At 39.7% G+C, this 60948-nt stretch overlaps 3 protein-coding genes across 3 annotated transcripts; 1 reads left to right on the top strand and 2 right to left on the bottom strand.

Annotated features, from left to right (window-relative positions):
• Nucleotides 1-1279: 1279 nt before the first annotated feature.
• Nucleotides 1280-7563, bottom strand: LOC139467990 (uncharacterized). Its single transcript, XM_071249623.1, has 4 exons — nt 7552-7563; nt 3185-3226; nt 2303-2347; nt 1280-1564 (listed from the first exon to the last, which is right to left on the bottom strand). Exons 1-4 carry the CDS (start codon nt 7561-7563, stop codon nt 1280-1282), a joined length of 384 nt encoding a protein of 127 aa, XP_071105724.1.
• A 149-nt stretch (nt 7564-7712) lies between these two features.
• LOC139467989 (uncharacterized) lies at nt 7713-12671 on the top strand. The gene is made up of 5 exons (XM_071249622.1): nt 7713-7800; nt 9634-9663; nt 10649-10678; nt 11393-11419; nt 12145-12671. Exons 1-5 carry the CDS (start codon nt 7792-7794, stop codon nt 12532-12534), a joined length of 486 nt encoding a protein of 161 aa, XP_071105723.1. The 5' UTR covers nt 7713-7791; the 3' UTR covers nt 12535-12671.
• Nucleotides 12672-20349: 7678 nt separating this feature from the next.
• LOC139467987 (high affinity choline transporter 1-like) lies at nt 20350-51696 on the bottom strand. Its single transcript, XM_071249620.1, has 8 exons — nt 51531-51696; nt 27933-28040; nt 26511-26666; nt 25929-26077; nt 25203-25349; nt 23909-24038; nt 23334-23551; nt 20350-20988 (listed from the first exon to the last, which is right to left on the bottom strand). Exons 1-8 carry the CDS (start codon nt 51694-51696, stop codon nt 20350-20352), a joined length of 1713 nt encoding a protein of 570 aa, XP_071105721.1.
• Nucleotides 51697-60948: the final 9252 nt, after the last annotated feature.

Raw genomic sequence — 60948 nt, 5'->3', positions numbered from 1 at the left:
CTCTTCCCTACCTCCTCCGTTTTGAGAAATACTCTGTGTTTGGAATTAAAAGTGTAAATAATAGAGTTAAGCAGATTCAGTGGCTGAGGATAGACCTGTCATAACTTGATTTGATGTCATGTAACCAATGGAAGCTATGGATTAATATATCACCTGAGCCATTTTACCTGTAGAAGCCATTTTTCTAGAATATTATACTGAACATAAAAGAACCATGGAAAATCGACCGTTATTTATTGCATGAGAAACTTCAATGTAAATAATATACAACAATTGTAGAAACACCATGTTGCAACAAAATGGCAAGTGTTCATGATCAGTTCATCTGTGACACTCACAGTCCAAACGACGTGCCTTCAAACACATGCACCCTCGGGGGACAAGGTCACATATGGCCGAGAGGGTTGGGTTAACGCCGCTTTTAACAGTATGGTATTCCAGTAATATCACGGCGGGTCGGATAAATGTAGGATGAAAGCCCGAAGTGGTACATGTGTCAGACGTTTACCACTTTTGTGAAACTCGCGAGCCCGTGAATGGTGCTGACAAACCTAGATTCGGGATTCGAACTTAAACCATTCGTTTCTGGCGTGCCCAGGGGACGCAGCTCTGCACATCCTATGACAGAGCCTTAGACGACTGGGCCACCCATGTCCTCAAATCACATGTGACAAATAGTGTCATTCTGAACCTAATCAGTATGGATCCTCCTCTGGCGTCTATTCACGCTTGACAACACAGACGATTTCTTATGGTAGGGCCAGAGACATTCATCCGCCTAACCAATATTGCAGCACTCTGCACAGCAGTTGTAACCCTTGGTCCGTCCGTTGTTCTAATGTTCATAAGGCGGTTCGGAAGGCGGAGAATGGTTGCCATGGTAACAATTAAACGATTTGCATCTGCACTGACAGAGGCGCCTGCTTCATCCATACCAACAACCGTTAACGTAGCTTTTGTGATATTCGTGGCATCTTCTTTTCTGAGTGTCAGATTCCATTCCTTGTGATTTTTATTATTGTTAATACACGTGATCAAATGATCAATCCGAAAGTGTTTATGCGTCATGCGTTTGATGTTTGGCACTTTTTTAAGTGCCTTCACATTATATTCCACTCAGGACCATAGATGCACGCGTCAAGCATGATTTACATATGCATTGTGCATTGTTGTGATTTTTCATCATTTGAAACACCAGGCGAAACACAGCAATGAAAAAGCCAAATTTGAAACTTGCATACTTCTTATTTTGTTGAGTTTATATTTTGTCCTTTCAAAATCAGTTGAAATCCACAAATTTAATTCTATCTTTTCCATCCAAGCGAACCATGAAATGCATCCTTCCACAGCCAGACTGTATAACAAACACTTTCCCATCCCTGCAGATGAACGAAACACGTGCATCTTTCCAAGTTTCGGGTGAGTAGTTAGGAACTTTGGATATGCAGGTTTGTATTTGTCGCCTTAAAACTTCTTCAGTTTTGTTGTTTTCTTGCCCTTCATGCCCAACTGTCGCTATCACAAGCTTGCCAAGGGTTCTTTTGTTGATTTCCTTAACTTTTACCTGAGGAATTGGATGAAAAAGAAAACTGATAATAAAAGACCATGGCATACGTGCGTGTGCGTGTGCGTGTGCGTGTGCGTGTGCGTGTGCGTGTGCGTGTGTGCCCCTTGTGTGCGTGTTGGCAGTCCGGTATTTGGGCGTATGAACACATCATCATTGGACCAATTGAACATTTGACTGATTGGAACAATCCCCGTTTTTGCGTTAACTACTAGGGGCGCCCGTGAACATTTGGGTTAGAACAGGTCTTCAGCAACCATCGCCACATGTGCATTAACACCTTTCGAAATCTCTCCCGTCACGTTAATCGTGTCGGCATTTTGACATCTTGTACTTGATGTAAATGTATTGAAAAGCGCTGTCGATGTGACCCACTTACTGAGTTCAAAAGGCCTTTCTCATTTAATGCTGGTATTGATTGAACACATGTGTTGTGTTAGATGTTTCTGAAGAGCAATTTGTGCAAACATACGTTCATGTCACCTGTCTGGATAAGGAACTTACTATTTTATTCCGGGATACAGCTGGTTGTTGTATGTCTGTCAGTGTAAACATGAAGTCACACGTGCAATATAAAATAATGTATAGATATTGGCCTCCGACGTTCATACAGTTTGGCCCTCACTCTATGAAGGTTTATACTTCAATGAACTCACACAAAGTGAAAGTCAATTCTTAAATGAAGGATGGGGAAGGTGAGATACAGTCTTAGTCCAGAAATAGAAGTTCTTTACTTACAAACAAGTCCACAGAACTTTCGTCAAATTCAGGCACGACGCGTCTCTGAAGAACAGAATGGTTCATGAGTTATTATTTGAGTTTAGTGTTAATGCTTTGTTCCAGTACATGACCACCGTAATACGTAATATGTTACAGTAATATAGGAGTTTACACTTGTCACTTGTCATGTCACACATGAGTTTACGGCGTTCATGACACCAACACTAAGCTCACCTGACTTATTAATCTTACACCACATCTTCGCAGATTATTTGCATTCATAGAGCAGTTGGTTGAAACATGATAAACAAAACCACCCTGTTTTTTTAACAAAATTGTAGCCTGTCAGCAGTGTCACGTATGGCCTGCTGGTTTTTAACACTATTTTCTGATCTTTTTAACGGCTCCGTGATAAACATATCGTACCCTTAAAATCTTAGGACGTACTTCAATTAGGACATATCCTCATCAACAAATCGGTTAAGATAGAAATGGATTTATGTTTCATGGTCCGACTGCAGCGTGACATTGATCTTCTGTCACGACGGTTGCTAAATGTAGGACAGGACAAGGGTATCCGGTACACCTACATGCAAACCGTGCCATCAGTGTAACTTTTCAGTAATTTAATTTGCAGGGTAGATGATTTGCCTCTTAATTTGGACCCATGGGGGTTTTCGGGTAGAATTCCTACCCGACGGGGTTGATCGTTGCTCATAATATCAATCAGTGGATTGTCTGCTCCAGACTCTATTTTCAAACCCGCCGACGTCACAGAGCTGGAATGTTGTCGAGTACGACGTTAAACAACAGACTAGCCGAACAAGCTCAGCATGCAAATGCGCCACAGACATGTATGTGGGTGTGTTTCATTTGTTGAACACAGAATCAGTAACTTACAGTGAAAAAGTAGCCATACATTCGTTCCCATCCGCGTATGATCTGGAAAAAGAAAACACATTACAAACCACTCTGTTTGTCCACAAAAAGAAACTGTTATATATGTGCATAATGTGTAAAAACTCAATATTGTGTTCATATTTGATCGATTCTCCTTATTCCTAATCCATATTTTGTTTTGGGGGTATTATGCAAATTTATATGCTTAACATTGTAGTTTACCTACGTAAACGGGCCACGTGAGCGTTTGGCGAAAGAGGCTACCCTTCATAAATATGTCCTATATTCACCAATGATTATACCAAGGAGAGTTTGACCGAGTGAGTGAGTGTATATGGTTTTACGCCGCCTTTAGCAATATTCCAGCAATATCACGGCGGGGGGCACCAGAAATGGGCTTCACAAATTGCACCCATATCGGAAATCGAACTCGGGTCTTCGGCGTGGCGAGCGAACGCTTTAACCACTAGGCTACCCGACCGCCCCGGTTTGACTGAGCACATTGTGGAAAAAGGTGAATAATAGTGTACATTTGTTAATAGAAACTAAGAAGAGTCACAACAAACAATACATAAAATACATAACAATTTATGTTTTACACGTCCTTCACCATTTTACCAGATTGTTTTGAAATGTCAAAGGCCAGTTAGTCTCATACTCACAGGAGCGACGACACTTCGATAAAGATACTCAACTAATTATTATCCAGTAGTATTAATAAAATACATTGAAATGTAACTGCTGTCAGAATATAGGCAATGATACAAACCTGGTCCCACATTTCAACATGTATACAGACAGATACTTCCCTTTTCTAGAGGCCACTTCACTCGAAGTTGAATGCCTTCTAACTCCGCAGTACAATACGATCATCCAGGTTCAATACCTTACGCTACCAAGGCGGGTATACACGATATGTCACTGTCGATTACACCGCCTACGCAAGAGTAACGCCACACCCCCAGAGGACATGACTCGTAATAAACTCTCCTACCCAGAGTTCCATGCGGCCGGAAGCCAGTCAGCATAGTACCTCTGCCACAGGCCAGCGCCATGTGACGATTCGTCACATCTTTCACAGTCCATTCAAGATATTGAATATGCTTTTCATGTTTGACAAGTCTACACATTTTCATAAACAAATGGGGGGGCACGGGTGGCCCACTCGTCTAAGGCGCGGCTATTTGCTGTGCAGAGTTGCGTCCCTTGAGCACGCCAGAAACCTATGATTGTGGGTTCGAATCCCGGTTCGCCCCAATTATGTTTCTAGGTTTGTCAGCACCATACCCGTGCTCGTCGGTTTCACCGAAGTGGTAAACGTCTGAGACCTGCATCACTTCGGGCTTTCCTCCCACATTAAGCTGACACGCCGTGATATAACTGGAATACTGTTAAAAGCGGCGTTAAACCCAACTCACTCACTCACTCATAAACAAATGTCAAAGAAAGGTTACGGTTCATTATGAAAGTATGCTTATACGTGAATATCTCCTTGTTTTTGCGTAGTTATCCTTTGTTTACATTGGTTGTCCGGCTCCACGTCCTGTCATCGAAGCCCAACGGAGAGCTAGCGATACGGTCACTTTGATGCATAATTATATATCGTCATGCAACTCACTGTCGCAGTTGTAGTAGAATATCTATAAAATTATGCAAACAATATGTAAAGCGCCCCCAAATACTTGCATTCGTCCGTTCTATACTGATTTCTGAAAAAGCGCGTTTGTTTACAAGAGATAGGTCCGGTCACGAGATATGACCCGGTAAACGGGATTGAATACACACACGTGACAGACGGATTACATTAAGCAGCATTGACCAAGATAAACCCACTGAAGCTTAAGGATTTATTATTAAAAGTTAGCAATTACAACTGAGCTAAAGTATTAATGCTTAAAGGTTGGACATAGCGTGAGTACGCCAAACAGGCGAATATACACAAGCTAGCAGCACTGATAAAACTAGTTGGTTCTAATGCACAGCCGACCAGATCCCGACAACACAGAGGATAATACAAATCTAGACAGGTATAGGTTGCCACGATGCCAGTCTAAATAGTGAGTGAATGAGTATGGTTTTAAGCCGCTTTTAGTAATATTCCAGCAATATCACGGCTGGGGACGCCAGAAATGGGCTTCACACGCTGTATGGATTCGAACCCGGGTCTTCGACGTGACGAGCGAACGCTTTAACCACTAGGCTAACCGGCCGCCCCAGTCTAAATAAAAGTTCAAACTGTCTCCTAAGGAGCTCAGCTTGACAGCGACTCTGGTCTTTCAACTTCCGTCGGGGGCACCGACGCTGCTGTACGAACTCATTTTCGCTGAGTAGATTTATCATTAAGAAAATAAACGAGACGGGCGACGAAGCACGGACGTCGTTCATTTCACGCCAGTCAAGTCCATTAAGTGTGTTTCTTCTGACAAACTTTAATCCGATACTTCTGATTAAGATTTAATTTGATAGGACCATCAGGATAAGGTGTATTAAATGCAATAAAGGTCCAAGTGGTTATAACTAAAATCCAGAGGGAATTCAACGTTTAATATACCTAAGCAATAACAATTCAAGGGGGTGGTCCCTCAACTTGGAACCTTGTCACAGCGTATCACATCACCCTGCACCAAGCGTACCAGCGTTGACGTCAACGGGCACATATGACTGTCATTACTGACACATAATTCATATCTGGATGGGGTGGTGTATGAGCCTGGCCGTGAAAGCTTTCGTTCATGGCGAGTTTGATTTCCCATATTAGGGTGTCTCCCAACTAGATATTGCTGGAATATTGCTGAAGGTGACGCAAAACTATGCTCCCCCACGCATATTGATGACAATTGCGTGTGATGTTTCAATTTAACATTAAGAGACAATACAAGTACAATACAAGTGCAATACAAGTATGACAGCAGCCTCCAGAAGCAAGGCTACCTATAACTCTTTGGAAATACCCTAAAGCGAATTCAAAGCATACGACCTCGAAAGCACATGCACCGAACGACATTGATATGGTGTCAAGGGAATACATTGAAAGCGTCAAAGCGTGTCTGTCCGACAAAATACACTTGAACCAGAGTTACCATGATCTTATATTCAGGTCGTGAGAAACCTGTTTTGGCTTCCCCTGGTTGTATGTACTTAGTAAGGATTTCGAAGTGGAACGATTTGCCACTTTGGTGTTTGCTGAATGTATCAAAATAGAGTAAAGTATCTACAGTGATAAAATCAGATCCAACTGTTTCATCTTCTATTTGGAAATGTTCTATTTCATAACACACGGACACCGCCCACGTAATATAAAACTACGGGGGAAACCCCAAATCACATTCATCCAATCAGTATACAGCTAGGCACAAACAACCGGTTGACCTACGTGTTGACTTTTGACTGGTGCAACGTTGACATTGGCGGTTATTGTTCGTGTCCTATAAGGACTAAATACAGAAAATAACGAATATCTAATACATAATCCCTCTGGTACAACGTAAAATGGTTCTTGTAATAACTTTGGTAGAAGGACAGACCCGTGAAGATCCGGGGTAGAATAGGTCTTCAGCAACCCATGCTTGTCGTAAAAGGCGACTATGCTTTTCGTAAGAGGCGACTAACGGGATCGGGTGGTCCGGCTCGCTGCCTTTGTTGATGATATCAATCATTGGATTGTCTAGTCCAGACTCGATTATTTACAGACCGACGTCATATAGCTGGAATATTGCTGAGTGCGGCGTTAAACAACAAACAAAGTTAACAAACAAACAAACAAACAAAAATAAACGATAGAATAGATGCACTGATGAATAGTATCACACCTGTGCGTGATTTCGCGCAATATAGTAATGGTCGCCAGTGGACTATGTCATAATGGATTAATGCAGCTGATCATATTTGAATCTGTGTAAATATCTGAAACTATGCCTTACTTATCAGACTGCAATTACCAAAATCAGTCTTAATCCGTAGTATCTACACTGACGGGCAAAAGAAAGTGTACACTTGAAAACTGGATGTGACAAAAATATTATCAACGTTATCAAAACGTTACTTGGCTGAAAACAGTCGTCGAAACTGCAAATTTAAGGTCCAAAATACATCACCATAGTATACCATTTCCTGTTTCTTAAATTTCAACCACAATCAAACATGGTTGTAAACTTTTTTGGCCTGGCAGTATATTAACAAACAAGGTTATTTTCTCACAATACATAAAGTCTATATATGTCATTATATATGTCATGTATATAATAAGTAAGGACTAAATCTATTGCGCAATCCAAGTAGTTTTCTTCGCAAGCATATGCCGGTCTAACACACAACAGGTTTACAAACAGTTTCAAGGAGTAGTCAAATGTGAATGAAATGATACAAACCCGGTCGCACATTCCAACTTTTAGGTATTGAGCGTGACTTTTGTAGAGGCGGCTTTGGTACAAGCTTGCCACGTTGCAGTGCAATAAATCTTCTATTAAATAACCTTCACCGAGATTCGCGATCACGTGCTACACATTTCATTCAACTGTGTTCCGGTATGGTACGGTTCCTACATTAACGTTTGGCCTTTGCATCTATTGGAATGACGTTTGCAGACACAGTGTTGGAAGTTTGCTGTCATGGGAGTGGTAAGTTTTAGTTACTTATCATTTGATGACATACCTGCCTGAACACGGCCATTTCATGACACAACTAATCATTGAATTTATTGCTAGGGAACGTAAGCTTACAACTCGAAACCAACAACTGCTGATGTCATGTAACGATTTTTCTAATTTCTGTTAAGTAGATTTTCTCGATTAGTATTGTGCATCATTTGAAAGGGACTTACACAATGACAGAGAAAACTGTAACTCATTTTCGTGTACCTATATTCTTTAGCCCTCGCAATTTGCTGTCCAATGGAAGTACTGTATCTCACTGAAAAATATACGTCTGACAAAACTCATTATCAAAACATATTATCAATTTTATTGTATGGAAAGATGTACATGTTTTGAAAACCATGTACCACAATTGTATTGACATAACATGTATGTATAAATGCTGTACCTGCTGAGATGAATAAAGAGGGGGAAAGAAATTCAAAAAATTCAATCATGATTAATATTGTTACTACTGAAACCATGTGGTCATGTCATTTAGAACACGTGATATGTTCACGTATGAACGTACGAAAGGTACGAACTTATTTTTTGTACCAGTTGCAGAAGTTCTTGAACCTTTGCATAATTGGTAAATAATTTATATTGATACTCTCTGAAACTTAGCAAAGAACCTTTGGCCCATCTGCAATTGTTTTCTAGGTTAACAAGTGTCTTTGCATGTGCTTGTGAAGCAGCGATACACTCATTTCTTTCTCGAGGTCCTGGTTCCATCACTATTTGATAGTGATTCATAAACACATGCTCATTATATAGTCGGAATTGTACAGTGGACTTGGGTTTTTGTGGAGATTTATTGTGATAATGAGAAGCTTTGGTCGCTTTATATTTAGAATAGTATGATATTGATCGTCTTTATCTCCAGTTGTCAAATAGGGATGATACCAGGTGTTCGTGAAAAGGAATGTGTGTCCTGCTCATTGGTGGTACCCATCACAAACACATGCAAAGGCAAATCAGTTGTTCATCTGAAAAGGCATGCGAACAGATTGTACAAGTCAAAATAGGAAATAAGGAATTGCATTTGACATCACTTTTGTGGAGGTGAATGGCTATTTTCACTATAAATGAACGATATCAGATATCCATATACCTGAAACTTCAGTAAAAAATCGTTGTTTTCTCACCTTCTTTATTCATCTCAGCAGGCACAGCATATATATACATGTCATGTTCACATTGTTGTGGTACATTGTATTCAAGAAGTGTGCAGCTATTCATTCATATTAATACTGTATCAGTGTGTATTACAGATTGGTTTTTAAACAAAGTGTGGAAGGAAGACCAGAAACTAAAAATGTTTGTATAGTTATAATTTGTAATAACATTACCTTTGTTGCATTGTAATCACTAATTATCTCATGCTGTATTTGTTCAAAAGGTGGCTTTAATCGTTTTCTAAATTGTCTGTATATAACATGTTTTGTCAATAAATGCAAAGGCAACTCAGTTGTTCATCTGAAAAGGCACGGGAACAGATTGTACAAGTCACAATGGGAAATAGGGAATTGCATTTGACATCACTTTTGCGGAAGGAGAATCGCTATTTGACTATAAATGATAGATATGAGATATCCATACACCTGAAGCTTCAGTAAAAAATCCTGGTCAAATGTCCTTGTTTTAGTTTTGTCAATCCGAGCAGAAATCATACCGAAAGATATCAGATGAGTTAATAAGATCAGATTATAACCCCCAGTGACAATGTATCGTTACAGTATGAATTTCCTACTATATCTCATGCTTGAATGAACTTGATGACCATTCCTTTAACCAAATTGTTCTTGTTTGTTTTAGGCCAACAGTTCGAATTCTTCTAATGTACAGGTAAGATTTGTAAGGTATTTTTTTGTGTCTGACATACAACCGCATACATATTTCGTTCTGACCCTTTGTTTAACTTAGTGATATACCCCGATGGGACACCGGGTTAGAATTGGGCCCCAGCAACCTCTGCTTGTCGCAAGAGGAGACCTAACTGATCGGGTGGTCAGACTCGTTGACTTCGTTGACATTATGTCGGCATGCCCCGATGACGTGGACCATTGCTCATAATATCAGTTACTGGTTTTCTGAATGCAAACTGTCATCGAATCTCAGGTGCATGGATAGATGCTCATGGTATAAATCACTGGATTGTCTGGTTCAGGCTCTATTATTTAAAAACTGCCGTCACATAGCTGTAATATTGCTGAGTGTGACGTTATACAAGAAACACACACACACACACACACACACTTCTACGTCAAAGCCCTCTTCGTTCTATTATAACGAGTAATAAACACAAGGTGCGATTAAACATTACACAGTTAACACCAATAAAGTACTATCTTTATCTTCATTAAAATAACAAATTGGATTACTCTCAACCATGTGAGCGCACCCCTGTACAAACAAATCTATACATTAAATTCCTTAACAAATAAATTGACCCATGAAGATCCGGGTTTGAATAGGTCTTCAGCATTGTGAAGGGGTGTAAACCACCTTTGAATGTTTGTTTTTCAAAAAAAAAAATAACAATCATGTTTGTTCCTGGTCAACTTTTGTTAATTTTTGTTTCAGGACAACAGTTCCAAACCTTCTGCAGGCCAGGTAAGATTTGTCTAGGTTCAGCGGGGCGGTTGGGTAGCCTAATGGTTAAAGCGTTCGCTCGTCACGCCGATGACCCAGGTTCGATTCCCGACATGGGTACAATGTGTGAAGCCCATTTCATGTGAAGGGGTGTAAACCACCTTTGAATGTTTGTTTTTCAAAAATACAATAACAATCCTGTTTGTTCCTGGTCAACTTTTGTTAATTTTTGTTTCAGGACAATAGCTCCAAACCTTCTGCAGGCCAGGTAAGATTTGTCTAGGTTCAGCGGGGCGGTTGGGTAGCCTAATGGTTATAGCGTTCGCTCGTCACGCCGATGACCCGGGTTCGATTCCCGACATGGGTACAATGTGTGAAGCCCATTTCTCGTGTCCTCTGCCGTGATATTGCTGGAATATTGCTCACAGCGACGAAAAACTATACTCACTCACTCTAGGTTCAGCAGTTCCGTCTGGATCAGAAGTGTTATTCGTTTCCTAATCAGCGGCAAAATTTATGTTATTCTTTATGTTTAAGACAGGTTTAAGTGAGTTGTTTGATTATCAGTGGGCTTCACACAGGGTTACCGTCTTAGGCCACTACTCTTTTTAGACCAGTAAATTACAAACTATTAATGACATACATGTATCATTACTTAGAATGCTATTGAACCATATTCTGAAATCTAAGTTCTATTATTCTTATAGCTGGAATACTGCTGATTGCGGCATCAAAAATAAATAAATTAATACTTAATGCAATGTTTATTTATATTATCACATACAAGATGCTAACGGATAAGGTAATTCTCCTAATACCCAATGGTCTATCGATACATTCTTATGCTTAATAACAGTTTATACACAGCAAATACCGCACCAGGTCTACCGCATAATCACACACAAGTATGTTAAAACAAGTTTACTGTGCTCCTGACAGTTCCTGACTGTCAATAAGTTCTGATCCATGATGTTTCTTTCAGACCACCGAAACGCCTTTTAACGGAAAGGTAAATATAAAACGTCGACGCCAGAGAAAAACCAGTCTCGAATGCTAGTATTCAGATTCAATTGGCAAAAATAGAAGGGAAACTTTTATGAATGGATCACTGTAAAAATTAGTGATGAAAATTTAATGATGACAATGGCGGAATAACTAATGTATGAATATATATATATATATATATATATATATAATGTAACGGTCAGGTGTGGCACAGCTATTTCAGAGAAACGTGTCGGGAACTCAGTAGGATTAGATAAACAAATATTTTGTCAACATGACACGTAACGGTACGATGCCCAAAATTCAGCTCAGAGCTGAGATTCGGACAACACAATGCCCATTGTGAACAGCTGATGTCTTTTTATTAGGGAATGAGAGTCTATGTAAATAAAGTGATGAAACTTTAATGACAGTGTGTTTACTTTGCTTGGTGTTACTTTTAAACATTAATCTGTTAAATCTGTGCAGAGTTGCTCCCCATAGACACGGCAGAAACCCATCATCGTGGGTTCGAATCCCGGTTCGCCCCGATTATGTTTCTGGGTTTGTCAGCACCATACCCGTGCTCGTGGGTTTCACCAAAGTGGTACACTTCTGAGACCTGCATCGCTTTGAGTTTTCCTCCCACATTGAGCCGACACAATACTGTTCAAATCGGCGTTAAACTCAACTCACTCACTCAATCTGGGTTTCGTTCTGTTGCAAATATTGTGCTTTTGATATTTCTAGGTAATCAAGTGCGGAATCATTGTTCGACACAGCGACGTGAGCAAATTCATATCTGAAAACGATGAGTCTTTGTCAGATGAAGACAGGCGAGTGTTACAAGGATGCTTCGACCTCTTTGAATCAAAGCCAGAATTTGTATGGCGGCATTGCGCAATCGAAGTGATGTGTCCATCCCTAAATGTCAAGTTTATGGCTGGGAATGAGACTAACAGATACATTGTACGCATCAAGAACGGAGAGGTGGTGACCCCAAATATGAGTAAAAGCCATCGTGCCCGAGCCCATGACGGTTTTCTGTGGATCTGGACCCATGCAAGGGATTCTTTCTCACGTGTCCGTAATCTGGCCATTGAATATGTGTCCAAGAATACAAATGAAGAGGAAACTTGATAGCATAATGACTTTTTAACATTGGTTTTCGTTTCAGTACCAAAACTACGCAATTTCGTGCTCACATATCTCTACTGTGGATAACTTGTAACAGTTGGGTTAGCGTGTATTCTTTGTTTTGTATGAAGACGAGTAAGAGAAAATATATGAAATAATATTTTATTTAAGAATGATGTGTTTGCAATGTTTAGTAATAAATAATTGAAGCTATGCATTTAATTCACGTTTATGTCTTGTTTCTCTCCATTCTTTTCTTTTTCACAACACTTTTATCATGATAAGGCGGGGGTAGTCTGAACGTTTAAACCGTTCGCTCGTCTCGACGGATTGGTACAGTGTATGAAGCCTATTTCTGGTGTCCCTCCGCCGTAATATTGCTGAAATAAAGCTAAAAGTGCCGTTGTTATATCCCCGGCAGATACACATGTGCGTATTAGACGGACAGTAACAAGGTCTTGTTTGTAAACCCCCATACAGTCGTGACTCCCATACTATAACATCGGCTTTCGATAGTCATAGAATTAAGATAGATTTGTGGATAGGAGCCCTGGAAACTAAGCAGCCACATTACCCGAGTGATCATTGTATTGCCGGACCTGGTTGATGTGACAAATTCAAAACGTCAAAGAAAGAGAATAATACCTGCCGAAACAGATTTCTATAGGACTTCAAACAAATTACGATTTGGAATATGTGTTTGAGTTGTGAATATAGAATTCAGTGACCAATATAAATAGGCTTTGACACTATTCAACATGAATTTATGCAGGATGTCGGTCGTTGTCAGTGTGAATGCATGAATCGTCAAAGGAAGATTTATGTTGCACAAAGGTACTATACTGCGTTGGACATTTTCGTTGAAGCCGAAATGTTAGCTAAGTTACAAAATATATACGCATATTTTAGAGACCCGTGACCGATCGGCAAGGGAGCAATCTTTTGTACAGGTAAAATGTATGTGTTGCAATACACGCTTATGTTTGATGTTGGGCGTTTTCTTTTCTGCGTTCACTTTTTGTTGAGAATATAGGTTTTGTGTTAGCTATCTTAATGTAACTCACAGATTGTGTGTCTTATTCGACAGATTGTTTGAAATGGTTGGCACTTGAAGCGACAAATACTATCTGGTTATCTATCCATCCATCCATCCATCCATCCATCCATCTATCTATCTATCTATCTATCTATCTATCTGAATATATTATTGACTGTATTCCAAACACTGGCTTTCAAAACGAACCACCTTTTAAAGACACAAAGAGAAAACCCGATTGTGTTGAATGAAATTTTTCAAAGGGAGGGGTCCAAAATATCAAAATCCTCTCATAGTGGATGCGCCTATGTAGTTAACACTGTGTTTGTGTGTTGTGTAACGCGGCACTCAGTAATGTTCCGCGTATGTGGCGGAGATCTGTAAATAATCTAGTCTAGACCAGACAATGTCGTGCTTGATATCATGAGCATTGATCCACGTAATTGAGATACGATGACAAACAATCAACCAAGTACCCAAGCCCGAACACCCCATGCATTTACTCGCCTCTTACAACAGCACAGATTGCCGGGGGCCTGTTCCTCCCCGGAATCCCCTCTGGTCAGTAACCACTAATTCTTCCCTCAATGTTAGGGAACACCTTTATTTGCATAACAGATTTGACCGACAGGAACAAATCCACAAATAATAGATAAGATAATTGTTTAAATTAATATATTTGTTCGACCGCTCTTTCTTCGATGGCGTTTCAAGAAAAAAAGGTGCTATAACACACAATTAAAATTATTTTATTTACTTTTGTATAGCGACATGATTAATGAAATGCATTTTTTGGTATTCTCTCTCGGTCTTTACTTACAGACGTAGATATACCTCTTGCTCTAAAAGTATTAGTCATCCTGCACTTTAATCAGGATATACGATTTATTCTTATTGTACTGATCAACCAAGAACATGTATTTTTTCATTTCGACATGACCAACGTAATTGTTAGTTTGGGGCGGTTGGATAGCCCAGTGATTAAATAGTTCATATGTCAGGCCGAATTCCCTACATGAAAGCCCATTTCTGGTGTCCCCCGCCGTGGTGTTGCTGGAATATTGCGAAAGGCGGCGTTAAGCCATACTCACTCACTATTAATTAGCTGGAACATGAACCATAAAATCATACGTTCGTGACCTCATTACCTGTCTTGGATACCGGGAAGGGGCTTATGCAGGATCAGTGCGTGCAGATCTCTTGTGCCAACAAGAAAGTCGTAATACAACTTACATTGACAGATAATGGTCAAAGAATGTTCAGTGTTCAGTGTTCGTATACTAGATTAACCAACATTCGGCCAACTCAGATTAACTAGCTTCGGAGAGAAGCTGTCTATTGTTTGGTAATCGAGGTGTCATCTCAACACGGCAACTCGCAAAAATGTCTCGTCGCATTATTGTCTTTGGTGTGGTATTTGCAATATTTTAACGGCGCAGAAATAAAGCTGTTTACAGTACATATCCCATTATGAGAAAGTAGTGCACAACCGAAGTTTGAGTTTGCATATGAAAGAAGTTTGCCGAGGGCCGCGGAGCGGTCCGACATTCAAGATATGGTCTTCCATCACAGCTGATGACACCACCTTCATAAATCCTGTGCAGATTGTTGTGACGATTACCCCTCGTATTTTCATGAAATTTTGAGACCGTACTTTCAGTGGGTTTATGACGTTAAAGTTTATATAGGTACACTCTATAGTAATTTCCCTATCGATACACGTACCTGTCATACTTTTATTACAATAACGCTAGCCGACTCGACATGGGCTTACATGCGTTGGATTTCTATAATTCGTTTAAAATCAATAATGACAGGTGCGTGTATCGATAGGAAATGTATGAGGGGGGCATATCAATATCAAGTTTTCAGTCACGAGCCCATGGGAAGTTGTCTTTCAAACATTGAAAAAATACGAGAATAAATCAGCCACCACAATTACAGGATTTATGAAGATAGTGTTCTCGCCCGTGATGTTGGATCATGTCTTGACGGTCGGACCCCATCGCGGTTCTTGTCTAGAAATAAACTGACGACCAAAAGAAACGTTACCAATGATATAGAGAAGAGTAGAGTAGACAAGCGTCCTCACATCGACTGCAGGTATCCGAATCCATTTCTCACGGAGGGCAACGATCAACGCTTGTCTCGTGAAGGGAGGATGTTGACGTTTCCGAAGACGACGCCCCAGCTGGCCCCAGAGATGTTCTATGGGTGACAGATCTGGTGATCGAGCTGGCCACTGTAGGCCAGTCACGTTGTTGGCGTTGAGGAAGTCTCTAGTAATACGGGCTCTATGGGGTGTGGCGTTATATTGTTGGAACACCGTCCGTTGTTGACGCTGGATGGAAGGAAGAACCACTGGCTGTAAGATATTGTCAATGTAGCGTTGTGCTGTCAGATTGCCTTCGATGATGACAAGTTCCGTCTTCTCGTCCCCGCAAATGCTGCCCCAGACCATCACACTTCCGCCCCCGTAAGGTTCCACCTCCTGGACACAACAAGGAGCCGTACGTTCACCAAGTCGTCGATAAACTCGCGTCCGCCCATCAGGTTTGAAGAGTTGGAATCTTCTCTCGTCACTAAACAGCACTCGCCGCCATTCCCTTTGTTGCCATCGCTGAGTTTGCCTGCGCCACGTCAATCTGGCACGTCGATGTTGACGGGTCAAGGTTATTCCCTTGAAAGGGCGATAAGCCCGGAGACCATAATGGCGTAGTCGTCTGCTGACCGGATGTCCTTAGCTGACGTGATGACGTCACAGTAAGAAATCTGTTCCTCAGATGAAGTACCCGTAAAAAGGTCATCCTGCGGGGTCGTGACCTTCGGTCTGCCACTCCGTGGTCTGTCTGCGGTTCTGCCAGTCTGTCGGAGACGTGCGACCAGTCTGGTAATGGTCATCTTGGAGCAGTTCATGTTAATGGCAACCGCTCTCTGTGTCGCTCCCATCTGCAGTATACATATGGCTCTCTCCCTCTGGACAACGGTCAGTCGTTGCATGTTCCTTGGTGTTAATCATCGCAACCAATGATAGGGAACAGATCCGTGCGTAATTTATACCCGGAAATTGCACGATAATTTGGATAATCAGGACCAGTCACTCCCCACTCGAAACCGTCAATGTGCGATTTTGCATTAAAATGTAAATATGAAATGTAGAACATGCAACTTAATGAGACTGTCCAGCACATTGTCAGTGGATGCCCAACTTTGGCACCGTATCTTGAGCGACATGATGGAGTGGCTCTATCATTTTATTACCGTCTGTGGTTTTGACACGGAGGTCCATCTATTACGACCCAGAATATGTAGAGGGCGTGATGGAAAATCATAAATGCTAAATTCTTTGGAACAGGCCCATATACAGCCTCAGTCCTATCCAGGCCAACAAACCTGATCTTGTCCTTTTTGATAAATCAAATGAAATCATTTATATCATTAAATTTTCTGTCCCTTTTTTGATTGACAAGATTCGGGAAAAACATGGCAATTATGCGAACCTCGCTTTCGAAATGTCACGCTTGCATCCGCTTGCTTACAAGTTGTCTGACACCCCATTGTTCTCGGTGCCTTAGGTTTGACACCCCCCAATCTGTTGACTGACATTGGGAGAGTAAACGGGTTTGCTACCAGGAATACAGCCCTTCTGACAATCTGGGTAAAACAGACGGCTGCAGTTTTGGGGAGTCTTCACATTCTCCGAAAAGTTCTGTGTGGGATTGACTAGGCAGCGCTTCAGGGAGAAGTCCCATTCGCTGTCTGGGCTGCGTGTAGAGGGGGCAAGGGCCCTGAGCTGATGATGAGCCTATGACTGTGCAAGGATCACCCAAACCCTCTTTCCTGCATTTTATAATTTGATCGGTAAATAACAACAACAACAATAATAATAAGAAGAAGAAGAAGAAGAAGAAATTCATAATAATGATGTGTATTTTACTAACAATTATGGAATATTTGTTGCACTCATACTAATGCACTCTTCAAAAAAGGAAACGCATAGGTATATTGAGAATTCCCCAGTAATCGCCATAAGGAAAATTCTTATGTTTGACTCCCGTTAATCATGTCATGTTTGTTGTGAATTGCGCGCAGACACATCTCAAAATGTTGTTTGTAAAGTAATAACGTTTATCAGCAAAAATGCAAAGGATGCACGGAAATTGCTTTCAGAATTTTTTTCAGCACAATGCACGTGCAAAATGTTGGAAACAAGAGTAGAGACACTGGCTATAAAAGACAAAATTCATCAGTTCATTACGAGTTTTCTGACGTGAACGGAGATCGAAAAATGCCAAGATTAACTGCAGCTGACCGAAATATCTCTATTGGACGTTTTGAAGCAGGGGAGTCCCAGTTCACCGTTGCAAGACACTTCAACGTTCACCAAAGCACCATATCTCGACTATGGGATCGATATACTCGCACTAATTCGACTCAAGATCATCCCAGAAGTGGAAGACCAAGAGTGACCTCCCCTGCTCGGGATCGGTACATCCGGTTGCATCACCTTCGGAATCGATTTGCTACAGCAACGGACACTGCAGGACAAGTGCCTGGTATACGAAGAATTTCCGACCAAACCATAAAAAATCGTCTGAGGGTAAGTGGGAATTTGATCGAGACGACCATAAGTTGGACCTGTCTTGCGACGTCTACACCGTCAACGACGTGTCCGGTGGTGCAACAGAGTACAGGCATGGGTTCTCAGGAATTGGCGACGCGTTTGGTTCAGCGATGAGTCACGCTTTCTTCTTCAACGACGGGATGGAAGACAACGTGTATACCGACGTCGACATGAACGTTTTGCGCCAAACTGCGTTCGACAGGTGGACCGATTTGGTGGAGGGAGTGTCATGGTGTGGGGAGCCATATCCTACACGGGTAGATCACAGTTAGTGGTTGTCCAGGACAATCTTACAGCAAACCGATACATAGACCCGAATTCTGCGACCTCACCTCCTCCCAACTTTGGACCGCCAGAGGGAGCTGTTCCAACATGACAACGCTCGGCCCCACACAACACGTGCAACAGTTATTTTCCTTGTTAATGAAAACATCAATGTCCTTCCAAGGCCGTCCAAATCGCCTGATCTCAACCCGATTGAACATTTGTGGGACGAACTTGATCGACGCGTCCGTCAACGTCACCAGCGTCCCAACACTGGCACAACTCGCCAACGCCTTACAGGAGGAATGGCGAAGAATTCCCCACGAAAAAATCCGACGACTTGTGCAATCTGTGCCAAGGAGGTGTCGAGCACTGACAGCTGCAAGAGGTGGTGTGACCAGGTACTGACCATGGGGCCCCCTTGTGGCTACACATGTGCAATGACTGAAATGAATTAATGCTGACAATGACGACAATGCTTTTGTCGATCACTGTGTCTAATTTCATTTGATTGTGTTCACGCATATTCTGTGTAGATTCTTTTACATCCGCTTAATAAATATCCTTATTTTTTAACTATGCGTTTCTTCTTTTGAAGAGTGTATTATTAATTTTAGTTTTGATACCAATGCCATGTCATAAATAATATAATTAATTTTTTTTTCAATCACTATCAAATAGTGATGATGCCAGGTGTTCGCGAAAAGGTGAGCGTGTCCTGCCCCGCCGATGGCACCCGACAAAAACACATGTAAAGGCAAGTCAACTGTTCACCTGAAAAATCACTGGAACATATATAGAAGGTATAGGGTATTGCATCAGACATAATTTTTTATCACACATGCGTAAAATTTTGAAAAGTTCTCCACATGTCTACCATGAAACGTTTTTTAAAACTTTGCCTTGGATGTTGTAACCTTGAACAAAACTCTTCTGGGCAGGAGACCGCTCTGTGGAATCTTGGTAGAAAGAGCACGCTCGAATGTACCACAAAAGTTGTGAAATGTCATCATCAAAGGCTGGAACTGCAGGAATATTGCTCGACATAATTAAGGGAAGACAGCCAAAGTTAAATTGGCAATGTATGGCACAACATGTTTTTCGCATGTTTTAGGGAGTACCAGTGGCCCAGTCGTCTAAGGCGCCGCGATTCGCTGTGCAGAGTTGCGTCCCTTTGGCACGCCAGAAACCTATGATTGTCGGTTCGAATCCCGGTTCGCCCCGATTATGTTTCTAGGTTTGTCAGCACCATACCCGTGCTCGTGGGTTCACCGAAGTGGTAAACGTCTGAGACCTGCATCACTTCGGGCTTTCCTCCCACATTAAGCTGACGTGCCGCGATATAACTGTAATACTGTTAAATGCGGCGTTAAAGACAACTCAGTCACTCACTCACTCGCATGTTCTCATCTTTATATGATGGATCTGTTTTGAACGCAGCAATACTAACTCCCATCTCCATCTTCCTTAACTTTGTTCCAAACATTATATACGTATACTTCCCGATAATTATCGATCTAACATCGTTATGATCAACGCCTCAAGATGTCCTAAAAAATAAACACAAATACTGCTGATTTAAAGTTTATATCTATCAATGCATCACTTACATGTATTTCAATTCTGATAAATTTGCGAGAGAAAGAATTAGTGAGTAATTGACTTTGGTTTAACTCCGCTTTCAACAGTATTTCAGTTGTATCACGCCGCGTGTAGTTTCAAAAAGGAATCTTCGGTTCAAATACAGGTAATCCTGACATTCATAGCACTTTATCGAAACCTGAGACACTGTACAAACAAATCATTATCAATTTGATGTTGAAAAACGTTATATTTAGAGCTTTAACGGTCTATTATGTGGTAATAATGACCAAATAACACGTTTAGTGATTATCTACAATCTTGTGCTGTAAGTAATTAAATTCTGTGCCTTCCGTTGTTTTACCTCGTTGTCGCTCAGATCAAGTTTCTTAACCTCGATGTCGCCCAACTCCCGTTTCTTTACCTCGTTTTCGCTCACCTCCTTTGCGTGCACCTCTCGGTTATTCAACTCCCCAGCAGTGGACGCACCCAGTGCAACAGTATCCACGATATTCTCGTTGTCATGAAAATTCTTGAGAAAATCATACTTCAGGGGTATAATATTTCTGGTGAAGATAGTCTTGGCAAGAAACGACACAGTGACAATTGTAAAGAACGTAAGGAGCATGATCAATGTCCTGAACGGGAAGAGTTGTCCGTCCTTGTCAGTATAGAATGGATAGTTGATCAGCGCAGGCAGGCCAATGAGAGGTTCACCACTGATCATACGCAGCAGAATGGACAGGAAAAATCCAGAGAGACTACCGTAGGCGTTGGAAACGTTTACAAAGAGGACGCAAGTGAGTTGGGGAAAGAGGATGACGTACATGAGGTCCCCAGACATGACGTAGAGGCCGTAGACAGTGTTGGAGGTGATGGCGATTACGGTTCCAGCAGCCCCAACTACCAACACACTGATTCGTACCACCCAGATCAGCTCGCGGTCAGAGACCTACAGCAAGTACGCAAAGGCTGATATAATGTACATGTGCACTCACGCACATACACATACATACAAACCACTGTTATGTTATGTTACAATGCATGTTAATGATTATTTTATTTAACATACCGTATTCGACGTAATAAGCGCCCAGGGCGCTCTCAAAATTAGGAACAGGGGGCTCTTATTAGAATATTATTTTGGTGAAAAAATGAGTTGAAAGATAATATCGTGGTTTTATGCTGACAGCCTGAACTGTTTATGTACGACAGATATATTTTTTCAGAATTTAATTGCCCATAATTAAGGGTACATATAACACATGAGTGCGTATCATACGCGAAAAAATAAGTCTGGTGTACAGTGATCAATCGGAAGGGTGCCAATTGGGATTGTTCACAAGCCAATATATTAGGAAATATCGCCGTGGGCGCTTATTAGAGCGGGGCGCTTATTACATCGAATACGGTAGTTCAGTTTAAACTTGCTATAAACAGAAAAGAGAGATTGACATTTCAGAAAGAATCTACTGCTACCCCAGAATAAAACATATTCGTTATACAAATAGTATTGACATGACATAGGGGTCGTAGGTTACGGTTAAGTCAGAAATACGTTACTACAATAGAGTAGGACAGAATCCCCATACAACAAGCATGACGTATTACGGTAGGGTAGAATTGGGCAGATTCGCCGTATAATAAGCTTTATTATGCCTCAAAGTGAGAGAGACCAGAACTACTGACCCCATGTGAGCCCTATACCGTCAGTAAAAATCCAAGATGGTTGTTACTGATCTAATATGAGACCGTATACCGTCAGTAACAGCCATCTTGGATTTTCAAACACCCACTTCACATATTCAACATGAACATTCTGGTACAAAAATTCGTTATTCGACACTGTTTTGTGTTTTAATATCATTAATTGTGATTTTCAAGGTTGGCATCTGAGGTTTCAAGAGTATTCTCCCTTTGACCCTAAACGTCAGCGTACTAAACTTAGAAGAGTAGTACGATATGGATACCACACAGTGTAAACTTTTCGGCATTATAAATTCGTTATGGTGTATTTAGTTGCCGTATACGGTGTCATATTAGGTTAGCAGAAAAATATTGGGCTCTCAACTATAGACACCATACCTAATAATGGTGTGCGGTAGTGTGCACAGAATCACTATACAGCAAGCATCTAGCGTGCGGTAGGGTGCACATAATCACTATACAGCAAACATCTAGTGTGCGGTAGTGTGCACAGAATCACTATACAGCAAGCATCTAGTGTGCCGTAGTGTGCACAGAATCACTATACAGCAAGCATCTAGTGTGCGGTAGGGTGCACAGAATCACTATACAGCAAGCATCTAGTGTGCGGTAGTGTGCACAGAATCACTATACAGCAAGCATCTAGTGTGCGGTAGTGTGCACAGAATCACTATACAGCAAGCATCTAGTGTGCGGTAGGGTGCACAGAATCACTATACAGCAAGCATCTAGTGTGCGGTAGTGTGCACAGAATCACTATACAGCAAGCATCTAGTGTGCGGTAGTGTGCACAGAATCACTATACAGCAAGCATCTAGTGTGCGGTAGGGTGCACAGAATCACTATACAGCAAGCATCTAGTGTGCGGTAGGGTGCACAGAATCACTATACAGCAAGCATCTAGTGTGCGGTAGGGTGCACAGAATCACTATACAGCAAGCATCTAGTGTGCGGTAGGTTTGCACAGAATCACTATACAGCAAGCATCTAGTGTGCGGTAGTGTGCACAGAATCACTATACAGCAAGCATCTAGTGTGCGGTAGTGTGCACAGAATCACTATACAGCAAGCATCTAGTGTGCGGTAGGGTGCACAGAATCACTATACAGCAAGCATCTAGTGTGCGGTAGTGTGCACAGAATCACTATACAGCAAGCATCTAGTGTGCGGTAGTGTGCACAGAATCACTATACAGCAAGCATCTAGTGTGCGGTAGGGTGCACAGAATCACTATACAGCAAGCATCTAGTGTGCGGTAGGGTGCACAGAATCACTATACAGCAAGCATCTAGTGTGCGGTAGGGTGCACAGAATCACTATACAGCAAGCATCTAGTGTGCGGTAGGGTGCACAGAATTACTATACAGCAAGCATCTAGTGTGATGTAGTGTGGCACAGAATCACTATACAGCAAGCATCTAGTGTGTGGAAGAGTGGCACAGAATTACTACTCAATAAGAACTAGTGTGCGGAAGAGTGGCACAGAATCACTATACAGTAGGTAACCAGTTTGCGGTAGAGCGACACAGAGTAAACTTCACTGTGCAACTGGTTGGCTTCACAATTCAACTTTATTCACACGAGATTTACCTTGGTCTTGAAAACACCTCGGTACCAGTTGTTGGCGAAAATGGAAGCAGTGGAAAGAGTGGTGGAGTCGGCAGATGACATGGCAGCAGCAGAGATGGCAGCGAGACCGATGACAGAGACGGGGAGTGGACACATGTACTGGAGGACCAAGGGTAGAATAAATGGCAGCTGATCAGAGGCCAGAGGGACCTCATTCGGGTACGAGGTTTGATTCCAATCTGCAAATGATACAATAATGTACCTATTTATTCAATTATGCCTAGTAACCAGTTTTAAGCTACTGATATTTTATTAACTTTTAAGGGGAACGGATCGATCAGTCGCCTCAATGCGCTGTGCAGAGTTGCGTCTCTCATTTTTCGCCTTATTGTGGTGTTTGGTTTCGTTGATTTGATCAAAGTGGCAAATTTCTACGACTTGCATCCATTTAACCCAAGTCACTCTCTTTTCGGGCTGGATTTTATATCACGTGCTCTGATTGAATAGATATTGTGCATATACGCGACTATGGAATATTAAAACTAAATAGTATGAAAAACCATTGACATGACAAATTCCATTGCTTTCAATATTACCTGCAGATGCGCCAATTACTCCCATGACGGCTGGGGGTACCGCGAACAGCAGACACAGTACAGAAGACAGCATTAGAGATATACGGGCGCTTCTCGGAGTCTTGCATGCGAGCACACGTTGATAGAATGGCTGCAGAAAAAAGATAACTATACAAGCAATGCTTTCTACTTGTACACACAAGTGTTGATTCAGATACAAATGCGATATGTAGAAAATGTGCAGCCCAAATGATAACCATTTGTACAGCGCTATTTTCTGATATACTTTATCTACATCGCACTCTTTCCAGTTTCACTCTTTTTGTTCTTCTTAGGGATCTTTTCGTCTCTTTCGTGATTTGGAATCGTTGCTTTGAGCTACTCTTAAACCATCATACAATATATCAGCGGTCTTCTGTGTTTCCACTTCTATAGGTACGGGATTTTTATGGAGACAGGATATTTCCTCAGATGAAGCTGCAAAACTAGTTTTTGAAAACTGTTTCAAAGCATCTTCACGTCTATTTTATTGAGGCAGACATTTTTACAACAGTGTTATTTGGCAGTGTATTTTATTGTTTGACAATGATTGTAACTGTTTGCGTTGAGATTCGGTAGACGCTCATTGCATTGTGTTTGGACGTCAGGCGTGTAGTACTAATTAATGTAAGCAGTCGCCAGGATGATACTATATTTAGATGCTAGTTTGGCGTGTAAACTTCCTGCCCGGTATACCGCGAATGGCGATATGCAGTCTGTTATAGAAACACGTGGATTATTCTTTGTTGTGAGGGCACTGTGTAGCAATTTCCAGTAGCTATGTAGGTAGGTTGTATATAAGGAGTGAATATATATTATTATCACTGACTGTTGTTGTCACCATTGTATTTTTGTATCTGATACTGACCACTCTCATCATATTATATAGTGCCACTGAACATTGTCTCCCACTCTATTGGGTACCGCCATTGTAATTGCTGTGTAGTACTTTGTATTGAGTTGCAAACTAAGTTGATTTTGTAATACATCTGTTTATTGTATGCCACTTGTTGGTTGTGTGTTGGTTTCACACTAAGTTCTTTACTGATTTCCGGGTAAACATACTGTTTGAGTTTGGGAATCCACGCGTAACAGAAGTAAATATTAATTTTGGTTAAGCGATAAGAAGAAAATAATCTTTTTTTAGGATAAAATCCTCGACTCCGACATCCCCTCCCCCCCCCCCCCCCCATTTGATATCAGTACAAATCAATGTGCTCAACGTGTAAGTGAACACCCTCTCTCTACACCGGTCTCTCTGTGTGGGTTATTTTACCTGCCAAGGTATCCCTCCAAAAATAAGTAGACCGTAGATGTCTATGAATGTCCCGATCTCGTTTGTCGGTAGAGTGCCGGGCCACAGTGTTTTCATCTTCTCCTTGTCCACTGACGGGTGGTGGAGAGCGAAAGGGAAGGACAATACCTAAAATTGAAAGTATGACATCTTTTAGGAACATTGTGAAGTGTAGCTCATTAGTCTCATGGCGAAAGAAGGCGCCTATATAAATCAACACTCGCTCGCATGGTCCATACCAGTGACGTCCAGTTCACCCTTCCTTCAGCAATGAAGCCTAGAATGCCAGACTGACTCAATGGCAGAGAAGCAATGGAAGCTGTCTTCCTAGTTATCTCTAAAGATACAGACCGTTGTTATCTCTAAACATACAGGTTCTAGGTATCTCTCCAGGTATCTCTAAAGATGCAGATCCTATTTTCCTCTGAAGATGCATACCCTTGGTATCTCTATAGATACATATCGTAGTTATCTCTAAACATGCAGTGCCAAGTTACATCTTAAGATGCAGGTCCAAGTTATATTTACAGATGCGTGTCTCTGAAGCTGCAGGTTCAAGTTATATCTAAAAAGATGTAGGTCCTGGTTATATCTTAAGATGCAGGTCCTAGGGGTTTACCGCCTTTGCCAAACACATGAGGACTGACATACCACTGACAGACCAAGGGTCATTTATGGTAGAATATTGGATGTCTATGTCTCACTTACCAGCCCTACAGCAATAAAGAATAGTTGCACGAGATCTGTGTAGGCCACAGACCACAGGCCACCAAGCAAAGTATAGCACACAGCAATGGCGGCCGATACGATAATGGATGTAGTTTTGTCGACGTCGAGGATGATGGCGACGGTTGATCCTGTAAAACGGCAACCATGTTTGTGAAACATGTCAACTTTCCGTAACACTGAATCCTCGAGTTAAAAATAGACAGTTTTGTATAAAACGACTACCAAAATTGCAAATCGTTTACTTTGTATTCATTTGGCGTAAATTGTGATCACAAAAATGCAACACTTCATTTCGAAAAGGCTGTACTGTGCTTTGTTTGTTCGTTGGTTGTTTAACGACGCAAATATTTATACACCATACCTTGGTGCATTTACATACTAGAGTCTGGACTAGACAAACCAGTGATTGATAGTATGACCAACATCCCACGTCGTCCGGGCACGAATAGGATACCGAGCCTGACAAATGTATATATTAATAGCCTCTTACGACCAGCGTATGTTGCTTGGGGCCTATTCTAACCCTCCTGTCGTGCAATAATGAGGAAACAGTTGTTCTACCGAGTGCTGACAAGATGGCGGCTGTCCAGAAGAGGTCTCCTACAAACTCTGGCAAGCACATCAGCGCCCCCACCCTCGCACCGTACTTCTTCTGAAACGGGTCGTACATTGTCACGTAGTTGGCCCGACGCATCTTCGGACCGTAGAACCAGCCACCTGGATATATAAAAACGCTTAACTCAAACAGTTGGTTATTGGACGCATTAAGCCACCAATATTTTTGTTTGTTTGTTGTTTAACGCCGCATTTAGCAATATTCCAGCTATATGACGACGGTCTGTATATAATCGATAACAACCTTCAAACAAGTCAGCTACTCTGACCACCCAATCCCGTTAGACGCCTCTTACGACAAGCATGCGTTGTTGAAGACAATTCTAACCCGCACCGTCCATGATAATCCGATGTATTATTTCGCCATCCAAGTCAATACCCTAGACCCATTCCCACTGCTCCGTTTCAAGTGCGATTTCTCTGACGCTAAATATAGCCGTCCAATAAGATAAAACGATGTGCGAGAGACATTTTGTGCGGGGTTTCTGACAGGAGAGATGGATATATCTGGTGACTTCCTAAAGAAGGCCTTGGAACAGAATGGATGAAGGGTATTTACTGAAGTAGAATGGACATAATTATGACCGACTGGATAACTGAGGATCCATGTTTACATGAAGCCTCATGGTTCGATTTACTCTTGTGATAATGGGTGAAGATGTGAATATTAAGCAACGCCTCAGTCGCCAATATTTAATCTAAATCTTTTCTGTGTGTAAACCTGTGGTTGATAGTATTGGGAGAGAACAATGTTGTCGGGGACGATGACTTGCAACAAACAAAGTCACCGAACCACAATCAGTAGAGTGTTGGCCATGGGAACTTATTCCAACACGGCAAGATCCACATGAGATGACGCTTCAGTAAGGAGAGCGTAACTCTTGCTGTAAGAAGTGCGTAGCATTTACGATAAGGATGGGGTATTCTTGCCATAAGGGACCCCTTCTGTGGTCTTAGGGGATAAAGCGCCAGCCTTGAGTGCGGAAGGTCGGTTGTTCGATCCCCAGGCATGACAAGACGTTAAAATGTGGCATTCGTTGTTTCCTTGCCTGGCGCTCTGCATAAAGGGTATGAAACAAGTACTGGTCAGCTCGGAGTCGGTATGTGTGAGTTGAGAGTATCTATGTTAAATTGCGGGACGAAATGTCAGTGAACCAGCACTATAGAACCTGCATTAGTCCGGACTAGTACAATCAGCCAAACACATACACGTGCATGCACGTCGGAATATGATGCAATGATCTTGAAATACGCTTCTTGAACTACTACCATATATTGGGCGTTATAAGGCATCAGCTGTGTGAATGTCTTGGTTAGTACATGGCATGATTAAGAAATTTCTTAATAACGTAAGTGCAAATAACTTACCTATGAAGAGTCCAATACAATAGCCTATTGGAGCCTGTGTCCAGAGAAGACCTCTTGATGCGATTATTTCTGCCGTGCCGTTAACATATGCTCCGCCAACATTCGTTGCTAGGTGTGAAGAATAGACATAGCTTGACATTATTTCTTAATGCAAGAAATATGTTAAAAATATATATAATGACAACATAAGTACTTTCTACTGTTGTTTATTCTAACCATTTGCTTACTTGTTTGTTGTATAACGCCACATTTATACCTGGACAAATAATTTGAATCAATCGTCTATAAACCTTTCACGTCACAAGCGGCTTCGAGATGGGATATGCTGAACGCACAGCCAGTGATGAACTTAAATAACTACAGGTTTTTATTTCTTTTTTGGGGGGTATTTATCAATTTCTTTTTCATTTACTTTAGAAGAAAAACATTATCTTATTACAAGTAAAGTTTATACTGAATTAGTTTTAGGATTGCTTTTCAAAAATTCGTAACATTTAATTTGATTTAAGTAACATTCTCAGACAAAGATAAGTTTCCCAAAATGTCCCACAATATTTCAAATTTCAGGAACCCCCTACAATTTCCTTTTCCTTTTCGAACACACTTTCATCCAGGTTGTTCAATTATAGGAACGTGTTGCAGAGCTCATGATGTTAATTCCACTACTTGTGGGTGTCAAGGCTCATCATACTGCTATCAACCTGCAGGTCATATAATTACAGGTGACTTCCCTATTGTTGACAATAACAATCTTCGTCAGTTGTTCAAATATGGACCAAAATACCGCCAGCAACATCACATGTCATTATGGATGCTGTCGAAGAATATGCCAAAAAAATGGCCTAAAGAGAAGAGGAACCTGTTGAACGTCTTTCAGAGAGGGTTAAGGCAGTGCCAGATATTGTCATTGGTAGAATGCTAAAAATTAAGAAGAAGAAACGAAATTGTAATTTACCCATTCTGTCCCAGCCAGCTCTTATCCAAAGTCTGGCCGCCCTATGTGAAAAGTTTGTAGTTATTCCCACTGACAGGGCCTCAAATAACGTAACCATTACATGTAAGCATCACTACATAAATTGTTTGATCAAAGAACTTTGTATAAAAGATATATCAAATAATGCTACATATAAGGCCAGTATGTTAACTGAGGAAGAAATCTGCCAAAACCATAAATCAATACGGTCTACTTTTGACTTGACTCTAAAATCTGAAGACATGTGTATTCCTCTTTTGTACTCGATTCCAAAGCTCCATAAAATCCGTACTAAGAGAGATATATTGCTGTGTCCAGCAAATGTACCACCAAATCACTGTATCAAAGACTGAGCATAATCCTCAATACAATCAAAGAAGGACTTTCTTTATATTCACAGAACGTATTTGAGACAAATGGAATTTATACCAAGTGGATTTTCAATAAATCAAAGGATTTGCTTGCTTGACTTCCATTCAGTCAAAACATTTGATTTTTCAACTTTGTACACCACTATCCAAAATGACAAACTTAAAGGGGCACTGATCTAACGCAATTCCCCGGACTGGTTGTTGCCTTTGTTATTGTTTTTTCTCCCGTGAGTACCCGGATGATACGCAACGCAACTGAGCGTGACCAGAGACTGGGCTACCATCTGCAAGGACAGCTAAATAAACTTGGGGGCTGGAGGCAATATTTGTTTTACGCATTTTTGCATAAACACTGATTGGTTAACTGTGATCTATAAAGATTTCGACAAAGGGCGCAAGTTAATTAATTTCTTCAGCCTAAACAAACAGACAGAAAGAACGGCGGAGCTCATCGGAAGCGTCATTTGGAAATACCCCAGATGGTTATAGTTTAATACAAAAAAGTATCCATGCAGTGAAAGCAATTTCGGATTTCGGATTGCGTTTATCATACGATTAATACTCCCTTGTTGTCATCCACGTTTTCTCGTATAACCTTACACTTGTGTATTTGTCGTCATTCACTTGATGCTCAGTTAATGAATTTATTACAGGTACAATTAGTGGTAGCACCACTTAGATTACCTGACAAAGGTTCCCATTTGGCATTTATTGTGTCTGGGGTAATTATTCAATCTAAATCCAGGTTTGAAGTGAGGTGAAATGTGTGTTATGTAATATGCACGTGGCAGCCCAGCAAGAGATGAATGATTAGTTGATTTACTTTTTTTTTTTAAATCAACGGATCGTACCTAGTCATCAAAGGATTAACAGAAAATACGTTGATTGATTAATCACTGTTATCTTGCACAGTGGATATGTCAAAAGTGAGTGTTTACATGTCTAGGTTTACTAAAACAAAGGGAATACACTCATATCATGGCGTGAAGTGCCGATGTAAAAACAACATACTTTGTTCAAAGGGTCAACTGATAATACGTTGATTGGTTGATCATTGTTATCAATCACTCAATGGATTTTTTAGGAACCGTGGACGTTATGAAAATAGTTGTCACGTGGGCTTTCTCAGCCGACCCTTGAGACTTGACACCTATGTGAAACAGCTGAAACAATCCAAGTGATCAGTTGAGAAACGAACAAGGCTTACAATATCCCGAAACGATATATACCTTTTTAAATATTTGATTGTTACAGAGACATGTGACATCGAATATGTTTCTTTGTACAGCTGCAGACGAGTGGGATATTGTTCCTTTGTGTGGATATTCACGGATACATTCCTCGAACAAGGAAGCTGCGTAACATTTATACACATAAATTTGGTAGGTTGTAATTATGGTATTTGCATTTTGTTTTCCTTCATTTGAACCGATTCGTTCTTGTATCTCTACGTCCTGGTTGTGAAATTCTTCAATGCGCGATAGACGTTGTTTTCACAGGTCTTTTCCTTTGTAAGCGTGTATATATCACCGTCATTTTGTGAAATGTGATTCTCTCAGGCAATTTATAAAATGTGTAAATATGTCAGTCATTTTGACTAAATAATCTGTCCAGATTGATTAAGACGATCAAAAGGGCCTACAAACATCACAAAAGATTATTATGTAGGATTAGAAGCCAAACAACATATAAATGTACTTTTCAACGTAACATTTTCAGTCTCTTGGTGATGACATTAAACATCAAAATGTTTGGAATTCGTTATCATAATAATACAGATGGAAATGTTTTTCAGTCACTTTGTAAAATAACTGAATATTTAGACGTTTAAAAATTTGTTACACATTTTGACAGAAAAAAATATACACACTATATAAAAAGCAATGCTCAGGTGAAATATCTACTTTGTGCTGCAAGTCGAAATAGTGTAAACGAATATCGCAAAATTACCAAGCAAGTGACTTATCAAAACTTCGTCACCGTTACCGATGCTACCCACAAAGATACCTACATTTCCTTATTATCTCGAAAACTGTATTTCATTTTGTTGATCAATGTGACCATGCGCCCTTATTACTACCAATAAAAGTGACTAATGCGCTTACGAATGGCGCAGCAGAGGTCGCGAACTAGTCTAGATTTCTGCTATACATCCGGGTACTCACTGGGAAAAAACAATAACAAAGGCAACAACCAGTCCCGGGGAATTGCGTTAGATCAGTGCCCCTTTAAGGAAAAACTTCATTCCACATCCATGGGGCTTTTGTTACAATACTTTTACTTTTTTTACTACAAAACAGATACAGTTAATTATATATATATTCAGAGGTTCGGGGCAATTTCTGAAAAATGAAAGCAAATGCCTTCAGAAGTTTTCTGAGAACAATATGTGAAATACTGGACTTCCTCATTGATGCCATCTCCGTAGATTTTGGGAGTAAGACATTTAGGCAAGACGTAGGCATTTTAGTGTTTAAATTTCGCAACTTTTGAGATACAATCGAGCGTGCTCCTTCTTACAAGATTTCAAAGAGCGTCTTACGACTCTTGCTCAGAAGCTGTTTGATCAAGATTACAACATTCAAGACCTCAGTAAAGCTTTCAAATGTTTTATGGTAGACATGTGGAGGACATTTCCAAATTTGGCGCATCAGTGACAAAAATGATGTTTGTTGCAATTCCCTATTTTGACTTGAACTATTTGTTCCCATGTATTTTAAGGTGAACAATTGACTTGCCTTTGCATGTGTTGGTGACGTGTGTCACCGGTTGGGCAGGATACGCTCACCTTTTCGCGAACACCTGGAATCATTACTATTTGATAGCGATTCATAAACACATGCTCATGATATAGTCGGAATTGTACAATCGACTCTGTTTTATACAGCGATTTCGTTTGGATATGGAAAGGGTTTTGTCGCTTTATTTACTTAGTGTGTAACTGTGATATGATTGTAATTATTCTACCGATGCTGATGATCGATGTGAGCTGGACACTACTTCAATAAAGGGTAAGTTATACGTAAACACGATCATTTATGGTAGGTCTCGCACAGATAAATTACAATTAACTGTTATTAAAACAATGGACAACGTCATTCTATTGTTTAAGTGATCCAAAATATGTCCCGAATGGACAGTTGGTTGTTAGTTATTTATGCCAACATAAGGTTGAACCCACATTTCTATTAATGTACAGTTGGTTCTGTAAATGTTTAAATACAATACATATGATCCAACTGCATCACGACCACACAACACTCCACACAGTAGTGAACTAATTTATTCGACAATACGGACTACAGGACTACATAGCCTTACTTAATACGGACACAACATTCAATACAGATGCTTTGTCCCATACGCAACTTTGATGGTATTATAATACATATACCAACCCCCATTGTCAATTTATAACACTTGGAATTATCTTTGCACGACCATTTAGTCAGTGAAAGTGTTTAACTGTCATACAAGTAGATAAAACAATGTCAATGGAAAGGAGAATCGGACATCCCGACGTCATAACCAGAATGAAGTATGTGACATATATATGAAACACAGCATTGAAAAACAAACAGAAGGCATTCCCATGGACACCAATTGTGCTCTAAACATGTTTCTATCTGCTTCTATAGAGAAATATCGGAATTTATGCTCGGATTGGTCTATATCCGCCAACAGTGGTCCAGTGGCCAATTCCGTTTCACGTTTACACCCTTGAATTTGATATATAGCAAAGCTATAGCTACGCGATAAATCGCAAAGAACAATGAAAAGCGAAGCGTAGTGTATTTCACGATAAAACATTGTTCTATCATGACGTCATTTTTGGAGATTGGAACCTGCGTTCGCAACTTGGTAATGTCGTATTGGACGACGTTATTTTTGAGAGGGTAGTGCTGATGTGTTATTCCCCATATATCTTAGAAAATGGTATAATGGGCATTTGAATAAAACCTGTTTTTCATCTTCAATATACAGTCAAAGCACACTCTGTCTTCAGGCTTTAAATTAATATATCTGCCTGTTTCGATTCTTAAAGATAATGCTACATCTACATTTTGTAAATGCAGAACGGTAACACCGAAGTATATAGCTCAAGGCATAGTTTTCACAGAAAAAACAATCCTAAACGTACGGAGTTTGCTTGTACCAGTACCGCACACATCCCCCACCCACCTACTCACCCCCTCCCTCACTTACACTTAATACGTCCCTAATACTAGTACATATATACACAAATCATTCACGCCGCCCACACATACACTCACGTACCACCCGTACACGGAATCCATTTAACATACATGCCAAACTAAATATAACATACTTATATACCACCCCCACCCATCCTCCCGTGACCCCACCTCACACGCAGTACCACACACTCATCTCACATCATTTCCATAATATCCGTCCATCTATATCCAGATCCATCTATACCTTCATCTATGCACAAACATACGGAAAAAATATTCACATCAACACAAAATAATAATGTTTAAAATCTAAGCATGTATAGTTACACATACTATCGCAGAGAGAAAACTAACATGGTGGCACCATCAGTATTACAATATAATAATTGATTAAATGTAAAAACTTGGTCTATGGAGAAAGTACTGGGAAGGCAGGTTCCATGTCAGTTACTTATTTCTATAAATTATACCTCAAATCTGAATAAAACGTACAACTAAGAAGAACATGAATTTCGTCGCTACTCAAATCTTTACTTATAACACTTCATTGAGGTCTACTGAGTATTGCACTAACATATGCCATTAGTTTCTCCTTTATCTTTCCACCGCTCTAAAATCCAAGCATTGTAAATATTCGACAATAAATAATCTTCAGCATAACAAAATACAAATCGGAGTTATTAAATAGCATAGACCATAAAACAACACTGGGTATTCTCATTTCACTGGGTTTTCACAACAGCTTTCCTGTGCACATGCGTTGTCCAACAATACATTACATAGACACTACTGGACTGATTTGAGTTGTTGACTGACAAATAACAAGTGTTTTTCATCCAATGCTATGCTATACATAAGCACAACAAATTCAAGTATGCTGCCTGGCTAAAGCATTGCTGCATGTTTAATGCTTTGTTTTCATTTTTACATTATATACTATTACAGGGTAAGAGAAGGTTTGGGAGTTGGTATTCCTCTACACAAGTATACTCTTCAAAAAAAAGAAACTTGACACTGACTTTCAAAATGTAATATAATGCGATTGTTTCAAAATAGGTCACAGAAACCATAATTGAAACACTGTTTGAAGATCAATGTACACAATGTTCAAAATATTAATCGTGTATCCTAGACAGACACACGTACACGATACAGTTAATGTCACAGGGGTACAGAAAATGTCAGTATCGGTTGTGCCCACCACGTGTATCAATCACTTGACACCGACGACCCATAGATGCAATCAAGTTATCAATAACACGCTGTTGGATGTGCTGCCATTCATGCTGAAGAGCATCAAGAAGCGCCGGAAGTGTTTGGGGCAGTGGATTCCTTCTGCGAACGCGTCGATCCAACTCGTCCCACAGATGCTCAATCGGGGACAAATCTGGTGACCGGGCTGACCAAAGTAATGTCTGGATGTTGTTGTGCTGTAAGAAGTCCTGACAAACACGTGCAATATGCGGTCGAGCGTTGTCCTGCTGGAACTGTCCTCCATGAACGTTGACGTGAGGAAGAACGTAAGGCTGTAGGATCAAGTCTCTGTAACGCACACCTGTCAATGCACCTGCCACATGCACGAGAGGCGTCCTACCACCGTGATGAATTCCGGCCCATACCATGACACTCCCGCCGCCAAATGGGACAACCTGCTGCACACAGTTGGGGGCGTAACGTTCACCCCGACATCTGTAGACACGTGCGCGCCCATCAGCACGTGTGAGTAGGAAACGGGACTCGTCAGTAAACAGTACATTTCTCCACCTTACACGTGCCCATCTAACCCTCTGTTGGCACCAAAGCAGACGGTCCGCTAGATGACGTGGGGTCAATACATGACGTCGAACAGGTCTTCGTGTAAAATGTCCAGTCTCCCTGAGTCTGTTGCGTACCGTTTGATCTGATATTCTGCGTACCCCAGGGATATGTGTGGTTGTAGACGTGGCTGTGGTAGTGCGGTCTCGGAGGTGTCGCGGCCGGATGTATCGATCTTGTGCTTGGGTTGTCACCCTTGGTCTTTCTGACCTTGGTCTGTCGTCAACTCTGTTGGTGTTGTTGTATCGGGTCCACAGTGCGGAGATTGTCTGTCTGGATACGACAACGTGCCTGGCCACTTCTTGCTGAGTTGCTCCAGTTTGTAATCTCCCAATGGGGTTGTTCCGTTGAGCTGCATTCAGTCTTGGCAGTCTGTCACCGCCTCTACTGTCGTTATAAGGACTGTATGAACAGCCGTTGATGTCGATTTTTATACCCATTTAGCAGGGGGGCCTGCATGCCTAAATGCATGATCCTGTGCTGCACGTTTTTTACAGGCGGTTGCGTTTGGATGAAGCTGTAAAATTGATCCCAAAACGCTTCGTTTATGTGCTTTGCATGTTTTTCGCGAATTATAGACACATCATCTTTCTGTTTGACTTATTTGGCTCTCATTTAATGTAATTATTTTATATATTTGGCAAAAAGTGGTTTTACATCTGTCAAGTTTCTTTTTTTGAAGAGAAGAGTATATTAACATAACTGTATTAACATAACAAAGAGTTTTTTATATGATAAAAACCATTGACTACTTATTTCTTCTCTCACTTTCCTATTTAATTCATTTTCAGTTTTTCTAAACTGTAAAGACAAATGTTAACATGATCCCAAGATAATGAGTCGAATGTTGAATGTTACCCTGTCTATCTATCACGAAATTGATGCTTTCTCCATGCTCAGTCATTTCAAATATCTCCACAGGTTATTAAAAACAGTTAAAAAACATTTGCATTCTCCCTTAATCCCAACCTCCAAGCACGCAAAATATAAAACTTGCTTGGTGAGATTTGTATGTAATCAGCACATTAATATAATGTTCAATCATTAAATATTGACGAGTGTTGGAAATTGCCCCTCTATTGATAATGAATTGCGGGGAGTTGTCCGACCCCATGATACATCATGAATGTCCGAGCTGAAATTGTTCGTGGGAAATAATACACGGCTGGAACAATAGATTCACGTTAAAAGAGTTACTTATGTCGGTGAGGCAGCTGAACTAAAATGGAAGTCTTAAATATTTACAGAAATCGACAAATATTTTTCTTTTTACGCGTTTACCTAGTTTTCTCAATACCATTCTGTACCATCAATTATGAGAAATAATCCTTTTTGTAGTGTTTATAATTTCAAGTGTAATATGCTACTATCGTTTGAATGTGATAAGGACCGCCTCCGTGGTCTAGTGGTAGAGCGTCCGCCCGGAGAGGGGAAGGTCCGGAGTTCGGTCCCCGGCCGCGTCATACCAAATGACGTTAAAAGTTGGTACTTGTTTTTACCCTGTCTGGCGCTCGGCATTAAGGAGCTTAAACAAGGACTGGTCGGCTCGGAGTCAGTATACTGTGTCTGAGTGGGGTATACTGCGGCATGGTATCTCAGTGAGCTAGCACTATAAATCGGCATCAGTCTGGACTGGTACGAGCAGCCACACAAACACACACACGTACATGATACCTCACCTAACCTTGAATGTGATAAAAGATGTTGAAATCTGTTACCTAGTCAGACGTATTTTAATTTATCTTCAAACGAAGCGCTTTACGTATTACAGTCAAACCTCGCTTATCCGGACACTTGCGTTTTTTCAACTATTGTCCGGATAAACGAATTTCCGGAAATCTGAATCCCACGTTAGATAATGATGTTGAACTGTGTTCCGATCTCGAAGGAAATTCAGTTTAGCAAAAAAGCGTCTAAAACAAATCAAAAACAGAGTTTAAAAAATTGGCATATCACCAAGAATCAAAGGATTAAAAGAAATGTATGGATAAGAATATACGTAGATATAAAGACAATTTAAATAATTCGGAAATTTAAACTGTTTCGGAAAACTTTTTACCAGTACCCTAAATGAACGATTGACGAAATTTCTAGATTCTAATAATATCCTAACTCCAGCCTAATCGGGATTTAGGAAACAATTTCAAATTGCGGACAATATATTAGTTATCCTCTCATTTATGTATATTTTGAAACTATAAAAAAAACTTGATTTGTGCGTGCATAGATTTTACAAAGGCATTTGTTACTGTCTGGATAGTAGGACTATGGTGCAAAATTCAAAACTCTGGAATTGAGGGCCGAATTCTAACTTTAGTTAAAAATTTGTACAGCAATATTAAATCGATAGTACAATCAAATAATGCCAATTCGGAGTATTTCCCTTGTCAATCAGGGGTCAGACAGGGCGAGAATCTATAACTACTGTTTTCAATATTTTTAGATGATCTTGAACCGCATTTAACAAAACATGGATGCGAAGGGATTTTATTGGATTTTATATCAGGACATGATCACGGGATGGTTACAAATTTTAGCATTACTCTATGCAGACAATACAGTCCTTTTCAGCGATACCTCATCTGGGTTACAAAAATCATTAGATTTCATTAACCAATATTGCTTAAAATGGAAGCTAAACGTAATTATCTATCTATAAAAAAACTAAAAACATTTTTTAGAGGGGGCCCAGCCAAATTCACCAAATCAATATTTTGTGTGTGGGAAAGATACTGGAAATGGATGGTTATTATACATAATTAGGTATAAATCTTCACAGAAGTGGAAAATTTGTGGTTGGTGTAAAACAGCAAACGCGACAAAAGCAATGTTCTGCCTAATAAAAAGAGCGCTAAACGCCTACCTACCATTAGATTGTCTATTGAAGGCGTTTGATGTGCTAATCCTTCTCTACTGTTCCGAAATGTGTTGTTTAAAAATAATAGAGAAAATTCAGTTGATTTTTGTTAAAATAGCAACTGGTCTGAGGAATTCAACACCCAATTTTATGGTTTATTTGGGAACGTGGCAGGGAACCCTTCAATATTAAGGTATTTAAACGGATGATGACAAGCTAACGAATTTTAACGGTCCCACAAAGTTACCTCACATTTGATACAAGATCATGATGTAAATGTAAAATTGTTTAAGTAGATAGTAACAGTACAAGAAATTCTAAATGATGTCGCTCTGTCAGAAAATTTAATATTCATAAACCCGACTATTTTCTCAACTTCATAGCTGTTTTTAAGAGGTCTAGATAATTCTTAAAGACCAATTGATTCAACAGTGGCGAGACTGTATCATATCAATTTCAAATGGTTTATATTACCAAAACTTTAAAGAATTACCAAAATTCCAAAATTCCCCAAAATATCTACTTACCGATTTTAAAATTTCGCACATGGAATCATCATTTGCCTATTGAAACCGGCCGATGGCGAGGGTTAGTGAGAGAAGTCTGTTGGAGACGAGTTTCACTATCTTTTCTGGCATGAAGCTCTTCTCCAACAACGACTTGTTTATATTCTAAAGAATTGTTATATCCGGCCAAACATGTGTCAACTAGTGTGTAAAACGTTATCATTAAACATATATCCTCATTGAAATACCTGTCCAGATTTATTGTACATTTTGAACACATTATTACGTTACTGATATCCACTGTTTCCTATATACACGTATACCAGACGCCATCGTCCGAACACACACTTTTAGGCAGGGAAAGTGGAATGACAACAGCAGGTGATAGGTGATGTGTTGTGGGATAATGACAGCATAAAGCTGTTACATATGTAATTGTTGCGTAATATATAATTAGGATCCCTAAAAAAAGAAGGGTATAGTTTGTTTTGAGCACATTATTAAGACGTATTTGTTTTGTACTCAAGATTAAGCAACGGTACATTAACATTTACTTTGTGTCAAAAGAACCATTGTTACGGCCTCGAAGGCATAAGACGTCATGAATTTTGAATTCAGTTAGAACCCTACTTGGTAAATTTAAATTTCCAAAACTATCTAGTGCGTTATCTCACAAAATGGAGGGCGAACTGAATTATGATGACGACATCGCAGTAAAATGTCTGAAAAAAGGGAAAAGTCCGGGACCGGGTGTGTTTACTGTGGAATTCCTAAAATTCTTCTGGAATGATATAGGTAGATACTTAATAAGATCTCTCAATTTTGTACACAGAAAATGTGTACCTAAAGATAGTAAACCCAAACAATACCTTAACAATTGACGTTCAATATCATTATTATCGGTTTTCTATAAGGCTGCTTCTGTAGCTATATCAAGTATAATAAAATCTGTTTTAGATTTACTAATTGAGGAAGATCAAAAGGGTTTCATGGCTTGGAGATACAAGACAGATATATGATGTTATGCAATATACTGAAATTACTACTGTTGATCGAGTTTGAAAAAGCATTCGATACTGTCGATTGTACTTTCATAAACGAAACACTGAATTACGTTGGCTTTGGAGAAACAATGGATACATACTTTCTACAATGGCATACAATCAGGAGTTTAAGTGCATGGGTTTGGCTCTTCATTATTTGACATATCAAGAGGATGCCGTTAAGGAGATCCCTCATCACCTTAATATATTCATCGTATGCGTAGATATGCTAGCAATACTTAAAAGAAATAACCAGTATATAAAGGGAATAAAAATTGGTGACATTGAGTATCTTCGGACACAACATGCAGACACTCAACCTGATCACTTGGTGATTCTAAACGATGCCTCTGTACTGTTTAGGTTTAAAAGAAACACAGATAAGACAAAATAATATGGACAGGGTCAAAGAAAAGATCGGAAATTAAACTCTGCCCGAAATGGAATTTAGGCTGGACAAGGAACCTTTCGAATTATTGGGCATACATATTAATCTGTCTTGGTCTGGAAGACGTGGTGGATATTAAGTACGAAAACGGGTTCAAGCAATATGTGAAACGTTGATGTCAATAAGACTCCTAACACCTTTTGGTAAGAATAATAGTCTGAAATCACAAGTCCTACCCAAACTTAACCACCTATTATCATCTCTTCCAAACCTACCCAAACCAATAACTGATAAATATCAAACAAAATGTTTCAAATTCCTGTGAAGAAATAAACCGAAAAAATAAATGGATCTGGGAAAACGGTTGTCTATCAATCATGGTTTACAAAAAACATACGATTTTTTGATAATTTTATTGACGGAAATGGACACTTTCACTCATTTCTACAATTCACGGAGAAATACAACATTAAATTTATTTATCTCAACTATCTAAGTCTGATCTAGTCTATTAAGCAATGCTGTCGGAAACAAGGTATTCAGTAGCTGAAGAAACTTAGTTACCCAATTGTATCATTTAATTTACTTCATTTATCATAACCCTGGAAAGGTTCTTAATACTTCTATAAAATACTTATGGCCAAACAAATTATCAAGAATCAACACTTTCAAAAAAAGGAATTACGGCTTAGAAGTGTAATCCGCGAAGCAAACATTACATTACAAACAAACATTACAATATTATACCGTTTAGTGATTTACTGTATCAAAAAGGGATACGTGGACAGAGACCTGTGCAGCTATTCTCAGATAATAAAGAAACGATTTTAAACCTGGTTCGGGAATGTCAAAGGGTACACTCCATCTGGTCCAATATGACAAACTGGCTTCTCAATAAAGAGAAAATAAACATTCATATTTTAAAAGAAAACGCCTCAGTCGGGTATACCTTACAATTGAATAATCACGTAATCTTGGTGCTGAAATACTCATATTTGACAAAAGAATTTTTAAATAATGACAACTTTCCAGGAAATCCAATGTGAAGCTTAATCAATAACACTTACTAACAAAATATTTTGCAAATGTAAATAATGATATGGGATATTTCAACTGGCATGGATCAGGCTGTCGTTTACTCGTAACTTAAATCACAAAACAATGTGTGGATATGCGTAACTGAAAATTGAAACTGCAACATAAATAAAAAAACTTAAGTCATTATGTAGATATATACAGTTAGACGTTATCTTGTCATGCTTCATTTAAATTTATTTATAATGTACGATTAGGGATTTGTAAGTCCTCTGGTTGATGACAAATGAATATTCATCTGGCTTCTGGCTTCAATGAAATATGTAATGGTGCGATTACATTGTTTTTCAGGTTTCAAAAGTTGGACATTTTAGCCGTTGTCCTCGCACACATTCACCAACCCACTCAGATAGTTACACACACACGCGCGCGCGCGTGCATACACACACATACACTCACTAATACGCACGCAAGCACGCACGAACGCACGCACGCACGCACGCACATACATATACATACATACGTTATTTCTGGCACTGCTCGGGAAAGTCCGGCGGTCGCTATCTTACAGTGTCAGTATATTCTGTGTTAGTGGCCCGAATATTTCATTCTCTAGTGATCTAATGACACTCTCAAATCATGTATTGACTAGATGTACGTTTTCTCTTATATGTTCGCTACCTTATTCTTGTATTGAAACTGGGTGTTATTGTAATTATTATTTGCAAACATTAGGGGAATTTATATGTACATGAGAGATTGTCTTCTCTGACGTCCGCTCGCTAACTATTTAAAGTCTTGATAGATGTTATATCTTGACCCTCCAGGTCACACACATCACCACAATTCAGCAACTCCTCACTAATTCCTCCAACTATTACCACCTAGGCAATTATCTAATCAAAACCAAATCAAACGGCAGGATCTGAATGTCTTACTCATAAGAAAAAACAAGCAAACGTAAATAGAAAAGTACACTTTAACATCAATACAGTCAGCTAATTAAGGTCCCTATACCAAAATACAGCAAACTACGTAGTCCGGTAATTAAAGGTTTATTTTTCATGAAGGTTCAACAAAATTGACGGAAAAGGTTTTTTAACACATTTCACTGCCTTGATAGGTCTACTTTAAAAAAAAAAATAGTTTACCAAAATTTGACTTGGGGAAACACCCAAAATAGGTCAAATCCAAGATGGCCGCCATCAATACAAACGAAAATCGAAAAAGTAAAAAAAAAAGAATCAATCAAAATCTAAAAATGGATGATGACTCTATTTATAATCAACTTCATAAGATTAAGACAGGGGAATATATATTTAACAATTTTAAAGTGAAATCTTACACAGAAATAAATTACGGCTGCCCGAAATGTGAAAAAAATGCAATTGTTCCATATCGGACTACAAAATACTTAACACAGGCTTATAAAGAGGGAATAACCCTGCAATACTACAGTTTACAAGTCAAACTTACTATCAATTTAAATGTCTAAAGTTCAAGACAGTCGCACTCATATATTGGACATGAAGAGACGATTATTCAGTAATGTCAGAGAAGTCATGACTTGGTCCATTTGAAAATGTCATCCCTTTGCATTGTCCACATGCTGAGGTACATTGTAGACAAAATAATTCTGCATGAGCATGTGTTTTCATCACACTTTCCAGTGCAATTGTATCTGATTATTTTCAACAGAAATTTAGGAGTGACAGCTTGGTGCCTTGTGATTGGTTTCAATATAGTGCCCTTGTTGCTCTTGTGAAACGTCCAGCCCCATTCTGTCGCATCCATATTGTTGCCTAGCCAGGTCTGCACTTGGAGTCAGACTCGTTGGCTGGGCAATCTGGCAGCATCTGATGTCGGTGGAAGGTGTCGAAGGGGTAGGTAATTTGAGCTTGATACATACCTTCTCAGTGAATTTTGTCACACGTTCAGAATTCAAATCCAAGCCAGGCATACAGCCGCAGAGGATTGCAAGTGCCTGATTACCAGCCTGCTCGATTTCTGCATGGTTTCCACCTGTCACCATGAAAACCTTTGAATATTCCTGAGACCATCCCTATGCCATATGGCCTCAATGTTGTGTCGGTCCCTGACAATGCATGTACAAAGAGCAAAGAATGGCTGAGATTAGGATCAAGGATCATCTGTAGGATGAAGATGTCAGTGATCTTTGTACTTGTCTGAAGAAAGATGGCCTCCAGTTATTCTCTGATGGGTCTCATCCTTGGTAAAAAAAACACCACAATAACCATCAACACGATAAGAGCATTGCAGAAGTGGTTCCTCAAGAAATGAGCCCGCACAGCTTGTGACACAGATTTGCCGGACAACATCTGATCTGTACTACCCTCTGAATATACTTGAGTGATGATCTCCTTTAACACAGATCCAGCCATCAGATTCCCAACTGTACCCACAAAACTCATCTAAGTATGGAATCCCCCCAAGACCAGGGCTATTCGATGCAAGGGGCTCTCAGCTGGCCGTGATTCGATGATCATGTATGCAATTCACCAAAGTTGCTGGTCGATTGTAATAACCGGTGTGATTCCATGTCGTCTGGCATATTTTGAAATATACTCCAGCGTTGATCTGACACAGGATTCGTCACATGGTGTCAAGTTGATAATCAACAATATCTCAGAGCTCTTCCTGGGGTATGGAATGTCAGAATGGAGCAATTGCGTGCAACCGGAACACAGTGGTCAACACACATAGAAGTGGCGCACTCCACAAACTATCTAGTTTGCTATTCTTTTCATCAAGACAGAAGTCACCAATTGGTGAATAGATAATGTTCGCCAGCACTGCCTTTGGATTTCTTTGTGAGAATGGTTTGACACTGTTGATTTTTTTAACATCATCCAAGTCCACCTTAACTCTTGGTACCCTCCGTCTCACCATCTCGCTCATAGTATGGATTGAGCCAGTCCCATCAAACTTTTTGCTGGCATGATCTATATAACCAGCCTGGTATTGCACGAATGTATCTGCAATGTCTCTAATTAGGTGAACACCATGAGTGGTCACCGAGAATTTTCTAAATTTACGAGGAGCTGAAACCGAGTTGGCTTATCATATCCACTAAATTACGATGACCATATATGTGTTATAGTGTGATACTTTGTCAAACTTGTCGAGGAGGCAGAAATGATGGGGACATTTCGAATGCATTATTGCCTGACCCAATGACGCAGCTCAGCTCTTGATGATAGTTTGAAGGAGGATGAGTAATGCATGTGGGAGGTAATCAAGATTGGTGTCAATCAATGCCATCTGCTCATTGTCGAGATACACATCAACATGTTTCGACATGCTCTCTACCTGCGTATGAATGTATCCTCCTCCAACTTTAATCAAACTGTCCATGTCAGATTTGTCCACCTTTGCAACATTTTCATATGCCGTAAGAGATGCAATGTTAGGTTGTTGCCTGATTTGTTATGAATACCTTGTTCCCATAGTGATTCATGAATTCCCTTTTCAGCTGAGAAGTAGTGTGTAGTTGATCATCACTCAGTGCACTCATTGACTTCATAATGTGATGCAAATTGTCCAAAGGAATCGTTTCATCATCATTCTCTTCCAAGTAATAAATGGCAATCTCAAATGCTGTCATCTAGGACATACACTTCGGTCGACCAAGTCTCCGTTTCTTTGGTGGAGCCTCCCCATGTTCAATACAAGCTGCAGGTATACTTGTCCCTCTCCGAAAATTCTTATCACAAGCATGGTGATGGATAGCTTCTTCAGCTGGTAGATTGTATATGGGCACAATACTTGACTGTACCATCTTGGTCCAATCATCTTGCCTGTTGACACAGTATGTTGCAGACATATGTTGAGTAACTGAAGAGCCATCGCAGGGCTGAAGTACACTTCTATATGGATGTTTGTACAAGTACCACATAGAAAACAGTGAGTTTTAAAATTTAAGGCTTTAACATATGATCAAAAGGTTTCAGCTACTTTGACTGCCTTTGGATTTTTATGCATACTTCGACACTGTCTGTGTACCAACAGGCTACAGTTGTATATGATGTCTGGTGCATCGAATTTACAGCAGCATTTTGCAATCAACTTCACATAATCCTGGGGTTTGTCCAGGTTAACTGGTTCCATACATAGCAAACAAGTCGCCATCTGTGATCTACATAGGACACCTTCAGTTGAGAATAGTCACCTGCGAATAGTAATAGTTGATAGAAATATGGTTGACATGTGTCCAGATACAAATGTTGCTTTTCCGATTATAGCAAATGATTTTTGTGCTAAATGTCTTGATTATATCTTCTGAATTAACTTTTAATAAAGTTTCTGAGAAGCTAATACCATTTGAGAAAAATAACTGCTTCCCGGAGTTTGGATTATCTCCCTTGATTTTCCTTTAAACAAATGTTGATGTTAATTTTAAGGCTCTGTTTCAAATTTTATATTTATATTTGTTCATATTTTCATCAGTTATTCCTCTCTAGAGCCAATCAACTATATATTATACAAGTTTTCATTTTAGCTATAAAAGAAAAATAGCTTATACATACCTTTATGTTCTTGAGGTCTATCTTTAAGATATTGTATGCTCGGCCGCCATTTTGAAGAAGGGAATACTTTGGGTTTTTTCAATTATATTTGTTTCTAACTTGATTATTTACGTGAAGACAATAAACTGCATGATTTTATATGCAAAACGTCAACATTATAATAAATCGGTTCATGTTCTGCAAGAATTACTGATATTAACAAATTTATGTACTTTTTCGTCATTTTGAAGCATTATTTTAAATTTCTATGTGAATTTTCCTTTCAAAATTGTTAAATATACATTCTTTTGCATTTATCCTGGCAAGCTAATATAGATACACTCATCATAAATGTTTTTTTTGTTATTGGTTCCACGTTTATGACTATTATTACTTTTGTTGGCGGCCATCTTGGATTTGACCTATTTTCGGATGGTTCCCCATGTCCGATTTTGGTAAACTATTTTTTATTTTAATGTATAGGTGCCAAGGCACCAAGATCCAGCAATAAACCTTTTCCGTCAATTTTGTTGAACCTGGTCCTTTTAATTACTGGACTAACGGTTATAACGAACTCAATGGGAATACTAATTTTAGTTCGTTATAACCGTAGTTCATTATAAGTACATATACAGCATGACTACAGCAAGTAGTCGGGGCCAAAAAGTAAGTTCGTTATATCCGTCAGTTCGTTATAAGCGTGTTCGTTATAACCGTAGTTTACTGTACCCCCATTATTATTGAGTAATCGCTTATATCCATTTCTAAACCTTCACCGGTACCCTGTCAAGGGAATTTTTTTTGGGGTGGGGTGGGGCTGCATATTTTAAATGTGCAAATTAACATTTTTGAATCATTCCTTCATATGTTTCTAGGTGTGCCCCGAGTGCGAAATCGGCAAAACCGGAAGCGCTCGTTAAATCTACAACATCTTCATCACCATCATCATCATCCAGGTTCCGTTAACTCGTTCACGATTGTCTCACTACTGGAGTGGTCAGGTTTCTTCAGTAAGTGGTTTTTGGGACCTGGCATGGTTCGGTCGAGATTCTGGTTAAATCCGTGGATAACCAACCCTCCCGTGATAGTCTAGGCACTTAGTGACTAGTATTTGCAATACTCCGTTTTTTGTAGTAATCCGTGGATAACCAACCTACCCGTGATTGTCTAGCATTGTGGAAATTTTAGTATTTGCTTGTGCAGTCAAAGTGACTGAAACTTTAGTCGATTAAGACTAATTGATATTTAGACGTAATCGTCTATTTTGTAGTCTAAGTGACTTATTGTAGGGATAGGTCCTCTGTGTTTATTTCCCGTTATTTTTACCCAGCCGAGGTTCTTCATGCATTAGAGTGTTGAGTTAATTGACCCAGGTGTTAATCGGTCGCAGCCCGCTTAATTGTCTGTCAACTCATCTGGTCGGTATCTGTGTATGTGCGAGTAGGGTACATACATCTATTGGAATTTTAGAATATCGATTAGTTTTCGGTCTAGCGGTAGAGCGTCCGCCCGAGCGGAAGGTCAAGGGTTCGATCCCCGGTCGCGTCCTACCAAAGACGTTAAAAGCTGGTATTTGTTGTTACCCTGCCTACCACTAGACAACGGAGGCGGTCTGACACAAACTTATAAATGTTTGGACTTCATGAAGAATTTTTATTTGAGAGACTTAACTTAGAACGACGCACGTCTCACTTCACTATTTTGATTCTGGATACCATATATATCATGATCCTCGACTTGCCAACGTCGAACGAACGCATTCCTCATCACGTGACCTGTGTGACGCAACCACTGGCTACTGTGACATAACACACTTATGTCCGAACTGAACCATCGAAAGTAGGAAAGAGATAACTGAATTTCAAAATAATTATTGTAAGAGCCTCTTTTTAAAAATTCATTGTAAATATGTCAAATACCGAGATACTGGAGTCGACTTTAATCCTGATGCGTTTTAACATGTGTGTTGAGGCATGTTAACAGGTAAAGACGTGTACGTCACGCACATGTGGGACTGAGAATGGCAACTATTATGACACAAAAGTGTACGAATAGAACCAGGGGCTCAAGACCCCCTGAATAGTTCGAGCGAGTATCAGATGATGTTATATTTACCGTACAGTCGTATCTTCAGTTCATGACGAGGCTGCCTCCGCTTCAGTTCATGCCGGTCAAAAGTTTGTAATGCTTGTGTATAAAAACACCATTGATTACATTAATGATCCTTATTATTCAGTTATTCAAATTTGAAGTCAAAAGCTGTTGTTTTTTATCGTACAACTAGTATTGTACGACAATACAATTTTTTTCAAAACGTCGTGGAGAGCAATATGTATATGAACACTACTATTGCCTGATAGGAGACATATTGACGTGGATACGACACGAGAAGCCAATGTGAATACGAAGTGACACATATTTATGTGGCATAACGTTTACATTCCCTCTCCAATCTTTAGCAGTTACGTGATGACAGCTACGCATGCAGTGTCCCACACGAAAACGACATGATGTTAATTAATATAATTTTCCAGTTCCCACAGTGGAGTGAATGACATGTCTTTGTGTGTTTCTCGCAATAGTTCAAGAACATATGTTCTGTTCCCGCCTCATGATCATCTGGTTCCTTTGTCGTTTCCCCGATGTCCATTTGCAAAAAGATTCAGAGTGATAAACGACTATCCACAAGACCGTTCGACAAGAGGGATTACTTTAATCTTTCAAAAGTCACTTTCCCTTTATGTCGAGCAAAATCCATCAGCCCAAGCCTTAGGTATATTTCACGACATATCCTGTATAATTGTGCATGTTCTTTCTACGAAGATGTTAATGAGCGTCCTATGAGTCTTGCTAAAAAGTTGTTTTTACATTCAAGCCCTCGGGAAAGCTTTCAAAACGTATTATGGTAGCCACGTGGATTAAATTTCCACATTTGACGCATCTGTGACAAATGTGATGTCCGATGCAATTCCCTATTTTGATTCGTCCAATGTGTTCCGTGTTCATTTAGGGAAACAACTTGCTTGCCTTTGCATGTGTTTGTGATTGGTGTTAACAGTGGTGCAGGATACGCTCACCATTTGGCGAACACCTGTTTGATTGTGATTCATAAACACATGCTTATGATATAGTCGGAATCGTTGATTATTATGATTATTGTTATGATTTCTTATGGTTATGGAAAGGGTTGTTTTCACTTTTATTTTCAGATGTCCCAGCAGTTTCCATGGAAAATCTGCTTCATCATAGGCAAGCGTCATAGGCGTCTATAAAAGGGCCTACTAGGGCGCGACTGTGTGTCATACATTTTGTCATGGGTGCTTTAACTGCCTGCGTATCGGATGCCTACTGTAGCGTGACACATAACCTAAAAATGTCCACCATCCTAAAAAGAAGAAGAAGACGATAAATTGATGGTAGGCAGGAGGTACATGTATAATTTTCAGTGACTCCAGTGTGTGTTTTATACTTGCCAAAGTCTGCTTTTTAATTCTTAATCGTAGAAAACATCTTTTATATGGATAACTTTTTACTATATCATCTTTATATCATTTATGTATAAATTCTGTGATAATTCGTCTCTCATAATTCTATTGAATGGTTCTGTACATTTTATCAATGTCAAGTATTACAAAGCTGTTTTATTTATGTACAGGAGTGAGACGTTAATAAACTATTGTCTGTATATGTAATAGCCTGATCACGGTTGATGGCTGGAGTCATACCAATGGCCCCAAAACTCAACTGGACCGCCGCAACTGCCCAAACCCACGTATGCAGTTCACTAGTATGCCAACGTCTACATGTCTCTCCAAGAAGTGGTGCCAATGTCAGACGAATAGTGTACTCGCTGATGGAATAGACAGTTGACATTCACGAAACTTATGAATGAGATATTAATGTATGATTAAGACAGATGCGTTATGTTTTATTTACAGTCAAACAAGTCGTTGCATGCGCAATCTCCAATCCCTCAATACCACTTGTCATTCAGCTACTGCAAAGATTTTAAAATCATAAATCTTATCATTTTACGATCTCCATTCTTACGATCGCGACCAGCTCTGATTTACCTAAAATCGCACACAGCCTGCGGCCATTTATATTATAAGAATAACATATGATGATTAGGTATAACGTTATAGGTGTAGCTATCTAGTTTCTCTTTGTTGTCAAAACAAACCCTTTCAATTGTTTTGCTTGTAAAGCATGTCAGGTATTAGATCGCATCTCGCAAATGTCAGGTGGTAGAAAAATGTCTGTGTGTTTAAATGTTTGTTTGTCGAAATTTAATGTTTTGCAGGATTTAAGTGACGAAATATATATATTTCAGACAGTATGGTGTTATAAAATCATGGTTTTAAAGTAAGTTTTATGGTACAAGGTCATTATTTACTTGTCAGAAGAAAGACAAAAAGGCGTTTTTGCCGATCGCAGATCAGCTAATAGGTTATCGCATTTAGATACAATGTAAAAAATGAACGTGTGTGCCTCTGTACCCCAGTATATATGGTTGACTCTTGTCCAGGAGATAATTCACTACAAAATTTCAATGATGGATGAGGGGACCTCATTTTAATGAATAGTTGGACTTAACCTTATATCGCTCTTCAGATACATTAGGGGGGTACAGGAGGGGGCCTGGACCTTGTAAATAGCAACCCTTTGTTCGTGACCTACATTAGTATTTATAGAAAACCTCAGCTGATTCAGGTACGCTCCAGATATAGTATTCATCAATCCATCTACAAGTGTATCTGTCAATACGAAGGGTTTGGTCTGAGGTAACCTCATTTTAATGAACAGTTACACTTTTTTCTTCTTCATAACACTCGTCAAATACATTCACCTGCCTTAGTGTTAAGTGAGGTCCATGAGAGGGCTAGATCTAGTAAAACTAGCAATCCTAGAAAATTTTGATCTGAGGTATATAAACCCTTTTTGTTAGTCACCCTGACCTAGTGACCCTAACCTCAGTTTACCCCAATGTCATCCTCGACCACTTGCTCTCTGTAACTGTGTCGTTAAACCAGTCACCAGTCTATAGCATTCCCTTAGTTGACCTGGAGAGGTTTCTCTCTCCGGGGTTCGCGTGTCTCGTATAAACGTTTTGACGTAGTCATGTGTCTTCACCCCCAGGTATCGCTAGACCGTTTACGGGTCGTCTTGCTTCTGGTTTGGTCAGGTCGAAACTCAGGTTTCGTTAGTAAGTAATTAGCAGTTTTAATCTTGTTCTGACTTACTCTGGTGGCATTGAACTAAAACATATCAGCTAGGCTTTTATTTTTATACCCCGTTTTGCTAGTAATCCCTGGCTAACCAACTTTCCGAGATATAGAGAATCTCACCCGAGTGTCTTTTGATATCAAATATATCAACACGTGTTGATAAAAGTGGAAAAATTCCCAGGCATCCAACATGATTCTTCCAACTTTTTCAATTTGTAGACAGTAATTAGCAGTGTCTTCAGTGTCTTCAGTAGCAGAGCCATTAGTGATGTCATTTGATTGTGACGTCATGGTAACCAATGACGTCACAATGGTCTGCAAAGCATTGTGATGTAATTTCATTGCAGCGATATCCACAGTGTATATATCGCTTGATCTCATTTTGGACTGCAAAGTGACCCGAGTCTAAACCACTGGGCAAAAGAAAATATACACTTTGAAATTGTATTTGACCAAAGTATTACAAACGTTATCAAAACGTTACTAGGTTGAAAGCAGTCAACAAATCACTGTAAACTTAAGGTCTCAAAAACAACTATGATAAATTACAAATGCATCACCATCGAATAACTTTTGTTGTTTGCTTGATTTTTTCCCACCAACCATGAGTGTATATTTTCTTTTGCCCGGCACTTTAGTATCATTTTGAACACTTACCTGTTAGTGAGAACAACGAAACAAGAAATCCCATCTGTCTGTTTGCTACAAACATTTCATTTGCTGTTTTTGTCTTTGTCTTTTTCCGCCCAGCAATGATCCCAACGCCGAGGATGATGATGTAGAAAATAACGACTACGACAACGCCAGCAATATTAATCGCCATGGCTTTGAATAAATGTTGGAATATAACAGCTGTTCCACTTGTGTCCGCTGTGCTACACACATATGATGTGCGAAGCTAGGAATACGAGAGTAATCTCATATGCGGTTGGATATTCATGGACTGTACGGTTGGATAAACATGTGCTGAATTACACTCAGTCACTATGTACTGGGTCCGATGAATTCATCTTTTGTAAGGGTGTTCACATATGTATGTCAGGTGAGGCCAGTAGCCTATATATACTCAACAACAAAAGTTCCTGTGACACCAATATTTTAGTGTTTTTTTCAAACAAGTAAAGTTTGGTTTTCAATATTGTAGTACATGTATGGAACCAAGTCACAAAAACGCAACTGCTACAGAAAAGCATGCATTCCATGCAAAAGTTGACTTTTATGCAAGCCCCATGCATTTCATAACCCAAGAATAGGTATAAAAACATGTGCGTTAACGGGACTCCATATGCATTTTTTAGCATCGTGCTGACAACAACCACTCAGAAAAATAACAAAATTACGCAATTATTCAACATTACAAAATGCCACGCCTGTCCGAAAATGAGCGTCTGCGAGCCATTGGTATCCTTGAAACAGGATCGAGTCAACGTGATGTTGCAAGACAATTAAACGTCCACAGAAACACCATTTGGTGTTTACGGCAACGTTGGCAACAGGCGAATGAAGTCAGAGACCATCCTCGGAGTGGCAGGCCACGCGTAACCAATAATCGACAAGACAACTGGATTCGAACAACGCAAAAAAATCGTAAGTGGGAAAGGCACACACATAACCACAATTCAGCAACTCCTCACTAATTCATCCAACTATTTCCGCCTTGGCAATTATCTAATCAAAGCCAAATTAAACGGTAGGATATAAATAAAACCCAAAAACCAAAAGCAACCAAAAATCACACTTTCACATCAATTCCGTCAGCTACTTTTCAGATCCCTATTCCAAATTAACCTCATTACTCTTGTGTAATCAATTACTTCCCTTTCTAAAACTTCACCCCGTCATGGGAATCTTTTTAATCATTCGTTCAGGTGCTTCTACGTGTGCCCCGAGTGCGAAATCGGCACCTCCGGAAGCGCTCGTTAAATCTCCATCATCATCGTCATCATCATCATCATCATCATCATCACTCCCAGGATTCGTTTAGCCGTTTTACGGTTCGATTCGCTACTGGGTGGTCGTTCGAAACTCAGGTTTCGTTAGTAAGTGATTATGGGGCACGTTTGATCTAGTACTGATGTACCTGATGCTTTACAGGATTTAAGTGACGAAATAAATATATTTCAGACAGTATGGTGTTATAAAATCATGGTTTTAAAGTAAGTTTTATGGTACAGGGTCATTATTTACTTGTCAGAAGAAAGACAAAAAGGCGTGTTTGCCGATCCCAGATCAGCTAATAGGTTATCGCATTTAGATACAATGTAAAAAATGAACGTGTGTGTCTCTGTACCATAGTATGTATAGTGGACTCTTGTCCAGGAGATTATTTACTACAAAAATTCAATGATGAATGACCTCATTTTAATGAATAGTTGGACTTAACCTTATATCGCTTTTCAGATACATTAGGGGGGGTACAGGGGGGGTGGGGGTGGGGGTGGGGGGGTGGAGCCTGGACCTTGTAACTTGTAAATAGCAACCTTTTGTGTTCGTGACCTACATTAGTTTTTTATAGAAAACCTCAGCTGATTCAGGTACGCTCCAGATATAGTATTCGTCAATCCATCTACAAGTGTATCTGTCAATACGAAGGGTTTGGTCTGTGGTAACCTCATTTTAATGAACAGTTACACTTTTTTCTTCTTCATAACACTCGTCAAATACATTCACCTGCCTTAGTGTTAAGTGAGGTCCATGAGAGGGCTAGATCTAGTAAAACTAGCAATCCTAGAAAATTTTGATCTGAGGTATATAAACCCTTTTTGTTAGTCACCCTGACCTAGTGACCCTAACCTCAGTTTACCCCAATGTCATCCTCGACCACTTGCTCTCTGTAACTGTGTCGTTAAACCAGTCACCAGTCTATAGCATTCCCTTAGTTGACCTGGAGAGGTTTCTCTCTCCGGGGTTCGCGTGTCTCGTATAAACGTTTTGACGTAGTCATGTGTCTTCACCCCCAGGTATCGCTAGACCGTTTACGGGTCGTCTTGCTTCTGGTTTGGTCAGGTCGAAACTCAGGTTTCGTTAGTAAGTAATTTGCAGTTTTAATCTTGTTCTCACGAGTTGATAAAAGTGGAAAAATTCCCAGGCTTGCCGAGATTTTATTTGTCATCCACCATGATTCTTCCAACTTTTACAATTTGTAGACAGTAATTAGCAGTGTCTTCAGTGTACAAAGTACTGCTAACAGCTTCAGTAGCAGAGCCATTAGTGAGGTCATTTGATTGTGACGTCATGGTAACAGTGATGTCAGAATGGTCTGCAAAGCATTGTGATGTAATTTCTACAGTGTAGATATCGCTTGATTTCATCCAAGCAGTATCTCCTGTGGGAGCCAGTTTGGGATGATAAATCCTAGTTAAGGCCAACTACCTATTTTCGGTTGGGAGTCAAGTTACTCTTTTGGTGAAGTACCTTTCTAAATGAGTCTAAATATTCCGTAGGTCAAGTACCTTGTATTTTGGGTAAGCGTAGTATTTCATTGGACAGCCAAAATGACGGAGACTTTAGTCTACACAACTAGTTTGCTATTCGGGCATTTTTCTCATTGTCCAAGAGACTTGCATTAGGGTTAAGCCCTCAGTGTTTTTTCTCCCTATCTAAGCCCGTTGAGTGTTCAGTAAATTAACTGCCACTTTGTTAATTGGTCACCAGTCAATATATTACCACATATGTGCTTGTCAAAACTCTTATATATATATATATTTTGGCACACAGGATCTGTCGCTACTCAACACGTAGTCATAGGTGACGTACAATTTCAGTATTTGTGTCGTTATAATGCCTATGCCGTAACAGTTAGTGGCAATAAGGGGAGACGTGAAACGTAGTCACAATTATATATATTACACAGGTAACGAATCTATTTGTCTAAAGACTTATCTAAAAGGAGATAAGACTCGATATATGTCAAACATTACACAGCAAACATTTGCCTTGTTACAAACAATGTGTGCCAGGACTAAACTAATAAAATACATGTACATGTAGATCGACCAAATATCAAAACTGCCAAAAGGTATCATTGTTTCGCGTGTTTGAAACTCGAAGTGAGTACGTTAATAAATGACCTGTGACATTTTATGTGATTGAGTGTAATAAAGTACACAAAAAGTATCTGTCAATTACGTGTATAAAACGGACATTATTCTCCAGGGTGACGTGGCCGTTTCCTGTGGCCGTCTGAACTTTAAATCAAGCACATGCGAACAACTGAGACATTGCCTCTGTGTCGTTAGTGTTAAGTTAGCTGCTAATTTGATATACGACATAATCTTTGAGTAAGACGACAACCAACGTTTATTTGGAATGTATTGAATCTAATTTGCTAGGACTGCAAAATTACTCGAGTCTGGCAAAAGAAAATATACACTTGGGAATTGTATTTCACCAAAACATAACAAACGTTTTCAAAATTATTTTTGGTTGAAAACACTGTAAACTTAGGGTCCAAAACACAACTATGATAAATGCCAAATGCTTCACAATCGAATAAACACTTCTTGTTTGTTTCATTTTTTGCCACCATCAAACATGAGTGTACATTTTCTTTTGCCCGGCACTTTAGTATCCTATAGAACACTTACCTGTAAGTGAGAACAACGAAATAAGAAGTCCCATCTGTCTGTTTGCTACAAACATTTCATTTGCTGTTTTTGTTTTTGTCTTTTTCCGCCCAGCAATGATCCCAACGCCGAGGATGATGATGTAGAAAATAACGACTACGACAACGCCAGCAATATTAATCGCCATGGCTTTGAATAAATGTTGGAAGATAGCAGTTGTTCCACTTGTGTCCGATGTGCTACACACATATGATGTCCGGAGCTAGGAATACGAGAGTAATATGATATGCGATTGGATGAACATGGCCCATACGGTTGGATAAACGTGCTTATCGACACTCAGTCATGTACTGGATCCGATGAATTCATCTTTTGTTAGGTAGACATGTATGTGTGTCAGTTTGTTTTTTAAAGCAGTTTTCGGGTTATTCAATTTAATTCTTTATTTCTGTACTGAGGCCAGTAGCCCATATACAAGAATAATATAATATAATATAATATAATATAATATAATATAATATAATATAATATAATATAATATAATATAATATAATATAGTATAGTATAGTATAGTATAGTATAGTATAGTATAGTATAGTATAGTATAGTATAGTAAAGTATAATATAATATAATATAATATAATATAACAGCAAAAACATAACTTAAATGCCGAGTATAAATCATACCTACTATTAGATTGTTGACCACTTAACCATTTTTGAGTTAAAAAATCTCTAACTCTTTGTTTAAAATCCATCAGAATTATTTGGACACTGTCCTCTTCCTAAAAGATCCAAGCAAACCAAAACCGAAACTAAACAACACACTCTTGACAGAAGTTGGTTTGGTTTGGTTAACGCCGCACTCAGCAATATTCCAGCTATATGACGGCGGTCTGTAAATAATCGAGTCTGGACCAGACAATCCAGTGATTGACATCACGAGCATCAATCCACGCAATTTGGATGGATGACGTGCATCAACCAAGTCAGCGAGCCTGACCACCCGATCCCGTTAGTCGCCTTTTACGACAAGAATAGTCTCATTTTACGGCAGGCATGGGTTGCTGAAGACCTATTCTACCCCGAGAATCTTCACGGGTCCTTGACAGAAGTAGCCAACGTATGACGATTAGCACAATCCAGGACATAAAGCATTTCATCAGCCTTCCGAGTATATCTCCTGCTTGACATATGAAGAGTCCTTATCCAAAACACCTCAATACAGAATTATAACATGTAGGGTATCTTCCACTTTCTTCCCAAACCAGAGCATTTGGAGTAGTTTAACAAATCCCCAACTCCATGTGAGATAATGTATGAAGATACTGATTTGAGTTTAATATGAATGTTACTTATGTCAGGGAGCGGTATTTACATGAGACAGTTAGGCCTGGTTACTAATCCCTTTCAAGTTAAGTTGAATAAAATATGATGAAACTATTTGAGTTTAATAAGGTGCAGCACAAAGTGCGAGGCAAGTCGGCAATGTTGGAACTATAAATATTACCGGCACACCGCGATGAATCCGATGAATTCATCCTTTGTTAGGTATACATGTATGTGTCAGGTGTCTTTTTAAAAGAAGTGTTCGGGTTATTCAATTCAATTCTTTATTTCTGTACTTAGGGCCAGTAGCCCATATACAAGAATAATAAGTGATGCTTGCTCAATAACGGTGTTAGTACCTACACCGAAACGTCGCTCCAAATTGTAATAAAGAAGTTGTTCATCCATAAATTCTTATCCTTACTCAGTTAGGCCTGGTGAACAATCCCTTTCAAGTTAAGTTGAATACAACATGTTTAAACTATTTGAGTTTAATAAGGTGCAGCACAAAGTGCGAGGCAAGTCGACAATGTTGGGACGATTGATATTCCCGGCACACACTTTGATATGGGTTAAATTCTTTGAGAGGCATTTAGAAGTTGGAGTACTCAGTGAGGATTAACATACGATTGAGATGATAGCTATCGTATTTTGAGGTGGATGGCTGGAGGCGTGGTGAGGGTACTGCTCTGTGTGGTTTTATTTGCAGTTGGTCTAGAGCTTGTTATTTTCTTTCTGTAGCAGTACATCCACGATATTACACACCTCCTGCTTACCTCTAACTCATCTAAGATTTCAATCAGTCGTAATCCTCTTGTTTATACTCCTGGCTTCAACTAGAAGGATCTGTTACCTTATATCACTCGCATTGTGTACATAACAGCCTCCTCCCTTCCATTGTAAGCATACCCTGTATAAACCCCACTGTATAAACACTACCTCATACTTGTATGTATACAACTCCCCTAACATTCCCCTAACAACGCGCATGTGACACGGTTGCTTAACGGGTTGCACACGGGTTGAACGCCCGTTGGTGTGGGTCACTCGTTGCACACGCGTGTGCCATGCGAGTAACACGGGACCGGGTTTCAGTTGAATTTGACAAATATATCAAATGAATAGTGGGATAAAACAAACCAGTGGGACGTGAATCTTGAGTTTATGAGCAGCCATTGATCTGTGTTCACCAGACCATAAACACAAGGTCGGCCCGTCTAAATTAGTGTTCGGTTGCTGGACTTTTATGGCATGAACCAGTCTAGCCATTGTGGCTAGCCGACAGTAGAACTGTCGTGAATTTAGAAGCGAGTTTATTGCTAGGGGAACCCCCGAGTTGACACGACTGTCGCGGGTTGGTAAATGTTCGACAATAATGAAGTAATTGTTTGTGGATTGCGGACATATTCGTTAACTTTTGCCCATATGAGTCTTTCCAGGTGCAAATATAACGTTTTTTGTTAGTGAAATTTAAAGCAGCTTTAGATAAAACAATTATGATAGACCTGTCACCACTACTAATGACTTATTATTTCACGTAGGAAATATGTTCCATTTTCCCACACCCCACTTTCTGTTTTGTATTTTGTGAGAATTGATTAGATATAGTTTTGTGTGGGACTCTAACATTTATCACTAATTCCAGGAGAGTATTGGTAATGATTAGCCATGAGGAAATTGGGTGCGAGTACTAATGTCATGTAGATAGGATGTTTTTATGATTTTAATCCTTTCTTTCTCTGTGGGTAATCCTTTCACGTTGATGGAAGGAAGTCACTCATCCAGGTCATGACAATGCTTATGCGCAAGGCTAGGAAAGGATCACTAGAGGTGTTGATGGTGGGTGGACATGCAGCATAAAGCATTTCCAGTGTATGCCAGCACCTCGTCTTTGTATCACTCGGTATTAAAACCTTGATATACAAGGTTACGGCCACCACGCCATTCACAGTTGCATTTGTCTATTTACAATGAAGTTGCTTGGCTTTCCCAGTACTAATATACTATCTCACTAATTACTAATTAACTGGTAACTGCAAGTGCCTTAATTATTTAAATTTCAGTGAACTGAATTTATTCAGAAACTGCTAATATCGGCGTGAAATCTTACTCACTCACAGTTATTGAGCTGGACGTGGTAGCTAGGGTTTGCAATACTCAGTTTTTCTAGAAATCCGTGGATAACCAACCTTCCCGTGATTGTCTAGTTTCTTTGGGGAATTTAAAGTATTTGCCTTCTCAGTCAAAGTGACAGAATCTGTAGTCTATTAGATCAGTTTCATTTTCAGACGTTCTCGTCTATTTTGTTGTCTAAGTGACTTATTTAGTGATAAGTGATTATTTCCCGTTATTTAACCCAGCCGAGGTTATTCACTCAATAGAGTTTTGAGTTTAGCAAACTCAACACTCTAATGAGTGTTTGTCGCAGCCGACTTAATTGGCTGTCTACGCATCTAGTCGATATCTCGTCAAAATGTTTCTTTTATCTTCACTCAATTTATTACTGTAACACAGTTGCTTAGCTATGCCGCTTGTGTATTTACTCTGACCTACTCAATCAGCGATCATTGTCAATATAGATTGGTTTTTTTATCTTTTATATTGTCGCTCATTGATACAATTAGCTGTTAGTAATAAACTTGTGAACCTATTTTCACTTTTTCATTATTACTTTATTTTTGTTTAATGACACCCCTGATCATTGGAGCACAGCTCCGTGACAGTCATAATGCCTATGACTTGACAGTGAGCGACAATAAGGGGAGACGTAAAACGTAGTCATAATCATATATATATAAAAGAATTTATTTGTCTTATCTAAAAGTAGATATATGTCAAACAGTGATGCAGTGTTATGGTACTTAAATTTCAATTAGTACGACTTTCAGTGATCAATTTTTTATCTGTCAATTATGTGTATAAAACGGACATTATTTTCTTATGTCACGTGTGCGTCTACACTTTAAATCAAGCACATGCGTAACTCTGAGGCATTGACTCTGTATCTTCAGTGTTAAGTTTAATGTTAATTTTATATACGGCATAGGCATTGAGTAAGAATACGTTTATTTGGAATGCATTGCACCTAAAAAGAAAATATACACTTGGGAATTGGATTTGACCAAAACATAACAAACGTTATCAAAATGAACTTGGTTGAAAACACTATAAACTTGGGGCCCAAAACACAACTATGATAAATGCCAAATGCTTCACAATCAAATAACCATTTCTTGTTTATTTCATTTTTTGCCACCATCAAACATGAGTGTACATTTTCTTTTCCCCGGCACTTTAGTATCCTTTAGAACACTTACCTGTTAGTGAGAACAACGAAATAAGAAGTCCCATCTGTCTGTTTGCTACAAACATTTCATTTGCTGTTTTTGTTTTTGTCTTTTTCCGCCCAGCAATGATCCCCACGCCGAGGATGATGATGTAGAAAATAACGACTACGACAACGCCAGCAATATTAATCGCCATGGCTTTGAATAAATGTTGGAAGATAACAGCTGTTCCACTTGTGTCCGCTGTGCTACACACATATGATGTGCGAAGCTAGGAATACGAGAGTAATCTCATATGCGGTTGGATATTCATGGCCCTTGCGGTTGGATAAACATGCACTAATCGACACTCAGTCACTATGTACTGGATCCGATGAATTCATCTTTTTTTGGGTATACACGTACACTACTGTCTAGAAATTCATTCCCCTTACACGCATGGGCAACGCGTTACGCAACCCGTGTGCACTCCGTTGGTCACTCGTGTGGAACCCGTCCGCCACGCGTGTGATACCCGTGTGCAACGCGTGTCACTCTCATTAGAGGGGGAAAAAACTTTTGACCAAAGGAGGACCCATGTCTAGCAGAACCTGGAGGTGGTAACAAGGAGATAAGAGAATACATGATCCTGTTAAATGGTATTGCTATTCAAATGCTTTTTTTTGTGATTGTGACATTAGTACGACTTTCAGTGATCATTTTTATAAGGTTTGGTGGAACATTGTTTTTATTGGACCTTTACTTTATGATGGTTTGGTCTTTGTCTCAGCTCCATAGCCGTGACGCCGGGAAAGGGCAGCATTAGTTGTTACTGCTATGTATAAAAGAAGAAAATTTCAACTTGCATTGTAAATAGTGCACTTCTGATCCATAAGTAATTGTTATTCTTCCTTA

The sequence above is a fragment of the Haliotis cracherodii genome, unplaced genomic scaffold (genome assembly GCF_022045235.1).
Source record: "Haliotis cracherodii isolate W230 unplaced genomic scaffold, xgHalCrac1.p SCAF_2, whole genome shotgun sequence".
Classification (NCBI taxonomy): domain Eukaryota; kingdom Metazoa; phylum Mollusca; class Gastropoda; order Lepetellida; family Haliotidae; genus Haliotis; species Haliotis cracherodii.
The sequence above is the reverse complement of the archived record's forward strand: the minus strand, read 5'-3'. Positions and strand labels throughout refer to the sequence as shown.

Coding starts and splice junctions, on each gene's coding strand:
- LOC139467990 (XM_071249623.1), bottom strand. Junction 2,348..3,184: donor TGTATGGCTACTTTTTCACT/GTAAGTTACTGA, acceptor TCTGTTCTTCAG/AGACGCGTCGTGCCTGAATT. Junction 1,565..2,302: donor AAAGTTCTGTGGACTTGTTT/GTAAGTAAAGAA, acceptor CCAATTCCTCAG/GTAAAAGTTAAGGAAATCAA.
- LOC139467989 (XM_071249622.1), top strand. Junction 10,679..11,392: donor CCAAACCTTCTGCAGGCCAG/GTAAGATTTGTC, acceptor TGTTTCTTTCAG/ACCACCGAAACGCCTTTTAA. Junction 11,420..12,144: donor AAACGCCTTTTAACGGAAAG/GTAAATATAAAA, acceptor TGATATTTCTAG/GTAATCAAGTGCGGAATCAT.
- LOC139467987 (XM_071249620.1), bottom strand. CDS start 51,696: ATGGCGATTAATATTGCTGGCGTTGTCGTAGTCGTTATTTTCTACATC. Junction 28,041..51,530: donor TTCGTTGTTCTCACTAACAG/GTAAGTGTTCAA, acceptor CTTCACACCTAG/CAACGAATGTTGGCGGAGCA. Junction 20,989..23,333: donor GAGGTGTTTTCAAGACCAAG/GTAAATCTCGTG, acceptor TACTTGCTGTAG/GTCTCTGACCGCGAGCTGAT.